The 72089-nt window shown below is 41.4% G+C and overlaps 1 protein-coding gene across 1 annotated transcript; it reads left to right on the top strand.

Annotated features, from left to right (window-relative positions):
- Positions 1-36257: 36257 nt before the first annotated feature.
- LOC139464739 (uncharacterized) lies at positions 36258-62729 on the top strand. The gene is made up of 23 exons (XM_071246254.1): positions 36258-36547; positions 39620-39694; positions 40417-40514; positions 40762-40857; positions 41462-41569; positions 42760-43026; positions 43514-43643; positions 45265-45448; positions 45813-46488; positions 47306-47471; positions 48115-48232; positions 48839-49039; positions 50133-50169; positions 51264-51530; positions 52561-52623; positions 53459-53628; positions 54513-54708; positions 55827-55946; positions 56917-57071; positions 57848-57967; positions 58809-58923; positions 60058-60151; positions 61209-62729. Exons 1-23 carry the CDS (start codon positions 36258-36260, stop codon positions 61342-61344), a joined length of 3882 nt encoding a protein of 1293 aa, XP_071102355.1. The 3' UTR covers positions 61345-62729.
- Positions 62730-72089: the final 9360 nt, after the last annotated feature.

Here is a 72089-nt window from a genome sequence, read left to right as displayed (position 1 = left end):
CGAGATGATGTAATCAGTCATGCGTGACGAAACCTCACCTGCCATGCATGGTAGGCCCGTGCAGCATGCTACCCTCGAGTATCTCTAAAAGCAGTATATCCAAACGTTAAAATTGCTTTCTTAAGCTCGGTTTTAAACAGTTATTCCATGACATTGTGTGACCATGGCACGAAGGCGATAATCAAACGTCACAAGATGGCAAATAATCAGCATGAATGTCTTGTAATGCCATTGGTCGGAATTTGGGGTATCATCACATTTTCGTAAGCCGTTTAGAGAGGAACAGATTGGTGATGTACAGGACCGTCCCAGATCCGGAAGACCTGTGACGACACATCGCAAAGACAGGGACCTTCTTCGTCCGAGAACCCTTTTAACAAGTACTCTTCTGACACAGATGTGGTTGCCCAATCGTCGTTTCAGCACCAGAACCGTCAGGAACCGGCTGAAAGCAGCAGGACCGAGGGCTAGACGAGTCATAAAGCATCCCTTGTTGAGAGATCCCCACAAAGCTGCTCGTTTAGCATGGTGTATTGCGTGACAGAACTGGAATCTGAATACTTGCAGACGGATCCATTGGTCCGACGAAAGTCGCTTTCTGCTCCACGTCGCTGATGGAAGAACGAGAGTTTGGGGGCACTCCCGGGAACACGGCCTACACCCCCAGGAACATTAAACGGACTGTTGCATACGACGGGGGTCGGTAATGGTTTGAGGGGTGTATCTCTCATGAATGCAGGTTAGGTTTGGTCTCCGTAAAGGGCGACTTAACAGGGGCTCAGTACATGCGGGGCGTATTGAGGCCAGTCGTCGTTCCTCATTTTGACAACCACCCTCTTGCTCCTCGTCCTCAGTACATTGATGACAATGCCAGGCCTCATCGTTCTCATGCAGTCGTGGATTACATGAGGGCAAATGCAATAACGACTCTACACTGGCCAGCAATGAGCCAAGATCTGAACCCCTTTGAACATGTTTGGGATATTCTGGGGCGGCGCATACAGGCACGAGATCCTCCTGTAAAGGATTTACGCCAATTGGAAGCAGCATTGCATCAGGAGTGGTGGACCCATCAACAGATCCAACGTCTGACTGGAGGCATGAGACGTAGGGTGGAATGCGTCATCCGGCACGTGGCGGTTATACCCGCTACTGATCTTTGTCATGTCAAATAGAGACTTTACGGAACATTTGCACATGAAACATCAAACGTAACTCGTTTACTTAATCCTACAGTTCCATACTTTTTTGAGGTATTGTTTAAGATCAAATAACAGTACCTGTTACCATGATGTTTTTGTCAGTAAATTTCAATCACAACTCACCTATATCTTCTTTATTTGTCGTCACATGTTTGTTCTATCCGATGACATTGGTATCGGCCAGCCCCTGTGGTTAGTTATCCCATGCCATTATTTGCCATTTGTCATGGTTCAGAAATAGGGGGTGCTTAACTTTTTTCTTTGTGCATACTTCCTGGTTTGCAATGATACTTTGACTAGGCTTGAAGTTAAGAAGGAGATCAATATCCTTGTCTCATGCGTGACATAAATATCGATTTTGCTAGGGAAGTGACAATTTGAGATCTCAAGCAGGGCGTGTGAGTGGGATTTTGCATGGACAGTGGATCCTTTTTTCAGCTACAGCTACTAAACCGGACATTTTCTAGTTAAAACTATATGCCAAAATCTTTAAAAACTAAAAACATCTTGCAACTATGTATTTTTGTCGCAAGCAATTTCAATTTCTCCGACACTCTGAAGCATGATTATTTTATTCAAGCATCAGCTTTTTGAATTGTTTTTAATCAAATCAAAAACATCACCCCGCCCTTGAAAATTAAAAGGTCGGTTCCTAACATAGAATTGGCCACACAACATATGAAATGTGAGTTTGGGTCTTTGACATTACATTCACTTTTTGTTCATTGAAAGCTGTTAAAGAGCGCCACTAAGGGCAACGTGGGTCTTGCATTTAAAGCAAATGATTGAAATGTCCCTATTTATTTGTTTGTTTGTTTGTTGTTTGAGGCCGACTCAGATGTCTATCATTTGAATTGTAAGAGCTAAATTTTACAAGTGAAGGTTTATAAACCTTTGTTGAGGTTTTACAGTTGAAGATTAAAAACAGGATTTTTGATTGCCAGGTTAAAATTCATAAGAAAAATTCAAATGAAACCTGCATGACGTGATCAATCGAACCTGCAAGCTCACATATTGTTTTAAGATTTGTTACGCACTGTTGAAAAGTGTTCAATGTTATATGTCGTGACTTTTGTTGTGTCGTGATGAACGTGGTCTTTGTCTTGCACGCTTTCATCGAATTCCATTACACCGCGACACACTGTATTGCTTCACTATAAGATATCCCGATGTTTTCTTAATTTGTCTGGTATTTCGTGCATTCATAAGTTGAATAAAACACTCCTCGTCTTTGGTAGAAACTGTAAAACTACCATTGCGGATAAAACCCTCGGGCATTTCCTACGCTCGCGCTTTTACATTTTCAACCAAAACATTGAAGTCGCGTTTTATCCTTAACTTAATCAGTTAAAATAACACGTCTTTAAAAATACTGAAACGCAAAAGGAACGTCACCCCAAGTAACATTGCATGAAACATTGTCAGTTAATATCTCGGTAATTTTTGTCAAAGTTTCTAAAATTAACATGATCTTGTCCGGAAAATGAAATTTGATGATAAAAAAAAAGCAGATGACAATAAAACCGATCGCCCGATGCACGTGAGTTCCCTACTTGTGTTCCCTCATTTCCTGCCCTAAAAAAATCCACCCAGATCGGATAACATTCCTTCGTTATTGAATTGCTACCACATGCCAAGATTGACAAGAAATCGGCGAAACAAAGCCCTTGGACGATTGCAAGCTGGACAAACCGCCTGGCAAGTAGCCGATTCATTTCAAGTCCACGTAAGGACCATTTACAGGGCTAGTAACGGTACCAGACCAGCAACACTACAGATGACCTACCAAGTAGTGGTAGACCAAGGGTCACCACCCGATGTCAGAATCGTCAGATCGTGCGACAGCATCTTCAAGATCGCTTTATTACTGCTGCGGAAACTGCTCGACAGCGACACATTAGTGCGAACACTGTCATTAGGTCTTGCACAGAGGGTCGGCCCTGTGTTTTTTTCCAGAACATCGGTCCAGGGAGAGACAATGGTGTCACAGTAGCTCGGTACATTGATCAAGTCTTAAGACCACACGAAATATCTCATTTGGCACGTCGCCGCAACCACGACTTTTAGCATGATAACGCCTGTGCCCAAACTGCGATACCAACCAGCAGCATGGCATCAAAACCATTCGGTGGCCTGCCCTCAGTCCCGATTTACATCCCATTGAGCACACGTGGGACGAGATTCAAAGAACAGCTACCATTCATGTCTTCAAAACATTGTGCTGAAGCCCACTGCTGATTTTGCACCAGTGTAGCAGGCTCAAATCACTCGAAGGTCATGCGAGCCGAGGCGCATGTGTCTATGTGTCACATGTATCGGGAAGCAACACAACTCCAACCACAAATTGAAGATCCGGATGGAATAGGTCTTCAGCAACCCATGCTTGTCGTTAAGGGCGACTATGCTTGTCGCAAGAGGCAACTAACGTCCGACAACTGCAGCTGAACCATGTCAGGCGTTCCTCAGAGTGTGGGCTCAAGTGCATATGGCCTTCATCAACCGTCTCATCCATTCCATGTTTCGACGTTGCACGGCAGTCATCAATGCACATGGCGGACACACGAGATACTGACTTGTGATGCCATTTTCTCAGAGACTAGTGTTGAGTTTCACTTTAAGAAATTTTGATACTTTAACTTCAACCTTGATGATCTGAATTGCCAAGTTTCTTCTTTTTTATGTCACAAAGTATGTTAACAGTGTTTGGACAAATAAGTTTTCTCATACATTTATCCACGGTGACGTTTCTTTTGCGGTTCAGTATATGTATACATGTTTCCAACATTTCTGATAATATACGAGGAAAGGAACAATATGAAGGTTAATGTTTGCGGTAGAATATCTGCACTTGTACACGTGAAATGTAATTCAAAATACAATCATGGATTTTAGTTTCAACTAAAACCAGAAAAAGCTGGTTAAGTCACCAGACTTAATTGTCTTGTGTTTTTAGAGGCTGCTGTTGCATGGTAGGAACACTGCTTTGCGGTGTCAGACGGTGACGGGTGCTAAACACAACAGTTACTGCTATTTACACAAATGCTATATTCAACTTCCCTGTTGAGGATTACACGGTCAGTCTGGTTGCATGAATAGTCATTCTAGAAGGCTTCTGGTCAAGGTAGACATTGGCCTTCCATTACAATCCCCTTTTCAATGCAGAAGGGAAGAAATATATCAATTAGTTTTTTTAATACTTTGAAACTGCTACACTGAACTTTATTTCGTTCTTGAACCTATGTCTGTCCTTTATGCTTGCAATGCATTGAGCATTGCTCTTGATGTGTAAATTTACTGGTATGACAGCACAGGAAATACCAAACGAGAGACGTGGGGCGTGTTTAGTTCTTTTCATAAGAGAAATGGGTGGCCGAGAAGTCTGTGTGGAGCTGCGTCCCTTAACCACGCGAGGATTTGTAAATCATGGGTTCGAGTCCCAGGTTGCCCTGTGTATGATACTTGGTTTGTCACCATCATACCCTTCAATGTGACCTCTTCATCCCCAATAAGCTTACGTGCACTATGGAGGTGGTTCCCCCTTAAGAACAGGCACGGGGTACTGGGGACCTATTCTGCATTGGAAAATCCACCGTGTGAGTCATTTTTCAACCTGAATAGCATGAATGTATTTCTTACGTCGTTTTGTTTAAATACATTCCTAGCAAAGGGTAAACATCACGTGTCAGTCCAATGCGGTTCTGAAGTAATTCATTATTCTGATCTGAAAGAGGTACTTGGAGGGTATCGAAGGTTGAAGAATAAAAAGTATGTTTAAAAGACTCTGTCGTGACAACTATATACATAATTTGAAGTTGAACGCTCATTTTCAATGCATGTTGACAACATCGATTCAAGACTGCTTATTTGCTGTTGTGCAAATTGAGAGGTGGCGGGTGCAAAACGCTAACTGCTATGTTCACCAATGCCATATTCAACTTCCTTGTTGAGATATACACAGTCAGTCTGGATGCACGAATAGTCATTCCAGAAGGCTACGGGCCAGGGTAGACATTGGCCTTCCATTACAATCCTCTTTTCAATGCAGCAGGCACGAACGATTTTTATAAGTTTAATACTTTAAAAGTGCGATTGTGAGTTAAGAATAATTATACTTCCTTCTTGAGCATACTGCTCTTTTCTTTGCAATGTATCGAGCATTTCAAGTGATTTGTCACTGGTAAAAATGAAAGTTGTTGAAGGTGTTTTTTTTCAATGTTTTGGGGAAACGGGTGGCACAGAAGCCTGATGCAATACGCTGGTGATGGATTCTCAAATCAGGGGTTCCAATCCCTAGTTGCCCCGAATATGATTGTTGATTTGTCAGCATCATATCCGTTTTGCCCTGGATTCACCCAAAATGCGTGAACATGACCTCTTCATCCACAATAACCTGACATGATAATATGTGAATGAAATTCTGTTTAAACTAGCGCAAAACAAAACTCTCTTAACCATATCCAAATGCCAAGATTTTTGTCAGTATAATGCGCTACAAAAACGTCAAAACCTAAAAATTTGGAGTCGTCTTTTCTCCATAGCATGACGTCACGTTGAAAATTAATTCACATACATGTCGACGTGCATGCAGGTGTGTATGGATGCTTGTATTAATCCGGACTATTGATGGTTTTCAAGTGTTAAGCCCGCAGTTTAACATAGCTACCTCACTAAGGAATATTCATGCAGAGCCGACGAGTCCAAATTTTATCCACCTTAATATCGAACGACAGGCAAGGTAACAGAAGTACCATCTTGTAATGTCCTTTGGCATGGAGCGGCCAGGGGATTGAATCTCGAACCCAAGTTCTCCGGGCTGACGCTCTATCCACTTCGTCCTAAACGACAGGTATGGGGTACTGGGGACTTATTTTGCCTTGGAAAATCGATCCAAACCTAAATAACAATAATATGTACGTGTGAATGTCTTAAAGTTAACCTGTCTACATACATTTCTCGCAAAACGTATACATCACGTGTTAGTGAGTCTGTGACAGCCGATCCATATATCAGCACTGGCAGTCCAGCCCACTGTCAATTAGCAGTTGCATGTGCTAGCTAATAAATGATGTAACCAGGCCGTAACTAGCTGTGAAATCGTAGCTACATGAATGTACTGCTCGGCTTTAAACATCCGACATCCAAGGTCACCACCGTACAGCTACGGACATTTGAAATAGTAAGGGGATTCATTTGAACTTACGAGGGTGGGTTGCTCGCAGTCCAGTGGAAGTGATCTGAGTCTGGGCTCAAAACTCTCCGGTGTGATCTCATCCTATTTGTGATTTAAGCCGGGGATTGAGTTGGGCCTCCTTCACCAGTCTTCATTAGCTCCGTCAGTGTGCTAACTACAATGGTTGTGGATATATATATGTTACAGTTAACATGTATTATCAGGGAATATGTATAATCCCTGAAAGTTTCAGGGAATATATTTAATGTCTTATTTACTCAGGGAATATGCGTAATCCCTAAAATTTTCAGGTATTATTCATATTCCCTGATTTAACATATTCCCTGTTTTTTAGACATATTCCCTGAAATTACTTTTGAGCCTCTTATATAGCCAAACATGATAAAAAAAAGCCAAATTATTTACGAGAAGACAAATTTATTTGACATGATAACAAATACCTTTCACTTTACTTAATAATTTCTATCCTATGTTTTAATTACACTTAAGACTAATTGTTAAGTTAAGTGAAAGGTATTTGTTTTTATGTCAAATCGATTTATTTCTCGATATTTTTTTGTCAAGTTTGACCATATGAGAGCCTCAAAAGTAATTTCAGGGAATACATGTACACCCAGATATTGTTAAAATATGTTTGCTGTAATTGGCTGATGACGTTGAAATGATTTTGAGTTCTGTACCTTGATTACAAAATCAGATAAATGAGCTTGAACAATTTTGTATAAGACCTTCTTTTACTGTTTTAATGTAGTTATATTTATAAACGGGGGCGCTTCAGCAAAGCGTGATAGGTGGTTATAATAATACAGGGCCTTGAATGTAGTTAAGCTATAAATATTTTGGGAGCGTATTTTTCTAGTATCTTTGCATTTCCATTCAATAAAAGCTTGAACACAAGCCACAAAATACCTTTTGTGATACTACAGAACCTCCTATTTATCGACAGTGGAATCTTCCAGGTATTCTGTAAAGTTTTTGACGAACACAAATAGCATGCACGAACCAGGAGGGGAATTTTCGCAGTCCAAGCAATGAACCTCATAGGCTGATGAGATACATAATCTAATAAGTTTGCCAGTAGGAGGTAAGCCACAATGAGAAAACGTGGCGATGTATACAAAGAAACTTCCTGGTTTGCCGTGATACTTTGAACAGACTTGAAGTTAAGTAGGATATTAATACCCTATCGATTGTGTCAACTTCAAATAGGCCACAAGAGAAGATAGACACAATTTTTATGGATAACAACGTCTTTAATACTGTGGAAAGCGACGTTTAGGTATAGATCCTTATACCGTTGTCAAGCAAGACTGAATGGGGGACATAGTGATGAATATATATAGTAGGTGGGGGATTAACAGTAGAGGATTAACAGTAACAACAATAGTATACATAAGTATTTGATTCTGGTGTTGATTGGGCGGGAAGTTTCACCTACGTAAGATTGTCCACAGTTGCAGTCAAGTTTGAAGACTACACCATTAGGCTCCCTCAACACCCTGCTAAGAGCTAAAGGCAGGAAAACATCGAAACCCCAAGAGCCTAAAGGTGTAGTCTACAAAACAATCAAAGAGCATAAAACCTCCACCATCAAATCCGACAGCAAATCAGCCATCTCGGACCATATAAGCAACTGTCCCAATCACATCATCAACTGGGACAACGTCCAAATCCTCGCCAACAACCTCCATGATTTCACCAAAAGAAAACTAACAGAAGCAGTCCACATTCGCCGCCACAAGCCATCAATCAACAGAGATCAAGGCTATTTCATCCCACCCGCCTACTATGAACTCATCAAACAATAATCACTCATCCTGTTTGTTGGCTTCATGACCCTATTGGCTTCCAGCTATGTGTTTTCTGTCCATCGTGTTGTGACAGCACCATCCCTTTGTTGTCACACCTACCAATGTTATCCGACTCATGTATACTATTGTTGTTACTGTTAATCCTCTACTGTTAATCCCCCACCTACTATATATATTCTGCACTATGTCCCCCATAAACCAAATAAACCAGCAGATCAGGCTAACTCCTACAGGCCCATCTCCCTAACCTCAAATCTCTGCAAAATAATGGAACTTATGACTAAAAATAGGCTACAGCACTACCTAGACCAAAACAACATCATAAACCCCGACCAAAGCGGCTTCACTCCTGGCCGATCAACTCTCGATAACCTCGCCCGACTAGAACAGGATATAAAAACAGGACAGCTAAACAAGCAATACACCATAGGCATATTCCTCGACTTCTCTAAAGCTTTCGATATGGTATGGCACCACGGGCTAATACAAAAACTTTAAAAAATAGGACTAAAAGGCCAAATAATAAACTTCATCCAAGATTTCCTAAACAATCGCAAAATAACCGTGGGTATAGACCATACGCTATCGGACCAGTGTCCCCTAGAAAATGGCACTCCCCAGGGCATCATCCTTAGCCCAACCCTCTTCAAAATAATGATAAACGATCTATTCGAGGGCTTATCCCCTAAACTAAACACTTCAAAATTCGCGGATGACGGAGCCCTATGGATCCGCACGAAAAGCATTAAAATGGCAGAAAACTTAATCCAAAAATCTCTAAAGAAAATACAACAATGGGCAGACAAATGGGGCTTCTCCCTTAACTCAGATAAGTATTCAAACATAAAAACATGAAACCTGCCTTCCCAATCCTCTAGCTAAACAACCAAACAATCAAATTAAAAAAACAAACCAAATTCTTAGGACTCATTTTCGATCAACACCTCACCTGGGAGGCTCACGTCCAAAACCTAAAAACTAGATGTTGCACACACCCCTTTCACCCTTTTCGGAATACACTAAATGGTCTGGCCAGGCCCGTGTGCGAAATACGCTACAGTCGGAAAGCGCACGTTAAATCTTCTATATCAGTCAGTCAATCACTGATCTTTTCATTCGCCTTCCCGGTCCCTTACCCCTCCATTCGCCTTTCTGGTACTATTGGTAAATAGATTTTCGACTTCCCGGCCCGACACCAGTCAGACACCCCCATTCAGTCTTGCTTGACAACGGTATAAGGATCTATACCGAAACGTCGCTTTTCACAGTATTAAAGAAGTTGTTATCCATAAAAATTGTTTCTATCTTGTCATCCGTCAACTTCTAAGTAATGCCTATCAAACGATTTAGGCCACAAGAGATATGAAATTTGAGTATAGAGTTTGTGTTTTGGTCTTTGACGTGTGTCTTTACAAACCACCTTTCTTATTCACTAAAACCTTTAAACAGCGTCGCTTGAATTAAAATCTGATTAAAATGTCCCTATTGACAAAATGTGTTTCTGAATTGAACACTGAACACTGAATCATTTTAATAGGACATAAACTGAAATTGTATCGACAAAGACGTCAATATTAGTTACAACGTACTTGAAAAAACAAAACAAAATTCTTCCAACAGTCAACTTAATTTCATTTGGGTCGTCAATCAAGTATGTCAAGCTTAGACTAACCCGGATAAAAGGGAACCTGCTCAGGATTTGTAGGTCTGGGCATTGAATATCATGCCTTTTGTGAAACTAATATATATTTTATACTATTACACAGTATGAAATCAGAATTAAGAGACAATCAGTTTAAACTTCACTTTGCTTACTATCAGTATTCTTTAAATAAACCCTGGGCTTTTGTGGGCCCTTGGCATCAGCAAGAATAATTAATTAGTACACCGGTAATATCGTACCGATGTTAATGTAATTTAATCGATCCATTTTATCTATCATATCGATATTTCTATCACTTTATTGGTTCGGTAAACATCTCACACACCAATTTCTAACTTCGTCAAAGACAGGATGAAGTCGCTTTCCGTCGCAATAATTCCAAGTGTAAGAGTGAGTGAGTATGGTTTTACGCCGCTTTTAGCATTATCCAAGCAATATCACGGCTGGGAACACCAGAAGTGGGCTTCATACTTTGTACCCATGTGCGGATTCGAACCCGGGACGAGGGACGCTTTAATCATTAGGGTACCCCGCTGCCAAGTAAAAGAAACGAGTGTAACCGGTAGTGCTAAAATGGCTGCGATCTGAACTTTGGGTCCTGGAAACAACGAATACAGAGATATTAAAGATCTACAAGTATCAAAGTAAACCTGGAACAGTTGTTTAGTCTACTACACACAGAGTACGAGTTTAAAAGGCGAAATTAACGAGAGATTACGATTTTACTTGCTAAATTATTATGCTAGTTATTATGTTCCGTTTACTGCCTTGATAAAGGACTAATGATGCCTTTAATTTGTCGTTTACCGTACAGGAGACAAAATTGAACTTCAAACTTTCACGTTCGGCACTTGACATCACTGACGTCACTTCCGCTTTGCTTTGGCTTGGTCAACAAACGTATTAAACTTGACCTTTCTCTCAGTTTCTATATAGACGGTACTGAAACTCATTGGTTTTGTTGATTCCTCTTCAGATTACATCTGTGGTAATAGATAGAACATTAACTCGCTTCACTTGAACATCAAGTATGTGTCCCTCGTAAAATACCTTTCAGTTTGCCCAAGGTTTACCAAGCTGAAAATTGTCACTATATTACATAAATTTGAATATCTGGATATTAAATTGAAGTTACTGTAATGTCTCATAAATATGTTCACTCACTCATTGATATATAAACATAACAGTGTTCAATCAGTAAAGTCTTTGTGAATATAGGCCCCTTAATACCCTATTGCCCTACCAATCAAGACGCTCGAGTGTGTACTGTTTGTACCTCATATGCCGATGCACTCGGCCTGAGAGAAATATAGTGCTGCTCTGTTCTGTTCCTGTAACAATAGCTGCTGGAAACGTAGGACGACTCCTTCTTGAATGGTCACAAATGGAAGTGGAAGCTGGAAGTGTTTACGTAAATACTTTTGATATGTCTCAGTTCTCAACGTCTTGAGGATCGGGCACAGTAGTCACTGTGACCGTGTGAATTCTGAAGGCAGACAAAGGCAAATAAATCGGAATGACAAACAGTTTTCTCGCTGTGGTAGTTAGAGGCCAGTGTTTGCTCAACTGCAAGAGGCATGTGTTTAAACAAAACGGAAATGATATCATTACACCGGAAGTGCATGAACAACGATACAATCAATCTTGATGTGCTAGTCTTCCATATTTGACGGTGTAACATATGTTCTTGTTATCGTGGCAGTTAAGGATCCACCATCATCAATACCCGTTTAAAAGTATAAGCACTATGGTTTTATGTGTTGAAGGAGGCAAGTTTATATTAAAACAATCCATAACTCTATCCATTAGAAAGTTCAGATTTTAATTTTACTTGTTTGAAGTCAAATGATTGCTATAAAATCTCCGTCTATGAACAATTTGGCACAAAATATATTTATCAATAATTTGTCGAGTATAAATGAAATATTTTCCACATAACACATTCATCAAATCAAAACTAAATCACAAATGCATTTTTAGATCTACTGTACTGGAAAGCAACATTACCTTGGCGCTATTATAATTCATAACCAGGTCAGCCAACTTGAAATATGTTCACGTCTTGAAATAACGAAAATAACATAAGTGGGTCGGTGTTTTGAAAGTTAAAATACCAAGATGTCGTACTATGTACCTTTATAGCACTTTCTATTTTGAACTCAAAATTTCAACAAACAGCAATGGGAAATAAACTTTGAGGTATTCACTATCAACGTTGTATTAATTCAGATAATTAAACAATTCATAGGGTTTGATTTGATTTCACAGGCTTTGATTTGAACCTTTCCGAAAATCACAGTTAAACCGACTTATTATGGAAGATTCCTGGTTTAACGAAACGTGAATGTGGGGTAACTTGTCCTTAACTATGTACACACGTTCCCAACAGGGTAGGCTGGAAGGTGAGGTTTCCGAATAACAAATTAAATGTTTCACTGTATATTTCAGTGTTCTGATAATATTCGAGGAAAGGTCTAACATGGTTGTTTATCGTTTCTTTTACTGTATACAGTAAATACTTCGAGTCGACCTTGAGGGTGTTTTTTTAAATGAAACGGTTGAAGGGAGAACCATGTGACTGTTTACATTAATGCTGTAATGTACTTCCTTCTTGAATGTTTATAAAACAGCGCGTCTATGCGTGTGTGCATACCCGTCCAACATGTCTGCAACAGTAGTAGTTGTGTTGATTGTCTCCGTACTTGCTTTGTGGGTTCAACCTTCGATTCAATGGAGCGGGTAAGGCTTATTTAATTATTTTTGATTTCGGTTTTCTTGGGGGTTTTCATTACGAACATCTCGAATTACGAACATCATCTCATCATCACGAATTTTTATACTGAGAGTTGTTTAGATAGTGTTTATGCAAAAACATATAACTGACAACTCGCTGTTATTTGGGTATCATTCTCACACTGGATAGTTGAGTTGTTATTAGGTAGATTAGGCAGAGACGTTACATTGAGTCCTTTTGGAAACTGAGATATATTCTCTGAAATTATTAACTGCACGGGTGATATATACATGATGAAATGTGAGCTAGCAATTGTTTTAATGACATGTGTAAATATTGTAGGCTTGTTTACAAGACGACCTACAACAAAACTGTCGAATATTTAGTGAATCATGGTTACTGCTGAAACTTAGGTAGCCTGGCGTCTAAAGCGTTCGATCGTCGCCGTGAGGACCTCGCATTGGTATGTGTGGAATCATTGCTAAATGCAAGTACAACTCCACATATTCACGTCTACTAAAACCATCGTTAGTGCCAGGGTACCCAACTACCTGAATGAGGTTCAGGTCATACTTTATAATATGCCCAGCCATTGACGCAAGTCAGTCAGGTAACTTCATTTTGTCAGAATATTTAATTATATATGTTAACAGCCCTTACGTATGGGTTTTTGTATTTACATACAAAGGGACCCCGTTAATCCGGACCCCATTTAAATGAATCCATTCGGCGGAGCAGAATACTCGAATGCATTGATTAGCAATTAGGCATGTTGTCATGTCACAAGATAGCATAATAGTTATTTCATTGCAACCGAGGGTCTCTGTGGCAAAAGCATCTACGATTTTACTCCCTAGCTCTCGAACTGAAAAACTCTGCGTTAGGAGTAAAAAGATCGTTTATCTTGAAAAAGCTCTATACTGCCTATATTCGACCATTGTCGTACTTGGGACAATTGCACAAACGAACGATCTCGGTACGTAGAAAACCTGCATTTGGACGCTCTGTTTGCAGTGCGGTTCGTGGCACGAGTCATGATACACTTCATAATGAAACAAGTTTCAAATCTCTGAAAGAAAGAAGATAACCATTCCAAACTGAAGAACTTTTATAAAATGAATACCGGTATTGCACCTGAATATCTCAGTGAACATATTCCAGCTTAAATCTCAGAAGATAACAATCATATTCTTAGGGATAGATATAATTTACAAGCAATGAATCATATGACCCAAAGACATGCGCACTCGTTTCTTCCACGTACGATTGAACTGTGGAACGCTCTTCTCGTGGATTTTAGTAACTAGCTCGTTAAGAGAATTTAACGCTTAAATCAATGACCCTGACACTACAAATAAATGTATAGACTTAAGCTTCGGTTCTAGCTTCTGTCAAATTATGCATCGTCACCTCAGGCTCGGCTGAAGCGAATTAGACGCTCATAGATTTAATCAGCATGTATCAGACAGTTCAGACTGCAAATGTGGTTATCATTTAGAAGTTGATTGACATATTCTATTTACATGCAGAAACTACGCAACATGGTGATTCTTAAACCAATCCACGATTTTAATGTCAAAAGGAAAAGATTCAAATAGGAGTGATTATAATCTAAACACATTTTGGATAAAATATTGAAATTGAGGTACTGCATTCCTTTAGCTTGGACATCACTAGTCTACGGTTACAGATTCATTTTTATGTATTATACATTTTTACATATAAATAAATAGAGACGACAAACATCATATGCAAGAACGTTTATGTCTGTAAAACACAACACCAAAACACATCCGATAGTTTGCACGTGCCCTACGCACTAGCGCAACACACGTGAGTAGGATCTTTCCTCACTTTGACATTTTCGAGGAAGGTCGATTAATCTGTGGACTTTTTTCTTATTGATTCTACCTATTATACAGATGTTAGTTACTGATTTTATTCATTTTTTTGTGTATGAACAAACGACGCGGCGTCTACAACTTGCGCAGCGTCTACGTGTTACTGACCAATACGTTCAGAGTTTCACAGTCTGTGATTATCAGACTATGGAACAGGTACCAACAAACCCAAAATGTTGACTGTCGACCGCTTTCAACGACAACGCGCCCCTACAAATTTGGCGGTGATCGATAATGGTGTTGGTTGACATCTCGATGACTGATATACGTATCTTGTTAGCCCAAGAGTGTTTTAAGTAAGAGCAACATGTATATCGAGAGTATAGGTTTGGTCCGTGACTTACCCCACATTACTGTCAGAAAGTGTGCATGCTCTGTTTATCGGGAATAAATGACATAAGGCGATGCATGCGGGTAAATACGATTTACTTCAGAACTAGTATAGATTACTTTAGGTTAGGAGAAAATGTATGCAAGCTTCGTGCTCAGGGGGTTGTTTGGGCGGGTTTAAAGGATTCGGGTCCTGGCTTGGTCTTTGTGTTGGACGTGTAGCTGGCATTTCCAGGTTTGACGTATCAATGACCAAAATGATATCTGATGCAATTCTCTATTTTGACTTGTACCGTGTGTTTCCGTGCCTTTTCGGGTGAACAATTGGCTTGCCTTTGCATGTGTTTGTAGCGGGTGCCACTAGTGGATCGGGATGAGCTCGCCTTTATTCGAGCACCCAGTGTCATCATGTTATAAGGTGAATAATGAAACATGCATGCTCCTGGTGTTGTCGGAATCGTGCAGTTGGCGCTACTTTTGGCAAGGGTTTCTTGTGATGATGGAACGGCTTATGTCGTTTTTGTCAACTGATATAATCAACTGTGATATAATGTCAGGGTATATGGTCATGTAATTAAGAAACAAACCGCGAGTGGGAGTTGTTTATTGTAGATAAACAACGACCACGACTCGTTTATTTCTTATATGAGATATCAACATTACGTACGACCGCGGCAATGCCAGATAAATCCATTTTATGAACAGGAGGGTTTGAATTTGGTCTTTCCCGCATATTCTCACAATTTTCTCGTCTGTACCTTTTCTCCCAATACCGATTAACATTTCGCTCTCACTTTCTGATGCGATTGTTCGGGCATTGCATTTATCTACCTTCCCCTTCTACATCTATTGGGAACAACTCATTGGACACTTCCCTCTCACAAATAACATCAAAGTTACGACGTCCTCAAGTTGCGAGTGCATGTTCGAATCTCCATAAATGACGTCATGATAGAACAAGGTTTTATCGTGAAATAAATATCGCTTCCTTCTTCTTTGTTCTTTGCGATTTATCGCGTAGCTGTCCTATATCATCAAATGTCAATTTCTCATTGCTTTATCATGACTTATCCGAGTCATAACCAATCATGTAGCAATAGCAAACACAAATATAGTTGACTTCGACATAGAATAGTGTCATGATATATAATTATCCTTTGGTGTGCAATATTTCCGGTTAATAAATCTAATATATGCTTACTTTTAAGAATAGCGACTATACATTTTTATATCACTTTATCAGGTCTCTGTAACATTTGCAAAATAAAACAAATTTAATAATACAACTGAACCTAAATGTATGTTGTAATATCCTTAAGTTGCTAATTCGGCATTAGACCATAAACAAAACATAATATCTAAGAATTATGTTAATAATGTCGATGCTAAAATATAATCTCCACAATATCCATACCTCTTTCTCTATGTTTAATGTGAAACATAATTATTCTTTTTAATGATCTGAAGGAATAATAATGACAATAATATCAAAATAATATCATCATTATTTATGTTACTTATCCTCAACTGAAGTAGTCCTCAACACTATACGTTCAGAGAAGAAACCCATACATTAATAGAAATTAGATGAACAGTTGAACATCTATCAGCCAATACTACATTATTAAATTGTGAGACTACAGTGATTTTTGCAAGGCTACTCTCATAAATGTCATGACGCATTTGAGGCCAGGGTTCTTCTATACTCGCATTAATGTGCTGACTTATTATTGCGTTAATTTCATGATTTACAGTACTCATGAAGAACATTTCACGTGGGACCAACAGAGGGAAATATGACTATCCACTATTTTTTTTTATTTAGCTAGCTCAAACGATCTATTGGTTTTATTTATTGTTATGGTATCCACAAAATAAGTAGGATCCGTTTTTTCCGTTTTTGTTGTTCTTTGTGTAACGCCGCACGTAGCAATATTCCAGTTATATGACGGTTCTCTGTAAATCGAGTCTGGATCCTGTGATTGATATCACGACCACCGATCCACGCAATTGAGATACGATGACATGCATCAACCAAGTCAGCGAGCCTGACCACCCGATCCCTTTAGTCGCCTCTTACGACAAGCATTGTCGCCTATAACGGCAGGCATGGGTTGCTGTAAATCTATTCTTAACCGGATTTTCAAAGGTCAAGTGGGATTCAACTGATACGTTAAGATGAAATGAAACTGAATTATATGTGCTGTTTACATATCAAAGTTTGCCAAATTGCCACAGCAAGGCTACGTATTCACAACATATTGTGGTAGGCACAGTACAACTCATGAGTCTGGACTGAGGGAGGGCCGCATTCCTCTTTGTGGGTCACCTGCTTGGCAATATGGGACGGGAAAACTGCAGGGGGTGAGGGTAGTTAAGTTGATGGTACAGACAGATAACAGAGATCATTTTTCAAATGTGAAACCTCATTCCACAAAGGAAGAGGCGAAAGCTGAAACTTGGTGAGATTTACAGAACAAAGGCAGTTATTTCTAGTTTCTTACTGACTCTCGAGGATACATTTAATAAAAATTCGTCTGTGCGACACGGCCACCAGTCACTAAATTTGGGTCACAATTTTTCTGTCTTCTTTCATTTGTCATCTGAAATACCATCCCTTCGTGCACTTGTGCTTCCTACTCAAGTTACCAAACACATCCTGTTTACGTACACGTGCAAGATATATATTACGCCGAGGAGAATTTACGATTATACGTTGATACGTCTAACTGCTGGCCTGGTACGCAATGTCTTATTTCTTATCGCCAGGGATCACAGGTGTGATGCCAGTCTCCCTCAAGAAGACGTCTGATTAAACTCTTTGCTTCGTCAATGCTTCGTCTAGCCCAAACCGGTAACTGGTACCACTAGCAACGATACAATGGCTACAAAGACTTACAATGAGTCAAGCATCCGTCACTCGATTTCCATTTTGATTGATTGTTTGATTGATAGATTGATACATTGTGAGTGAGTGAGTGAGTGCCTGTTTCACTGATATGTCCGGATCTGGGTACGGGTCACCGGCTTAGCATCACCGATCTAGATATATCTATGCAGGAATAGGTCATCCATGCGGATAGCGTAATCTCGATTAATGTATTCAGGAACCTTTCGTGAACAACATTTATTGAAAATGCTACTGAAGAATCAAACAGCTTTAAGATTTGGCTTCTGTGGTGGAATCATTCTAATATGTCACATAACCGTTAACGTACTTCTTGAATGTTGTCACGCCATTCATTCAGACAGATCTCGAAGATATGTTAATATCTATGCGAGGACAGCGGATTAGATATCGCGAGGCCGGTTCACAATCCGTAAAAGCCTGTGATATGCCATGAATAGCCCATTGCATCTCCTGTACAAAGACTTTCTTTTGTACGTGTTGTCACAGAGCCACAAACTTAGGTCAATGGATCAGATAAAAGCAGGACTGCTGGAATCGGTTGAGGTGAACTTCCCATGACAAAAACTCCTACTTGACAACCGCTTTAAGAAAGTGCCGCCATTCATGTACACAGCCCTGTGGATGAATGAACGACGTAGCGAGGCCGGTAGCGCCACCTAGTGAGATATAATGGAAGAAGACCAACCGAGAGTTGAATCTTGACATACTCCGGTGCTATCTGCAGAACCTTGGTTAGCAATGGCACAGTGATTTATGAGAGTTTATGTGAGTCGGATTTTACGCCGCCTAAGCAATACTACAGCAATATCACGGCGGGGGATTCCCACCTTGTGCCTATGATATGCAGAGAATCGAACCTGGACTTTCGGCACGAGCAGCGAACGCTTTTACCACTAGGCAACACCAGCGGCCTTGATCATATGATCAACCTAATGTGTTTTCATTTTTCCAAATGTTAAAGTTTGCAATCACAGATAATATTTATCACCACTGTAAAATGCAAGGATATCAGGATATCATCACCATCACCATCATCATCACCATCATCATCCTCCTCCTCCTCCTCATCATCATCATCATCGCCGTCACCATCATTATCATCACCACCACCATCATTATCATCACCACCACCATCAGCATCAGCATCGCCACCGGTATCGTTATCACAGGTATATACGGTACTCCACACAGATATTAACGAAGGGCATCTATTTGATCAGGGGTTATGTAAATATCTATAACAGCTGCGTGTCAGTATATCCAGTTTCTTACAGTGCAGAAAAATACCAAGTTGGTCAGCTGTGAACACGGTTCTTCAGCATCGGACATCAGCTGTCTTTGACACGCACATTTCAGCGCATTTGAAGCTACTGAGAATGCCCCCTGCAGAGTTGGACGAACATTCTGTGGTAGCGCTCGCGGCGTGTTACCAGAAGCTATCAGCATTATTTCCTGTCCAGGTTATTTAGGTCCGTTGTGTGTGTGTGTGCGTGCGTGCGTGCGTGCGTGCGTGCGTGCGTGTGTTTGTGTGGTGGGGGGGAACAACGGGGGGATAGATTATGGATTTAACAACAAGTAAGGTCATCTTGAGCGGGACGGTTTTCATAGGCAATAGATGAGATGGATTAGCATATGAACTATGATTCTCTTTTGGTAGAAAAAGATCCACACAGCATTGGTCTTTGATTGACTGTGGCGTCAAAACAAACTCATTCATGTACTTGAGCTGAATGTTCATCCTAATTATTATGGATAGTCACGGAGCCGTGATCCAGAGAACAGGGTGTCATTAGATAAAAATGAAGTAATAATAGGATTACCAGAAAAACGGGGTATAACACCCAAGCCAATAACCTCCCCTCAGGAAAACCAGAGTAAGTCAGTACACGATTGAAAACTGCCCCATAAGGATGTATGACCGGCTAGTCGGGTAGTGCTACTTGTATATGTGAAAACAAAGTTATTAAAATTAATAGCAAAACTGATGAAAGTCACCAATAAACGTGTATAAGTGTTATATCGTCACTGCAAAAATAATGAGTGTTGTCTTTAGTATTAACATTCAAATACGTGATATCTGTATTAGCGATATTCCACGTTCCACCGGTGAGTAAGCGTTAGCCTTACTATCTCGTAGTATAACTGTTTCAAAAAATTGTATTTCTGAAGACATCACGATACAGATTTTTACGATGCATCACGTCTGCACCAGCGCGTGATAACAACCTTGTGTTTCGGTGTTTCAGTAGTTTAAATTGCTGTTCTTGATGTTTTTGAATAAACTTTGATACTATGAACTATATAAGGTTATATGAGAGTATGACTTTAGAATTGTAACATGCGTTAATATATATCTGATATCTGATATATATTTATATATATAATAGGATGACATACATAGAACAATGAGTAGTACGTCCAGATTAGTGTATAGGCAACATTTAAAAGTAGATGAAAGAACCCAATCGTCCGGAATACAATGGATAATTCTAGTGCACTTCTATGTGACTATATCGCATACAATAAGCTTTCGGGTGGCAGCTTAGATATCCATAGAGTAGGTTCATCTCGGAATCTCCCATATAACTCGGGCTCCTCTTCAATTTAAATGGAGTTACTTGTTTCTTTCAAAACTATACAGTTTTAGAGACTAAGCATTAGTCTGAATAGATATCACCAGTTTGGAATTTGAAACTAATCTGTTTACAGTAACAGAACACTGTTTAAGTGTCATGTACAAATGAGAAAGTGGAATCCCGTCAATTAGGCGGACAAACCTTAAAACTATTAATAAACATTAAAATAAGCAATATCGGGAAAATGTATATGCATATACATTCTGGCAATAAACACCAAGATCACCTTCTACAAAAATAAGTTTTAAAAGCCGGTTGATATTCTTTTGCGTATTTGACGATTATATAACTTTCGAAAGTATAAATCCTTTTCCTATACTCAGACGTTCCTGAGCCTTGCGCTTTCCTAATTATTTTGACTAGAATTATTACCGTTATCATTGTATTTGTTAATGGGAAATACGCGCCGATCAAGTACGGGCCATAAATTAAAGCGACATTGTACGATTCCGAACTCATCACGAGACTGTGTTTATGAATCACTGTCAAATAGTGGTGACATATAGTGGAAACAATACGCGAAATCGCGCATGCACAGAACGGAAGATTTGGACAAGGCATAAAGCAATCCGCATGCGCAGAACGATTGATTTCAGTACTTCCGCTAAGCGCTTCGAGTACAGCGTCAAACTCGGGCCTGTAATCTAACACGCGAGAACTAACCAATGAAATCTGAGAAGTAGGAATAACGAGGAATACCGGTAGAAGCTATTGCTTGATTGACAATGCCAATCAATAAAGGGAGGAACTTGATGATATCGTCCTCTCCCAGTAAATTCCGATGTCAAATAACGACGTTATTTGGACGGAAAAAAGATGGTTTGAAAGCGTCCAAATAACGTCGTTTTTCCGTCCAATGACCATATACGGAAAAAAACGACGTTTTCGTGTTTGCAGTGTGACCAAGACCCGCTCCATATTGTGTACGGAACAGTCACGTGACATGTACAGCACTATCGGGGCATCATACTGACATCCTTTGTTGTCCCGCTTACAAGGCATGTAGGTCGACGTTTTGTCCTTCAGAACGACAACGCCCCTGCTCGTCAATTGTCACCCCAAGCAGCACAACACCAATAGACTACCACTGCCAGCAATGAGCGCAGAGCTTCCGGTAGGACTGGACATGCTTACCCTTTTCACGAACACCTGGTGTTATCATGGTTTTCAGTGATCCATGCATACTATTTTCGCAGCTAGTGCGCCTTTTTCCAAGGAATCTGTATCGACAGATAGTCCTGACTGGTTGTATGTTGGCGTTTATATTTTATTTAAGCTATAAATGGTGGGGGTTTGGTTAATTGGGAGTGATGGGTGGGTTGAAACCCAGATATGTCTCACTTGGATAAGAGAACCTCCTAAAATTGTCATACAAATGGGAGCAAAGGACTGGCTGATCCTACTTCTATGTAGATTGTATGACGGTTAAGATTAGGTCCGCCCTATCATAAACTCACATTTTCAAAGGAACCAAACACAGCTAATCACACAGATCGCATTGAACGGAGTGCGTACAAACCTGGTTTGTTGCGGTCTCCATTGAAAAAGTGCCAGGGCAAAATTATTACAAAGTAGTCTTTTTTTAATAGTAATTTGCATGGCTAATTCTTTGTGTACATATTCTATAGTTCAGTTGCTCTCTGATGGTTGTCTTTGGCAGGCCTGATATTCTACTTCCCTGTTGAGAGGTACATAGACAGGATGGATGTATGAGTAGTCATTCAAGGAGTAGACTTTGCCATTCCATTACAATCCTCTTTTCAAATGCACCACGCACGAAGGATTGAAACAGAATACACATTACAGATACCTTTTTACTGCCTCGTTATATTTCTGTCTTTTATTCTTGCAATGCATTGAACAGTGTACTAATTTCACAGCACCATCATACCCGTCAATATGACCTCTTCATCCACAATAAGCTGACATGCAGTGATATATGTTAAGTACTGTAAATGGGCGGGTTTAAAGCCCCATCTGCGGTAGTAACTACCGCACTCTAGTGGGCGGAGCTTATACAAGTGATTTGACAGGTCAATATGACGTCATGATAACACATACATTTCATTGGTTAATGCGTAAACGGGTGATGTCATGTAAACACCCACCCACGTGGGCCGTTTGACAACAAGGACGTAAGTTTTAATGGTAATATAAATATCTACCAAACGATTCCAAGACTTTTCAACAAACGCGTACATCTTTGGTTTCAAAACCTACCTGCCATGTCGTCTTCACATCTTCATAAAATGATATCGTGTGAATGTCCACGATTTATCCAACACACAAATTATAGTTCTAGATCTCTGGACGAGAACGAAATATGTTTGTCGTGATGCATATGAGCAGTGTAAATGAACAAGAAACATAATATGTGTTGGAGCACCAATCGTTATCCTGTGGTGTACGGAATATCTGCAGTTTACAAATAGCATTTCTCACAATATATCCGGCAATCGGTGATTTCAACAGTGTTTTTCTTCGTTGTGTTCGTCTTGCCTCATCTGGAATCTGGATGACAACGATCGTGTACAAAAACCTGGTAATGGTCAAAAATATTTTCAAGTGATCAAAGTAGTTTCTTGTCGTTTTTTCATTGCCCAGTAGCAATATATTTTGGCAAAGTCTCACTTGTCCGATGAAGCTCCTCATGCCTAAGTAACTCGATCCGTGAAACTTGGCGGGTCCCAGTGACCCAGCTCCCTGTTGATTGGCATGCCAAGTGTCATTTGCATAAGGCCATCCCTATGTTTTGTATGTGTTTCTCCCCTCAAGCCTCAACTAATCAGAGAGCGGGCGGACGAAATACAATATATGACTTATAAAAAAATGTGTTTCAATACTTGTGTAAGTTATTTTATGACATTTTAAAAAAGGTTCAACACTTGGTACTTGAATCTAGTCTATGAATTAATTTATTATGTAGATCAATTCGCTTTTTTTCGGAAACGAATTTTTAATAAACATGAGAACAAAGATAAAGTTGACCTGGTTCTTTTATGACGGTGCAATTGTAGATCTAGCAGTATTTCTTATATTAGATCGGTGTGCGCAATTTTCCACAGCGGCAGCAAAATTGAGACACGAAGACATTATATTATTTCACGTGGGAATGGAGATAAAAATATTCGAATACGGACAGCCTCACAGACTTCGAAACGATGTTCAGATAAATATTTGTTCACATTAATTCTGTCATGTGCGTGAAAATGGGTTTCAACATTACTTTCATCAAGCTTACATTCAGGTCGCTGGCTACTTCGGCAGTAGTGTTTTGTCTCGAAGCCCAGAGCAACAATGTTTTTCTCAGATACATTTTTCTCTCCATCCATGACGAACATCTGTCATAATGTCAATGCCTCAACAAGTTGAATTCAACAATGTAATACACACGGCCTCATTCACGGCGTCATCGCAAAGATTCCTTCTAAATACCCTCCACGTGAGCAGGGTTACGACCTTGGGATAAATTAATAAAAAAAATTGCATTTTTAGAAAAGATTTTTTTCGTGAATGTTGATATTAAAAAATATCTGTACATGGTACTTTTTCACTGCACTGGGTATTTCTTTTATTACTTTCTAAAACTTTTTAATTTCGCCTTTCTGAACACGCGATCTCCTAGCAACCACGCCCCATGAGCGCATCGAGTTGCTGCTTACAACTGTCAAAAACTTTGCAATTTCGCTTTTCTTCAATATGAGTAACAGAACATTTTCATGTGAAGCCAAATTTAACGAAGAATTGTTCGAGATAATCATGGAGCCTTAGGTCATTTCGATTGTGACATTGGTTACTTTATCGTGGAGAAAGTTCCAGTTCAAGATGACATCATTCCGATTCACAACTCGAAACGACAAGATGGCGCCTCTCTTCCCGCCCTTGCAGGTGCAACATAAACTTTGATAAATTCAGTGCCGATTCTTGGGATTAGTGAATCAGTGTCACAGCTAGATTTCATTTTGGAACCAGATGAAGCCGAATATGTATGTTCACACTTCTTTTGTCAACCATGCGTGACACGGCACAGGCAATCGCAGTTAGGGAATGATGCGGCCACCATGTTGCAGAAATTCGTCGATTCGAACATATTGTTTCTGGACTGAGCTAAATAAACGAAGTGTTTGGAGAGATCGTAGATACTTGGACTTGAAGAAACGGAATTAAAAGTTGCAGCAAATGAAGGATTGGTGTGGACAAAACGGGAAAGGGATTCCAGATTGTATTTTTTAAAACTTGTGTGCGAAGTGTATCCAAATGCCCCGAACAAAAAATACATGGGACAAGTGTGGATCTAATGATCAAACTCAGTTTTGTGTGTGAAAATTCTGTGAAAGAAAAGGAAATTCATAATTAAAGTTGTCTTGGAATATGTGTATTGGAGTTTTCGTTTATCGTAAGTACAATATTATCCAGATACGCCTTCGATCTGTAGGCCAAAACATCAAGTATATTTCGTTACTTATTTACCAGTTGCTTATGTGCATTGTTATGTTGATACACGTGTCATATTCATCTATTGTAGTCAAGCTGAGAAATATTGGCGCAACTTCTGGTGCTTCAAATAAGGCCCCTTCCTAAACACTAGTTGAACAATCTCTGTAATAATTACGTTTTATGAATAAAAACTGATTATTGTGTGGCACAAATCTAACTGTGGAATGCAAATGACCCAAACAAAATAAATATCTGTAATTTTCAGATAGAACTGAAAGAATCGCGTCGTCAATTTCGTATTTAAATATCGTTACTGTTACATTAACTGAAACTGATGTTCTGCTTCTGTTCTGCCGTAAAAATATACAACACAAAACACTTTGACCACAAACGCATTAAATGTGCCACATGTACACATGACCATGTGCTTTGCTATTTATAGCGCAAACGTAAATAAGCTCCGCCCACTGTGATCGATGCAGACGCCAAACACGATCGATTCGATTTTTTAGGATAAAACTACAGAAAATTTATTGACTTATATCTTGATATGGAGCCAATTGTTGTATCCATGGAAGTTTGACGGTCACTGGTGATCTCCTTCCCGTATGGTTTTCGAAAAAACGTCTCCCGACACTCGGTTGTGTTTACATTGTCAGTCGAAACTGAATCATCGCCACCTTGCGCCACCTTGCGGGCTATTTAAAGTCAGGGTGGGGCTTTAATGATTCATGATTATATACACAGTGACTTGCTTTCCTACTCAAAGTTTCCTAAGGATCACACCTTTAATGCAACATGAACTTATGATGTGAAGTCATATTGGAATAAAACCAGGTACACAATGATCGTTTTATCTGTTTGTCAAGGCATCCTTGCACTCCGTTCTGTGAAAGACTTTATTACAATTGCTGAAAACAGAAATGCCCCCACGGCACCCACGCTCAGAAATGAACTGCGGAACGCCACTGGAGTAAACATTTCAACGTAAACAGTCCGAGAGTTCATGTCAATTGGACAATCAATGATTAGACATCCGTAATCTTCACAGACGAGCCACGGTACTGATTAGACTTCCCTGATCGAGGTGCTCGGCTGTGGCGTAGACCAGGAGAGCGATTACAGGATGCTGACGTAGCCGAACAGGACAGATGGGGAGATGGCTCATTAATGGTTTGGGGTGGAATAAGCCGGGCAGGGAGAACTGATCTCCATGTGTTAGTGAGGGGCACGATGACAGGTTTGCGTTACAGAGATGAAATCTTGGATGTGTAGGTGAGATCTTGGATGTGTAGGTGAGACCATATGCTGGTGCAGTTGGTCCTAACTTGGTAGAGAGTTGTGCCAGAGTGGTTGATCGTTACCTTAAGCAAGAGACAATCGTCCATATGGAGTGGCTAGCTCGTTCACCGGACTTCAACCCGATCAAACACCTTTAGAACATGCTTCACGTGTCCGTCGCATGTCGTCCTGTGTATCCAGGTTCTCTCCAAGAACTCGGAATTGCTCTCACCCAAGAGTGGAACACCCTTCCCTTGCCATCCATCCAGACGTTTATTGGACACATGAGACCACGGTGCCAGACTGTCATCGCATCTCGTGGATCATATACCCGTTATTGACACTTGCTCCGTGATCTGGAGATTTGATGGTTGCTGTCATAATCACTTTTTATGGCAGTCTAATATTACCGGTCGATAACGTGTTACTTTGGTATTTTCCTTAACAAATTCCAATAATTTCCCTTCAATTAAACATTTATCTGCACGATTTGGCCCATGGTTATTTGTATGTGTCGTTGGGAATTCAGAAAATGTAATTCTCAGCAAACTTTGAGTTGTATATATCGACGTGCATGCGCGCGCGTGTGTGTGGCTACTTTATCATTCCACCACGAAGGCGGTTCTCTCTTAACGACAGGCTGGTTCTCTGGGTACCGATCCTGCCCTGGAAAAGCCACCGTGGAATGTATTAAAATTTATAACCCGTGAATAGCTTTGTTAATCGACCTATTTATACACATGCATTGCAATGCGTAAACATCATCTGTCAGCACATTCAGTTGAACGGTTCTTAAGCAGAACATTTCTCTGAGTTGAAGGAGATACCTTGAAGTCATATATAGGTTAAGAAAGAAGTGCCTATCGCGACAAACATAAACGTAAGAATTGCACGCTCATTTTTTTTGGATGTTGGAAACACTTTTATAAAGACTGTTGTAAAATTTGTCGTTGTCGTGAGTGACAACCAAATAGAGTTTGTGATGTGTCTACTCATAGCAAGTCCTCTTAGGTTCAGCGTTTGCAGGTTTCATTGGATATGTTCGTTCTTGTATTAGGTTTTGTTTAACGCCACAATATTTCATCTATATGATGGGTCCATGTAAAAAAGACAAAACATGTCTTGTCATATATATGTAAACATGTAGCTATGTAAATAATCGAGCCTGGACCAGACAATCCAGTGACTGGCATCATGAGCATCGATCCACGCAACTGGGATCGATGACATGCATCAACCAAGTCAATGAGCCTGCAACGTCGCTTTAGATCTGCCGGCCGGTGTATTTGCAGACTGTGCTCAATACCTGCTCCTCTGTAAGCTTCAGACCCTATCGACCTGGCTTTTCCCTGTTTCACTGACTCCAGGTCCAGTGGAAGGATGTTTGTTGTTCTGCGCAGACAGTTGGAATTCTCGATGTCATCACTCATGGGTACAAATTACTCTTCCAGGTTCTTCCTGCTCTTACATCCCGTCCTATCGAACGTCGATTCCATCAGCCGACCTCGCCATCATAACTGTACAAAACAAAGCAAGGGAGTTTATTCACCGGTCTCTTGCTTCCAAAGAAAAAATCACAGGGAATGAGGATGATTATGAATCTAAAGAACCTCAACAAATCGTTTCTGGTCCCTCCTCCGAAATTCCAGATACGGAAGTTGCGATCAATGATTTTGAAGGCATTCTAGGTGTTAGGCAAGGAACAGATTCATGTAGACTTTTTCAAATGGGCGCTGAAGTCGCTTTTCATTTCCGTGCCATGGACTTCCTGACCGTTGACTTTGAACTTCATCATGGTGACATGATTGTGTTTGAAGTTGTACGGATTCTTCTCTTTGCTTCCTACGTAGGCACTATTGTCCACTAGTCCCAGGACCACGCGTTTTGGTAATTGGCCACCGATTAGGTGATCCTTGTGAAAGTCCCTACCACCTCTCGGGATGTCATGGGCAGTCACATGCACACGTGAAAGGCAGTCACCCCAGCGTTCAGACTCGACACGTGTGTTTCTCGGACAGCAGGATCGATGTTGAGTTGATGGACATAGAATTCGGCTTAGGTCAGGGCTAGTTTATAGACACCATCAGCAGCACACATGAAGCACTATCGGTGAACCATCCAGGACATTGAAGGTGAGATGTTTTGACTCCTGTACCATAACTCAGAAGGGTTTCCAAGTAGGCTCTGTAAGGGTAAGTGCCCATGGAGGGTGTGATCTCCAACTGATTGTGTCCCACTTGCAGCCGCACTTCGCGAAACAGGGAATGCATCACATTGTTGACTGTCGATACGGGGTTATCCGCTAGAACGGTATCCGTGCCATCATCTTTCATCACATGTAGACATACTCTCAGGTAGCACTCTTTCAAATCAATGTAAGCGTTCTCGGGATTGGAAATGTTAAACTGTAGTGGTCCTGCTACAGAGGGTGGTGCCAAGGGACTATAGCGAATCCACTGAGGTGGACACAGGGGGTACAGTAAAGAGATCCAACTGGGCCTTTGAACATTCGCAAGCATCTCGGCGCATCATGATGTGGATGTTTCACCCTTTTCTCTGCCTTGAAGGACGTCTGTTCAGGTTGAAATTCTGATGAGGACTGACCTTTAAACCATTTTTCTTTTCCTTTTACGCTGTTTCTGGTGGGAGATGGTGGTGGTTGGGACGACTTTACGTCTTTTAGGGGGTCTCGGATCCTAACGTTCCTCCAAGACATCCATCAGGGCTGCTGTGCCACGATGTTTCAGACTCTCTAACCACATCACTCACCAACCCAGGCAGGATCTTTTTACACATCTTGAGCACCGATGTTCCGGTAGATTTAAGGAAACGCAACGCCATCTTCAAGATACCTCCCAGGACACTGCCACGTTGATGATATCGTCCTTTGTATACTTTGATGCCACTCCCACGCTGGCCAAACTGTCCTCGATTCATCTGGTGTGCCAAATGCATGTCCCAACATGTTTCTTTCTGCGTTAGTAGTGGCGTCTGAAGTGAAGTGTCACGATGGCTTTCTCCATTTGAAATGGCACGGGTCGCCCTGTGTCGTCCATGATATAGAGTTTAATACCGTCAAAGGAACCATGACGCAAACCAAGTGAATGTGCTGAGGGCTTTTAATCACCACACTGTCTTGCATCATCTTCTTTGACACAGGCACGTAGATCAGCAAGGGAGCCATCGTATTGCCCACAATTTGATCTTCGACCAGGTTGGTGTAAATGTACACAGTATCAAATTCTGACAGACAATTCGCTTTTGTGTCACCTGTGATTTCCACATAGCCACCGGTCATGGGAGTAGCCCCCACTTGCCAATGGGCTAAGGCAGTCAAGGGAAAGGGCATCTCTGTGAAGGTTTTATAGTCCTCCTAACCGAGGATCGGTAGTTGAACAAATCCGAGCATTCTCAAGAGTGGACTTGGCATGATCACTTCCGTGGAATAGAGTGGTCCATTAGCATTTCCCATGAGAGGATGATTCATGGTCATGTAAAAGTCTTGTTTCGAAAAAAAGGTGGCAACCATGATGACGTGAGCTAAGGTAGAAAACTGTGGGTGGATGAGGTATCAAGTTGAAGTCTTCAGGTGGACGGGGTCGTCGTGGTGAGGCGGCCAAGGTGGGTGGTGGAAGTATGTATCCCAAACAACTGGTGAGCAGGGCTGTCCACAACTGTTTCTCTCTGTGATCAAAGGCCAACTGTACCATGCTCATGATGATCACACCATATATCACAAAGATCTGAGCAAAAAACACGACTTCACTGCGGGGTAACGTCATGCCAAAACAACACCAAGGTGAGTGTCGGCGCTGGTGATGACGTGGTGCAGTAGCAAGGGGTGGTTTATCTGCAGAGGTGATGACGGTGGTGGTGGTGGTTCTGTCATCGCGTGTGTCCACCCTCTGAATGAGTCTGAGAGACAGCATGCTCCTTATTTTATCTGTAAATGATCTGCAGGGATCCACGAATTAAAACTGGCAGGGTAGCCAGTCCATTTCACCAAGACCTCTTCTTGACCCAGTTTCGGTCCTGGACGTCTTTTCAGCATGCGATCCACGGCATACACATCATGTGTTTTCAAGATGGGTTGTATTTCTTCAGGGTAAAAAGTTCCTTGGAGGTGTTCACCATGATCATCTTTGATCCAATACACAGGAGGTGTTCTCCCTGTCACCAACCGGTCCACCGTAAACAGTTCAGTGGTCCAATTGGGGAGATTACCTTTCTCAAAGGTGCCTTTGGTTTTGTTCAGACGAACACGGGTGCCCAGCAGTAAAAGAGAGGGGGATCTTGGCTTGGGGGACGACAGTCTTTGTGTTATTTTCTTTTTGCGCTGAAGCCGTTGTTGTTGTTGTTTTTCCTCCATGTAGTCTAACACCCGAATTTCTGACAGGGGATCTCCTGGGAGGACATCAACAGGTCGCTGGCCAATGGTCCGATGCACACGATGGTTGTATGACTTGATCAACTGGGGTAAGACTTTCAAATAGTGTCTGGTCCCATGCTGTGTAAAGTATCGCCACATTTTATTTTTCAGAGTCCTTTGAAACCGTTCCACCACGGCTGCTTTCGTTTCAGGATTTTGACTGGTGTAGAAATGAATGCCATGCTTCGTCATGAGAGCCTGGAAAGGACGGTTGAAAAATTCTCTGCCTTTGTCTGTTCCCAATTGAGCAGGGAGTCGATCTTTGGCTTGTTGCATCAGCAAGGTTTGAAAACCTTTGGTCAAAGCAGAACTGCTCTTGGCCTTCAAGGGTTGCACCCATGCCATCTTTGAAAACACATCGATCATGCACAGCAGATATTTGAATCCTTTGTTGTCGTCTTGAAAGGCAATCATGTCACTCAAGTCTGCTTGCCACAGTTCATCGACCCCTCCCACACGATAGTGGTCTCTCGGAAAGGAGCGTCTGGCTGGTTTGTGCAAGGTTTAGGTACATTTGGTTTGCAACCAACGCTTGATTTGACTTTGCGATGGCATGGTCTTCTTCTTGCTTTTACTGGTTCTTGCATCTTGAGCGTGGATGCGTGCTGCTTTCCACAAAGGTCGCCAGCCTCCACAACTTCAGGATGTTCAGGATGAAAGTAAGTTTTTTCCAACCAGGCCGTCCAAAGGGAAGTAGGAAATCCTTTGTTTTGTTTCCCTGCAGCAGCAGCAGAGGGAAGAATGCGCTGTCGCGTCTTGCTCTGTCGCTTCATTTCTCTCAGACTGATGCCACTTCCTACATGAATGGCCTTTTTATAGAGAAGGGGAGAGATTTATTTTTTTCTTAGGTGGTGCTAAAGGGTATCCATGAACCTCGCCTGTTGATGAATCTGTCCTGTTTGGTATCAGATGGAGGTGGAGTCATCAACCATGGGGTTGACATCACATCTTTTTCTTCCTCCACTGGTGGATCCAGTTGCCACGAAGGAGGTGGGGGTGGCATCTCATCTTCTTCTTCTTCTTCCGCTTGTGGATCCAGCTGCTGCCTCCTTCTTCTTCTTCACTCTTTGTGACTTTGCGGGGAGAACTTGGGGAGGGAGAACTGGGTTATGGGTGTTTCTGGTGTGGCATGAGGATGGTGTTGCTGCTGCTGCTGCTTCTGCATCCATTGCCATTGTTGAGGATTTCCAATTATTTCATGAGGGACATGACTGTTGGCCAAATGGTGACTCAAAATGGACCAACCTGCAGGCCCCTCTTTGGTTTTCCGGTGAAGCACTAAATCGTTGATCAAGTCCACCATGTGTGTGCCAGGGACAGGTTTCCCTTCCACGGTCAGGGTTCCCTCTGGAGTCCAACTCAAGTCGGGATTGTTTTGAATCCTTGTCATCAAATTCATGGCTTTACTGGACATGGCTTTAGGAACACTCATGACCACTTCGTCTATCACTTGTTGAGGAGGGGCAGGTCTACCTGTGGTGTCCAATGTTGATGGTGATGACGGTGGGTGTGGTTGTGTCACTTTGGGTTGTAGTGGTTTGATGGTGTTGTTGTTGCTGTGCTGTTGGCGCTGCAACTCTAGCATGTGCTGCAACAGTTGGTTGTATTCTTGTTCCCGCATGTGAAAAGGCTGCTGTGACCTCTGCATCAACGCGTCCATCTCTTCCAAATTTTGGAGACGTTTCTTTTCCAAGAGATGGGTATGAAGTGTCTGACGATGACGTTGTTTGGTGGCCTGTAGACTTTGCCATGTGTCTTCAGGCACCAACACCATCTTGCGTGCGTACTTCATGGTGTTACACCACACACTGATCCCAACCTTTCTGGTGTCAGAACATTTATTACTTTTCTCCAAACAAAGAGGCTAGGGCAGAACCAATAAGAGGCATGAATCCTCCTAATAATCCTCCTCCATGTTGAAGAAGTTTACGTTTCTTGCTTAGAGGTACTTCTTTTTTCATGAGCGTATTCAAGACTTTACCGTGTCGTTGCAAGTTTTGACGTTGAGTCGTGGTCATGGGAATATTGCCTGCATACAAGTTCACCACACATTCACAAAGTGCACGGATGAGATCAGTAGGAGCATGTCAAGTCAAAGAAGTTTATTGTACAAAAGGCCACCGGCCCATATACAAGAAAGAGTTACGCATATAGATACAATTACATTTGTTACACATTGGGATATACACGTTGTTTGATTAATTCATTTCTTTTGGCTAATGCATGCTTAATATAAAGAGAAAGATTTAATATATTTGATTCGTTCTTTGTCGTCAGCATAACTACAAAGGCGTTTATCGGTGACATTGCTATTAAATAATCTTTTATATATTTCTTTCGGAGATCATTGTAAAATGGACAGACAAACACAAAATGAATTTCATTTTCTATCTCTAGCTTACACAATGGACAAATTCTTTTCACTTTTTCAATGGACAGTTTTCTTCCTTCATTTACAAATAGGTCTAGCAAACCAAGTCGATATTTAATTAACTGTTTTCTTAAGTTTTCCGTAGTGAGTACTGATAAATATATTTCTGGTTGAAGTAAAGTCTTGAAAGTTTTGTAATATTCATAACGCGAACTATCCTCTAAAGTGGAGTGCCATTCTTGGTAGAACATATTTATAGACCGATTCCGAAATTCATTAAGAAACATATTTACATTTCCAACTGACTGACATAGCCATATAAAACCAAAACCATGCGAAAATAAAAGATTTCTTATATGCGATGTCCAAGTATTCTTTCCCATGTTATCTAAATGTAGAAGCATGTTATAGGCTAATTTGGGGAGACGTTGTTCATGCATATGAAGAATTTTAAACCAGTATTTTAAACATCTGATCTGAGAATTAATATATAATGGGTATCTACCACATTCACCATAAACCATGCAATTTGGTGTAGAAGATCCGACACAAAGAAACTTTTTACATGCTAATAAATGAACCTTCTCTAAACAGTCATAACGTTGAAATCCCCATACTTCAGAACCATACAATAAAATTGGTTGTATCTGGGTATCGAAAAGCTTAAAGAAGATATTAGGTGACATCGATCCCACTTTATGAGAAATAGACATTACACTTATTAAAGCTTTCTTTGCACGCAAGGACAAGTCAAGGGCACATTTTTTCCAATTCATTGTGTGTGAGAACCAGATTCCTAAATAAGTGTAGTGATCTACTATATTGACTAACTGACCATCGAATGACCATCTCTCTTTCGACGCTATTGACGCATGTTTGAGAATGCCTTTGCGCATCGCTTGAGAGGCAGCACACAAATGACACAGAGCGTGTTTCTGTTTCCTGAGGCACTGAGATATCTTTCTTGCATGGATGTGTCAGCCTGAATGAGGCACTTGATCTGCAGCTTCTCTCTTTTCTCAGGCAGTGGCAGGAGGGAGTTGCAACTGTTGATCTGCCTTCTTGGACTTTCTTTGGGTCCGCATGTGCACCAATCGCCTGAGAGCATCAGCTTGATATGCTTTCATGACATTTTCATGAGCCTTTACTTTTGGCTTAGTAGTCATCGTTGTTCTTGTTGTTGTAGGACGGTGGCGCCTGGTGTTACCCTGTTTGAGGAGTGGTGCTTGAAGATAATGTTGCCATTGCAACAGAATGCGTGTCAAGACCCCTGCAAGTGTTCCACTACCATTGCGTTGCATCAGGTAGTCAAGACGTTCATCCATAGGCAGACGTGAATTGACAATTTTAGTCAGGGTATCATTATGTCTCTGCAACCACGTCTTATGTTGAGCTTTCAATGGGATGTGTCCTGCTCTCAGATTCCGCACGACAATCGCAAACCACTGCAAAAGACGATTTCTTCCTTTGACAAAATATACGGCCACTTTTCTTTTTTCTTCTTTCATGGGGGCTCCTGCTGCTGCAGACCTTGAAAGCGTTGAAGATCGAGTGGGGGTGAGGAAGGCCATTGTTGTTCCTGACGATGCTTGTTCAAGGGTACCATCGAAGAGTAAGACGGACCTGGGGTGGACTTCTCCTGCTGTTGCTGTTGCAGAGGTTGAAAGAGTTGAAGATCATGTGGTGACGAAGGTGCTGATGATGTTGAAGGACTTGGTGATGGCTGCTGCTGACGATGCATGGTCACGGGTACCATTGAAGAGGGAGACGATCCAGGTGGTGAAGGAGTCTTGTGAAATACAGAGGTCACAAGTCCCTGTAGCGATGAGGGGGAGACCATACTGTCATACCATAGACATCATTCACCAGCTCTTTGTCTTTGTTCTTTCCCTTCGTAAGATGAACCTGTTTCCGTCTTTGCCCCATGATGGATGTAGGTCAACTGAAGGAAGATCTGACGGTTCACCTTCTTTTATGAAAGTCTCTTCATCTCATAGATACGAGGGGTAATTCGGATCTCGAAAACAGGCGGGTACGTACGCGATGGTCTTGCAACGTGGTGGGCTTCAAGTCCAAGAACAGGTAAGTGTAAGGCTCTCGGGTAGCTTCTCATAGGCTTCACGCAGAACAGTAACTTTGCCTGGAAACACCTGGTGAGCCAGACTGTCGATCTGCGATGCATCTCTCGGATTTTTAAAGAGGACCATGTAGTGAGCATTCAGACTGATGGTGAGATGTTGCGGCGATTGAGCAAACAAGTTCTGAGTGAGATACAGCACAGATGTGTTTCGGTGATGACTTTTCTTGGTGAACCATCGCAGCACTTCGGTTTCTTCTTCGTTCGTATTGTCCCCCAGCAAATCATCGATGACCAGCCAATGTGGGGCCACCCCTTTTTCGGGCAAGGCACGATCCGCTTCTTTCATGCTGTGGACAAACTCAAGAGTGACCCCTAAGCGGTCTGCCATCTCTTCCAGTTCATGATGAAGCAGTTGCCATTCGCTGTACACCCACACGATGCGATGGGGTGACGTATCCAACACCTCGGGGCGATGCATCTGCTCCATACATGATTTCAAAAAGGAACTTTTTCCTGATCCTGTGGGACCCGCAATGAACATCGTAAAAGGATGGCGTAGGGTCAAAGGGGTGGTCATGACCTCTTCATCATCATGTGATGCCATCCTGTGTTATGGCTGACTGACACCAGGCAACTGATCCTTTCAAGCATGACCTTTCTCTTTTATCTGTTATTTTTTTCTTCCTATCTCTCCCATGACCCATACAATTTCTTATGAAAAAAAAGAAACACACCGTTCGTCCGATTTAGAAAAGCGGGGCTCAGACCAAGTGTCGGAACGAACCCATCAGCACAATTCGTTTTCGACCAATCAGGAAGCAGGGTGTCAGTCCCTCTCCTATAAAAAGAGCGAAGCCACTGAAGCCACTAGTCGAGCACTGAAGGAGAGATCAACCATGTCGTCTCGATGCAGCTGTCTGACGTGCTAGACCAACAGTCAACAATGCCAGCGGAGGAGGAAAGTCTATTCATGGACAATAGTGGGCTACCCACGGGGTGAATCGGAGACGATCCTATCGCAGAGCCCACACAGGTTTAAGAACATGTCTGAGGCTATGTCAGCATTACAACAAACTATTCAACGCGGAATTGACATACCCGACTGTTGGGGTGGTCCGTATTATTATCTAGTATCGAGATCAAGGAAAGTAATGTAATCAAGGAGACAACCCTTGTCCAGCTTGTTTCCAGTTTGTTTTCCAACGGCCCTTTTCAGGGCCACCAATCTCACCCAAAAGACAACTTTCATCCTTTGCTTTGACGACCCTCCAACCCAAACCATGAACCCGCCTCCTCCTCCTTTCCTCCCTCCCTTCACCACCCTCCCTCCCTTCACCACCACCCTCCCGTCTTTGTTTAGAACCACCACACCCACACCAACCATGACGATCGTGTTCACCTTATACGACCGCTTCTCTGGGTTTTTTACCCCTTCCCTCATCCTCCTCCTGCTCCTCCCCCCGGAAAACGGAGGCGACGCCCTCTTGAAGGTGCGCGCACCACCGGACACGGAAGCGACGCCATCTTGGAGGCACACGACATCGGAAACGGAGGCGACGCCATCTTGGAGGTGAGCACGCCACCGGAAACGGATGAGACGCCATCTTGGAGGCGCGCGACACCGGACACGGATGCGACGCCATCTTGGATGCGCGCGCAACTCCCAGCATGCCCTGCGCGCATGCGCAGGTTACGTGACCGGATATAACGTCACAGAGGTCACGTGATCCTCTCGACCAAGCAGAAGCCAGGAGCGGTACCATACCGCTGTAGACAACTACTATTGTTACAATAAAATATCAAGAGAAACGGATCGATGGACAGGTATACCTCGGATTCCACTACCCGTTCCCTTGTGATTAATCACTATTCAATATATAAGCTATCTTGATTAAGAAATACAAATACGGTTGGGCAAACATATTGAAATGCAAACTTATATCTGTTATCAAGAAGTTATGGGAGTTCATGGTATTCCTAAATAGTCATTTTTATAAGACAGATACATTACTTTTTTTGAGTGTTTATGGATCTTTCATCTTGCTGTGTCACATGTTCTATGTACAATTGTTAATGAATTGTATCTCTGATGTCCCATCGCTGGTGGTCCCCTACAGTGAATAAAAGCAGTTGTTGTTATTGATGATGATTCTTGTACAGGTGATAAAGTAGAAGGCAGGCCTTAGGGCTTCGCAGAACATAACTGCTGATTTTTATAAATGTATTTTGGATTGTTGATAGAAATTGGTTTCATTGTTTTCAATACAACTTGATATCGAGGTTATGGTCACATATGCCGTCAGTTTGTGTTTTATGATGTGGTAGTCACGTGAAAAATGATACTATGTATACATTACAATTTTAAGACCATATACGGGCGTTGAGAGCTATACACTAACCGCTATGAACACCAGTGCCATATATACCCTGTTGAAAATAAGAGTGGATGCATGTGTCCTTCCATCCATCACAATCGCATTTTCAATGCAGCAGACACGAAGGATTTTAAGATTCTTTTCTTTTCAATACTTTTCTAAGCGCGACACTGTGGCCTTAGAAATATTTTACTTCCTTCTTGAGCATATTGCTGTTCTCTTTCTTTGCAATGCATCCAGCTTTTACTTGAAACAAGTTCACAATTCACTTGATTTGTCACTGAACTTGTAACAAACGAACAAATGGGAGGGTGTTTCGTTTATGCTTTGGTAAAAGGGTGGCACAGAAGCTTGAGGAAATACGCTGGGTGAAGGTGTGTCCCTTTAAGATGCAAGGGTTCGCAAATCAAGTACGTCTGCTGCATTGAACAGACGATTGTAATGGAAGGGAAAAAGTGAAGATCAGGCATTGGTTACTAGGGACCTATTCTGCCTTATTAATACACCGTGTCAGTCATTTTCAAACCTGAATAGCATGTTAAACCGTTTGAATGTTTGTCTTAAGTCGATCTGTTTAAATACATTCCTCGCAACGCGTAAACATCACGTGTCACATCACATTACAAACGGGGTTCTTAAGCAGATCATTATTCTGATCTGAATGATATACAAGAAGGTCATATATGGTTGAAGAATAAAAAATCATTCATTCTGTTAAAAAGTGTCTGTCATGACAACTTTAAACATTAGAGTTTGAACGTTCATTTTCAATGCATGTTGAAACCACCATTTCAAGACGCTGTTGTGAATGACAAACAAGGTTAGACGCAACTATTCTTTCTCCGTTGCACGGTAAAAGAATAGTTTAAGTCTGAAACTATTAACCAAGGAATATTAATGACTTTGCTACCGAATTACAAGCCAATTTTCAACAAGGTATATTTGTAAGCATGGATGTAAGCATCATTTGTTGATGATGTTGGTATACTCTATTACTAGTCCCCAGAAACAATTGAATGCTCTTCACTCATTATATTGAGTTTTTTTTATAAATGGGGTTAAGGCGTACATGTGGATGTAATTGTATTCGGTTTGTTGCACAGACTTGGAAAATGCTAATCTCAGACTTGAAACCTCGTATAGAGATCATATTTGGCTGTAATCATATCATTTTATATATTTGGTCTAAATCACATCACATAATTCTTCGATAACACGGACACAAGCCACGAATACACTCTTCAATCTATTCGTTATTCCAAAATTATCTTTCTCAGCTTCTTGTGAGACGTTTTATTCATTCGGACAAATGGGGTACGGTGTGTTATGATGTTATGGAAAAAATGCATTCTCTCTTTGTCCAACGATACCTTAATTCTGATAGCTTCGGATCTAGCCCATGCTTGCCGTAAAAACCGACTATGCTTCGGGTGGTCAGCCTCGCTGACTTGGTTTACTCACTCACTCACTCACTCCAATTGCGTGGATCAATGCTCATGATATTAATCACTGGATTGTCTGGATTATTTACAGACCGCCGTCATATAGCTTGAATATTGCTGAGTGCGGCGTAAAACAACAAACCAACCAACAATCTTATAAGACATTTTTAGAAGAAATGTATAATGTGTCCATACATGCAGTTTACAGTTCTTAAACATTGGTTAAAACTGCTGAGAACGGAATCATGCAGGTTTTCATAATCATTGCAAGACCCGTGAAGATCAGGGTTAGAATAGCAACCCATGCTTGTCACACTGAATGTGCATGATACTAACGGGATCGGGTGGTCAGGTTCGCTGACTTGGTTGATGCATGTCATTGTATCCCAATTGGGTAGATCGATACTCATGAAGTCAATCACTGGATTGTCTGGCCCAGCTTCGATTATTTAAAGACCGTCGTTATACTAGTATATAGCTGGAATAATTCTAAGTGATGAGTTAAGCAAGAAAAAAACATTCATTGCCATGTGTGATATTGAAGAATCGCGATAATTAAATTCAGTACTTATAACATGTGTGTTACGTAATAGTTTGAAAATTATTGTTGATAAAAATATGATTCTGTTGGTTTTGTTGTGCTTCTTGACACAGGCATGATATGTTCATATAAAGTCCGTGTATATGGCGTCCTATTAACCAAGAATAACTGAATCCAAACCATTTTAAATAAGGGATAGATAAGGGAAAAGGGATAATTGCCAAAGGGGATAAAAGGATCGTTAAAATACCTCATCCTCTCTATTATATTTGTTCTTCTTTCAGACAGATATGTCATTACACCGCGGTTCACTACGAGAGCCGGCGAGCTTACTGTACAGCACGTTGTTGGTGGTGGAGGTAAGTTTATCCGACTCGGTATATTTGTATTTTCTTGCCTCCTTGTTGTCTGTTGTTGCTGACGTAGCGGAGGTTCCACGGTCAGGCTGACCGTCTGTGACGCCTCAGCGTGAAGATAGGGCACTGCTTCGATTGGTACCACAATGCGGCAATGCATCTGTCCACCAGAACCTTGAGGAACCGCTTCAGGGCAGCAAGAATGGTGACAGGACGCCCACTACTCGCACATTCCCATCAGACGTTCTGTTTGGCATGTTGTTTAGAGAATCTGAGAACCTGGCGGAAAATGCATTGGTCGGGCGAAATCAGGTTCCAGCTCCATGTCACTGATGGACGACGGAGGGCTCGGGGGCACAAGAAACCTGTACACCTAGGAACATCAGGCCCGTCGATCCAGAACAATGCTGTGACCAGTTTGCCTTGGCCCGCCATGAGCCTAGATCTGAGTCCACTGGAGCACATTTGGGAACATCAATGGGCGTGGTATACAGGCACTGCTGCCTCCTGTTTAGCTTTGCATCGAGAGAAGCTGATCTGATATTGTTTTCTGGTGACATCACCGGTGGTTGTACTACAATATCGTGATTAATATCACACTTATTTGGTCAGTAAATTCATTCCAACACTTGTTTCATTTGTCATTGAAAACCTACTGGGTATGCATAACCTTTTCCAGGTGTATATAAACATAGGTGACGTGATGATTCTTATTCTTGTTTCAGGTGCTGTGCCCATGCATATGTAAACGAACCTGTTTATACATGGCGATATAAGTGCTGTCCCGGGTGGACTCACAATGGAAATGAAATCTGCAACATACGTAATAATTCATAAACATCTATCTATTTTGGGTCGATGGAAAAGAATGCTGCATATCATGATTGCCCATGACTCTTGCGTTAGTTTTGGAATATGGAAGAGAAAGTGATTTTTTTGTTTAAAATATAGAAATACATAAATGCTTTCTATTCCTCCTGTTCTTATAAAGAACCGAAAACAACTGCATCATATTGGCTATGGATTAATTTTCTACGTGCAGTTTGATAACACTCTCATTGTTCTTGTAGCCATCTGCTATCCCCCGTGTGCTAATGGTGGTACTTGCACGAAGCCAGGAACGTGTCGCTGCAGGTCAGGATATTTTGGAACCAGATGCACCGGACGTAAGTACATATTTAGTAAAGGTTTCTTCGATAATCTTATAGCTGATGAGAAGGCGAGTAGCGAGTAGCCGAGCGAGTGAGGTAGGTGTTAGGCCGCGTTTAGTACTATTCAAGCCATATCCTGCCTGGCGGGGGACACCAACAATAGGCATCGCACATTATAGACCCTTGTGGGGAATCCAACCCAGACATTAAGCTTGATGAACCAACTCAATGACCGCAAAGACAAAGGCCACCATTGTGAATCAGGAGTTATGGTTATAGTTAATAAGAAGGGGGGGGGGGGGGGGGGGGGGGGGGGGGGCGCTCATATGTTGTTAGTGTGATTCAGAAAAATAGACACTGACGTTTTGTGTTATTATTGGGAATCAGAAGGTGGAGAAAATCGGATTTCACGTAGTTAGTGTAAATATTTCCATGGAGTAGACTCAGGAGTAGGTCAATCGTGGTTTGATTCAGTGTCTCCGTTAAGTACGTAAAACAGTTGATATATATTTTTATTACCTATATAGAGTAACAATGTATATGTATATATATCTTCACTTTTTATTACTTGATTAATGTAAAACAGTTCTATCAACTGGTGGTGTATCTCTATTATCAGTCGACTGTAACAATGAACGGCCATGCTACCCGGGGGACTGCCAAGGCAATGGTGGGAACGTCGTGTGCAACTGCATGCAGGACTTCAATGGAGATTTTTGTGTACATCGTAAGTGGTAGTAGTTTAAAATATGTTCCACGCATATGTCCACGTAGGGAAAATAGTGAAAACCAGCTGCCACAATGATACTGACCCCTTATACACAACTAGATCTTACGATCTTTCTCTCGGCCTCTAGACACCTAAACTGCTACTTGAAAATACATCTTAACACTGTTAAAATGTTGTTTCTGTGATAGAAATATTGAATTCTAACTGTCAAGTTGTTAGAAGGATGGAAACAAAATGTGGCTAGTAATAAATTGTCCACATACAACCGCGGTCGTTTCTTACAATATTTCACGAATCCTTAATATGCATTTTTACTAGACTTTTGGCTATATGTTGAAAGGTGTCGAACCCTTGATATTTGATAAACATATACATATAACGTTTCATGATGTCCCAAAACCATTCCCTACTTGGACTTGTACCATGTGTTCCGTGTTTCTTCGCGTGAACACTAGACTTGCCTTTGCATGTATTTGTGACCACAGGCGCGACAGCACACGCTCACCTTTCGCGAACACCTGGTATCATCACCATTCTATAGTGATTCATAATCGCATATTTATGGTGTAGTCGTAATCTTACAATGGACTCTGTTTTTTATGATAACGGACCAGCATGCAGGTTTTGTCTCGCTTTTGTTTTACTTAAATTGCGTCTTTGTAATTATTAGAGTAAGTGACTGTATAAATGTAACTCGATGTTAGAGAAACCGGCGTCGAACATAATTTCTACAGTGTTTCACACTTTAGAATATCGCTGTTCTAACCTCATTGGTCATACTACCGTATCCGACGTAATAAGCGCCCTTGGCGCTCTCAAAATTAGAAATAGGGAGCTCTTATTAGAATATAATTTTGTTGAAAGATCGTAAATTTTGTGGTTTATGCTGATAGCCTGAAATGATACAAAAGAAAAGTCTGTGCGTATTATACACGACAGATATATTTTTCCAGAATTTAATTGCCCGTAATTAAGGGGGCATATAACACATGATTGCGTATTATACACCAATAAATAAGTCTTGTGTACATTGATCAATCGGAAGGGTGCTAATTGGTATTGTTCACTAGTCAATATATTAGAAAATATCGCCGTGGGCGCTTATTACAGTGGGGCGCTTATTACGTCGAATACGGTATGTCATGCGCGCTTTGATACGTTTCCCCTTGTCTTATGTCATCCTACAGTGAAAGATACCCAAACTCCGGAGGTCACACAGATACGGGCACAGTTTTCCTACTGGAAAGATGACGGACAGGCAAAGAGAGAGATATTCGGATTCATAGCCGATGGCACGGAGAAGACCGAAGACGTCATAGTATGGACAAATCGACAACTGAACAACCTGAGCGTTACCGCCAGCGCTATGTTCAAAGGCCGAGATCTACCATATCCCCTTCCTTCCTACATCAGTGAGGCTAAAACAGGAATTGCCAGAGCCTATTTTAAGCTAAGTAAGTAATTCGATACGCTCTTTGTCATACAGAATGGGTGACATGGGTTTTTCTGTGCTTGGAAGTATTTTATGTGTAGCGTGTCAGCTTATGTGAGAGGAAAGCAGACTCGATTTTACGATTCCGACAATAACTTGAACGTGAGTTGAGGAATCACTATCAAATAGTGATGATAACAGGTGTTAAGGTAAGCGTATCCCGCCCGATCGATGGCACCAGTCACAAACACAAATGAATTGTAAATATTACATTAATCAGTGACATCTGTGAGTAGTCCTGTCTTATACTAGTGTGAAATTAAATATTTCTGCAATTTGAAAAGAGGTTAGAATAGGGAAATAATACAAAATAAACAATTATTAAAAGCAGGGAAATACAATTGATCTTAGGTGTGCTAACTCGATCCATATTTCACGGAGATGGCGTGCCATTTGGACATCGATTAGATATTTTTATACAAAGCTCATATTTGTTTTTAAATGTTAAGGCGGACCGACTTCAGGCTCTGAAGACGAGGATATTCAATGCAGTGATCCAGTTAGCCCCGAAATTCCCAAAGAGAGGATCCAATGCTCCTTTACAAAATATTATACCTCGTACTTGACAGATGGGGACAGGTAAGTCTCCTGAAAGAATAGAGAGATGTTTACCTGACTGTCTGTGTTATCATCCTTCACAATAGACATGAGTTGGGGTGACATTGGGTTTAACGCCGCGTTCAAGATTATATAGCGAAGCGCATGCTCGTGTGTATGTGTGTGCGCGTGTATGTGTGTGCGTTTTCGTACTATTCAAGAATTATGCCACCAGTGAAGATCCGGGGTAGAATAGGTCTTCAGCAACCAATGCTTGCCGTAAAAGGCGACAATGCTTGTCGTCAGAAGGAAACTGATGGGATCGGGTGGTCAGGCTCGCTGACTTGGTTGAAGCATGTTATTGTGTCCCAATTGCGTGGATCGATGCTCATGATGTCAACCACTTGATTGGCTGGTCTAGACTCGATTATTTACAGACCGCACTCATATAGCTGGAATATTGCTGAGTGCGGCATGAAACAACAATCAACCGGAATTATGCCTCTGAGTTACCGTGCTGATGGTTCATATGGATACCCCGCTCAGACACATTACACTGACACAAGTCCTTGTTTTATCTCCGACCTCCCCTCTCCGGGCAGACGCTCTTACAACTTCACCACGGAGGCGGTTCCTTCCGTTCAGGTGCTAAGACTTTCGTCTGAGGCAAACTGCTTGCACATGTATTGTTACTCTTTGTATACACATACAAACATTCTCAGGAACATTCTCTCTCCATATACAAACAATATGAATGAAATGCGTTCACAAAGACGTATGCAACGCACTTTCGTGCCGGGTCGTATTTCAGTGAAATATGTCAATATTATCGTTAAGTACACGGAAATACGGTCTCATTATGATGTTATTTGACTCTTCATCCGCTTCTTTAAACACGACCTACTACATTTCTTTATTGTTCTCTTATAAAAAAATCATGAGAACTATGATTTGGGTTCGAATCCCGATTCGCCCGGATTATGTTTCTAGGTTTGTCAACACCATCCCCGTTCTCGTGGCTTTCGTCTGAGACTTGAATCACTTCGGGAATTTCTCTCGCATTTAGCTGACACGCCGTTATATAACTGGAATACTGTTCAAAGTGGCGATAAACCCAAGTCAATCACTCCCATGAAACATGAAACGTGAATGTCTGGCAGGATAAAGTATATGGTGTATATCATCTTATGAAGCATGAAGGTAACACTCATACCAATATTTCTTGTGTGTAAGGTCCTCGGGGACAATACACTGACATGAGGCGGGTGGTTTTGGTAATGAGGCTGATGGGGATGAAGGTTTTCATGGAGTCAAGTTCAACTGGGATTCAACCCCATAAAGTGGGCAAGTGTGGCCAGACCGTGATGATCCGGGGTAGAATAGGTCTTCAGCAACCCATCCTTGCCCTAAAAGGTGACAATGCTTGTCGTAAGAGGCGACTAACTGGATCGGGTTGTCAGGCTCACTGACTTGGTTGAAGCATGCCATCGTATCCCAATTGCGTGGATCGATGTTCATGATGTGAATCACTTGATTGTCTGGTCCAGACTCGATTATTTACAGACCGCCGTCATATAGCTGGAATATTGCTGATTACGGCGTAAAGCAACAAACGAACAAAACAAAACATATAATTGATGTCACATTTTATGCAATTGTTCAGTTTGTCCTTGACCTTCCGAGTTTCAAGTGGTGGCTTCCGGAGGCTAGTCGGAACACGTACTCACGCCACACAACACTATACTGGAGAGGATGCCGACAGCACTGTGGCCTTCAAAGTTGACACGGGTGAACCAGTGTACAACAGCCCCAATGATGCTTTTCAGATTCACCCAGAATTCACAAAGGTAAGAGTGTTCATCGTACACTTAACTTCACTTACAAGAAAGTAAGAATTATTTAACGTTTGCCAGAATATTTAATAAGTGACATTGAAAACATATATGTAAAAAATATCTGTAAGGGTATAAATGAATTGCGAAAATGTTGTTTGGGGGGCATGTAAAATCTACTGTCAAGATTTGCCGAAACATGTTGACAGACTAGGCGCGATGATGAAAAAGCGTTCAAGAACTATTCCACATTTGTGACAGTTTGGATCAGCTAATCTTTAAATCAAGTAATTTAATAAACCCAAATCAAATAAATAAACTTTCATTTTAGTTCTCAGGAAGTGGATGACTTGCACGCGTTTACTTTTTCCTTTAATAGCTACCTATAGCAATGGCATGGGATGGCTGGACTGATGCCAGATCCGGTATGGACAAATACACATGGGAAGCCTTCAAACTTGAACCCACTGGGAACGGAAGCTTGACGGAAGTAGACAAACTGAGACCTGTTGTTCACAGACAAGTTGACCACACCGATCCCATCTCCAACCCTCTCCCCTATGCTCCCACAAGACCAGGGATGTACTCCTTCGTCCTTGAAGCCGTGGACAAGGCCAATAACTCTGTATACATGAGAAGGTTTGCACTGTACGACAAAGAGTCAGAAGTGACCACTGATCCAAACCATGCCCTGTTCATATCATCTGCTGTACAAGACAAGGGCTTCCAGTGGATGACTAATGCCTCCAAGCCACTAGTGATCAACTGGCAAAACCATTTTCTCAATTATGTCCATGAAAGTGGTAAATTCCTCAACACCATCCTCCCCTTCAAGGTAAAGGTTGTAGAAAATCCACAAATCTACAAGGCAGTGACGTATGAAAATGATGACCATGATGGTAGAAGAACCACAGCAGCTATCCCCAATGTACGTGGCATTGTCAGGTTTGAGTTGACACGTGCTGTTAATAAGACTGGAGGTAGAACCCTACATACACCGCCCAACTGGAATGATGTCTCTGGTCTGAACACAACAATGCAGTCGTCATTCTTTGGTTCGTATTCTGTTATGCTGTTATTTGTAAAGTCTGAGACCGCCTCCGTGGTCTAGTGGTAGAGCGTCCGCCCCGAGAGCAGAAGGTCAGGGGTTCGATCCCCGGCCGCGTCATACCAAAAGACGTTAAAAGATGGTACTTGTTGTTACCCTGTCTGCCGCTTGGCATTAAGGGGCTAAAACAAGGACTGGTGGACTCGGAGTCAGTATACTGTGTCTGAGTGGGGTATTCATGTTTAACTGCGGCATGGTATCTCAGTGTGCTAGCACTATAAATCGGCATTAGTCCGGACTAGTACAAGCAGCCGCACACGTGCATGCACGTCGCTATATAAGTGCAACAATCTTGGACGCGACGTTAAACCCAATTTCACCTCACCTTACCTTGTAAAGTCTGACAAATGGTACTTGGACCATTATTTCCAAGAGTGAGATATCTGATCGAATGACCAGAAAAAGAGATATTGTTACAGTTGGCTCCGATAAACATCAACTTTCTCAATGCAAGACATACGATCAACCTGTTATTTGACAAGAAAGGACCCATTTTGGTTTTATTATATATTTTCGGCCTGAACCTGGTCGGCTAAGAGTAAAGGGTCATGGGTTGGCCACGCATCCTCCGGTGTGTTACTGATACTTATTAAAAAGATAATTCACTCAATTCACTGAACTGAAAAAAACTTCGTTTCCGGATTTCATAACAACAATAATAATATATATATATATATGCGAGATTTTAAATTTCAGCCGGACGTTGTCTGTATAACTGCTGCTAAAACTCGTTACCATTGCACTATCTGTGTCTTGTACTCCAGGCAATGTTACCAGCGGGAGCACCGTTACTGTGTGGATCAGAGCCAGGGACATCCTCGACAACACGAAAGTGGACTCGACAAGTGTAACTTACGACTTTACTCCACCAAGTTTCATGGGGATGACATTCCACAAGAACGAGGGATCCAACGTTCACTTCAGTTCTGGGTAAAAAAACACAGATCTAGTAACCTGGCTTGATTGGGGAGTGTCAATTGATAGTCCTAGATGCTTGAGTTTGATCTTCCAAAAGTTATAGATTCCAATTATAGATTGTATCCCTTTTGTAGAACTATTGAGGAGTAAGAGATCCATTTGATGTAAAAAATTTGATGTTATTTTGTAATGTATTATTTGTTAATTTCTTTGGCATTTTACTCCAAATACTGAAAATTTCCTTTCATGTGGCAAATATATCAAAGACCATAAGACTTAACACTAGTTACTAATATAGGTATAATATATACTAACTCTGTGTACATGGGGAGGTTTGCACTGTTCGACAAAGTGAGTGAGTGTGAGTGAGTTTGGTTTAAACGCCTGAGTGGTAAACGTCTGGGACCTGCATCACTTCGGTCTTTCCTCTCGCATTAAGCTGACACGCCGTGATATAACTGGAATAATGTTCAAAGCGGCGTTAAACCCAGCTCACTCACTCACTCACTCATATAGCCAGAGCGTGCATCATGGTCATAAAGAACCATGATTTGTGCAATGCAGTTAGTACTGTAATATATAAATTTATATTTCATAATGACCCCACTGCAGACTGTTTTGATTTTTAAACAAGAAATTCTGTTCGTTTCTCTAGATTAACGGTGACCGCACGCGATGCCGAGAGCGGAATCGACCGTATTGAGCTGAAGGTCTTCAATAAAGTAGATAGTAGCCTACTGAATACGAAGAATGTAACCATTAGAACCGTCAGTGTGAGTGATCATTGGACATATTAACTGCACTTGTCCATGCTATTCTTATTTTATAAACAATTTTGTAATAAGAGAAAATATGATTCGAAAAATAACCTTAATTAGTCTCATTTATATGGGAATATATGGAACGCTTAACAAACATGTCATGACAAAACGGAACATCAATTAACACTGATTTCTTCAAGCAGGCCCGGACGAGATTCTGAGAAAGGTTGCAAAATGTGAATACTGTCAAGGGCCAGTCTGCATGATCATGAACAGGGACTTTGCATGCACAGACTACTTCCAAGTGCATGTCACGTTCCTTGTCCCCACAGGGATTAGGGCGTTGCTCTTAAGTGATTATATATATATATAGAAAAGTGCGCTTTAAGCATGAGACAAGCATGCTACAATAAACAAATTGCAATAATCAAAGTAACCTTTTAAGATTGAAAGTTTGACTGAAATATTTATCTATGCATGACATGCTAAATGCATAGGGAATAGAACAAAAAGGAAATACAAATATGATTTTGGCACATTTTGAAGAGTGTGTCCAACCTCATCCTCACATCTTAATTATCTGTTTTCGAATCCATATTGTTTTGCACCTGCTTATAGCCGCATGCCTGCACAGACAGAGAACATGACTGTTACTGCCCTAACGCCCTGAACGTGTGTTACAAACGGGTCAGCAAAGTCTACATCAGCAACTGCTGGCTTATGGTGGCCAAGAACGCCCTCAAAACCGCCGAGGTTCGGCTGCATGTACGCGTTGTTAACAGGGCGGGGCTGAAATCAGGAAACTACGAGGAACAAGTGGTGAGTAGCTATATAACACTGCCACTAAAGATTTTCTTACATTGAGAGAGTGAGCGAGTTATTTAAATGCCACAGTCAGCAAAATAACTCTGTAACAGCGTTGTCAGCATGTCATCGATCCCACTAACAGGATTGGGTGGTCAGGCTCGCTGACTTGGTTGGAGCATGTCATCAATCCCAATTGCGTAGATTGATGTTCATGATATTAATCACTGGATGGTCTGGTCCAGACTCGATTATTTACAGACCGCCGTCATATAGCTGGAATATTGCTGAGTGCGGCGTTAAACAACAAACCAACCAACCAATTGCGTGGATCGATGTTCAGGATGTCAATCACTGGATTGTCTTGTCCAGGCTCGATTATTTACGAGTCCGGCGCTAAACATCAAACAAACAAATATACACAATAATTCATCCGTCCCCAGATGGCAGAGCACTTTACAACAAGCTCTGATGGAATGCGCGGGTATGGAGCTTGCATCACGCGTTGAGTCGCTCTTAACGCACAGAGACCCGTGAAGATTCCGAGGTAGAATAGGTCTTCAGCAATCCATGCCATGCTTGCCGTAAAAGGTGACTATGCTTGCCGTAAAAGGCGACTAACGGGATCGGGTGGTCAGACTGGCTGACTTGGTTGGTGCATGTCATCTATCCTTTTTGCGTGGATCGATGCTCATGATATTAATAACTGGATTGTCTGGTCCAGACTCGATTATTAACAGACCGCCGTCATATAGCTGGAATACTGCCGAGCGCGGCGTTAAGCAACAAACCAACCAACCAAAATCTTAACGCATAGTTAATCAGTAGTTCGATTAACAAGAATGGCTCGGTCACGGTGCTTAATATTATGTTATCCACATTAGTAATATTCTTGCCTCTGTATTGTCTGAGGCTTCATAACCTCTTGAAGATCTTTCCCGAGTTAGTACTAGTTTTCAGCAAACCATGCTTATCGTAAGTGGCGACTAACGGATCGGGTGCGAGACTCGCTGACTGAGGCGATAAACAACATTCACTCATTCACATTACCTACGACACTACCCGTGATTCAAACTGGTACTCACAATCTGACAATTTCTGTTCAAAGGTGACGAATTTGTTGGAGCTAAACGGCACCACGTCCTGTAAGTAATGTTATGAAACATGCTACTTTTGTTCTGATACAAAGCCTCATCGTTTCCGAATAAGGATGCTTGGGTCAAGCAGTGATGTCAGTCTCAAAAATGTTTCCCAAACTATGTTTCCATAACGACCAGGTCACTGGGCTTTCCTTTTAGCAAGGAAGGTAATATGCTTGTCGTAAGAGTCTACTTTCGGGTGGTCAGACTTGGTTGATGAATGCCATCGATGCTCATGATGTCAATCATTGGATTGTCTGGTCCAGACTCGATTATTTACAGACTGCGTCACATAGCTGAGTGCGGCATTTAACAACAAACAAACAAACAAGAAGCAAGGAGAGATAATTCTTCCGGTAAAATCCGAGTGTTGCATACAAACCAAAAAACCGTATTTCAAAACCAAACTTTGCTTATTAATCGAAAACAAAATTGATCACAAGGTATGCAACAAACACTTGCAAACAAGTAGTGGAGGGTGCGACCGGTAGAGCAGGACATGCTTACCCTTTTCCTGGACACCCTCGTCATCACCGATTTTCAGTGATCCTTTCATTTAATTTCCATCACTGTTTCGCCCTTTGTGCCCAGTGGAATCTGTTTCGGCAGAGAGTTAGGACTGATTCTTCTCTGGCGTTGACGTTCTGTATTTAAATAACGCCAACGGTGATGAGAAACAACTCAATACCATTGTATGACCTTATCCACTGGCATATGGATTAGTTTTACTTTTCACTTTAGTCACTTTTCCATATTTTGTTAGCCCTTCCGGGCCACTGACCTTTCAATGATGATGATGATGATTATTCTCATTCATGCGCATATATATCTTTCAACCAAACTATTATTATTATTGTTATTATTATTCATGCGAATAGACATCTTATAACCAAACTATTATACATTTTCAGTATTTCAATACATGGTATTGCCCACGAAACACTCACACCACACTTGCCCCACGCCTTTCAATCACTCCAAATGTATTAGAGACTGACTTGTGGTGTACTTAATACATTTTGTTGTAAAATGGACAAAATATGATCTTGCCAAGTAGCAGTGAAGCTGCAGTGAAATGAACTCATTTGATCTTTCCCCAGATTTAGCACCTTCAAACGTGAGGACCAAACGACTGACTGCAACATCTGTTCGTGTACAGTGGGATCACGCCCCAACTTGCCACGAACGCACAGTTATAACAATCACCTACCACACGGAATCCGGGCCACGCCATGTCGTCACCGTGTTCAAAGACGATACATCGTATGACCTCACTGGCCTTGAACACAACAAAGCATACACGGTCATGGTGACAGCAGGGTATGGCACAGAACAGAGTACTGCTAACGTTGCATCCGTCGCCACAGGTAAATACATACGAGTCTATATATAGGTATTGGGCCGTTTGCATGAATATTCTACGAAAATTCTAAGAAATATCTTAATTTGCCCTAAATAATTAGGTGACGTGAAATGGAGTTTAACGTCACGTGCAAGATTATTGCACTTATATAGCCACAAGCATGCACATTGTGTGTGTGTGTGTGTGTGTGTGTGTGTGTGTGTGCACTAGTCTAGACAGATGCCGATTTATAGTGCTAGCCCACTGAGATACCATGCCGCAGTTTAACATGAGTACCCCACTCAGACACAGCATACTGACTCCGAGCCGACCAGTCCTTGTTTTAGCCCCTTTATGCCGAGCGCCAGACAGGGTAGCAACTAATACCATCTTTTGCTATGACGCGGCCGGGGATCGAACCCGTGACCTTTCGCTCTCCGGGCGAACGCTCTACCACCGGACAACGGAGGCGGTCCCAAAAATAATGAAAAGGATTTAACTTTTTGTATTCATAAACGCTCTTTCAGTTATGTTCAAAGAGTAACTGTTAGAGACACACTTAGAGGAAATATCAAATCGTATCTTAAGGCAAAACCTGTGTTATTCATAGAAATTTTGGTACTCCTTGACTTTGGAGGAAACATTATATATAAAGTGATGCGTCATGTGACTCAATGACAAACACCCGTTCAGAAACCGAAGATGATCATAACTGTGATGCGGAAAGAGCCATAATCACATCAGCAACAAATCTAGAATCAGAACAAACCATCAAAGGTTTTTGGAATGCTCAAGGGAGGCCACTCTTCGCAGTAATTACGGTTGGAATTGGTCTTCAGCAACCCATGCTTGTTGTAAGAGACGACTAACGGGATAAGGTTGGCTCGCTGACTTGATTGATACATGTCATCGTATTCCAATTGCTCATGATGTAAATCACTGTATTGTCTGGTCCAGACTCGATTATCTACAGATCGCCGTCACATAGATGGAATATTACCGAGTGCGGCGTTAAACACAAAACAACCAAACAAATTATAAGTAATAATTTTCAGCGGAGGACACGACTACGACTACTGCAGCTCTAAGTGCGGGTGGTATAGCTGGAATCATCTTAGGTGAGTAGAGAGGACTTTACACCTGTGCGGATTCCAGCTTGGAATAGATCCCCAGACTACATGTATTCTTGAAAATGTATCGGGTGGTCAGGCCTTTATTACTTGTCGATGGCATGTTGTCGTACCCGACGGCGTGGGACGTTGTTCATAATATCAATCACTATTTTGTGTGGTCCTGATTATTTACAGGTCGCCGTCCCACAGCTGGAATATTGCTGAGTGCGGTCTTAATGAACAATAAAACATATTTTCGTCTTATGCATCATGTATACTCGTATGTAAACTGTGATGTTCTCATTTTGAACATATTATGTAAGGAGCACGAAACTTTTATCTTTGAGAATTTAAAGTGTACATTTCAAAGTTTTAAATTCGAATTCTGTCTCTTAATTTAGTAAATCAGTCCTGTTGCCAATGCTTGTAATTTTCATAGAAAGATCGTTCTATTTCATCCCTATTGGCATTAAGACGTTATAAAGCCGTAATGTCTGTCTTGAAAAATAGTTAAATGTGTTTTAAAATCAGTATTAATAAATTAAGAATTAAGAATTTTTACATATCACACTATTTGCTCTTACGGTGGAAGGTAAGACGCTTGTGGTTAAAGCGGTTGCTGTACAAGCAAGGAGATCTGGGATGGTTCCCATTTGGATACAACAATAAAGTTTATTTTCACGTATGACATCGCCACTCATGAAAATATGAAATTTCTCAGGTCACTCGATCAGATAAACGTTTTTCTGACAAGATTATCCAAATATCCTCGATATATTTCGCCATCTGTGTATGGCTACCTCTGCTAGCCTTGTAGTGATCAACTGTGTTCTCTTGCTAGCACTCCTGATAATACTGGCAGTCCTTGGAGTCGGGTTCTTCTTTTGGCGGACTGGAAGAATATCGACACTGATCAAAGGACGTCAGAAGAGGTACGCTGAACGTGAGGATCACGTGGCAGGAATGGTGACCAATAACCTTGGCCCTCACAAGGACAGGGCGTGTTTCGATGTAGGCATCAATTATCACTGACACACACATGTTGTGAATAGAATATAAATGTATTAATGTCATAGACGTATATGTATGGACAAGCAAAATATAAATAAATATGTTATTATGTCTTTAACGGAGGTCAAGAGTTCTTTTCTAAGCCAAGATCAATAAAGACAAATTGATAGCCTTGTATTCATGTTTATGTTTTGTGCAAGGCAACTGTGTAATGGGACAGCATATTTATTATCCTGCCCTTCAGCGAAAAATGCCAATGAATCTACATTTTCCAAGAAAGGGTGAAACCATCAATGTCATATCGGTCACGGCCTCAAAACACGTCCAATTTTCCGTCATAGGAGGCCATTTTTAGAGCATCCGGGAGAAGAAGAGTCATAGGCTTGGGTTGAAGTCTTTTTAAGCTATTTAGGCCAAAGTTGTAGAGTCTTTTATGGGGTGCCCAATGTATTTTACATGCCGAGATCGGCACTTGATCATGACAGGGCTTGCTTCTTTTTATGCCACACTCAGACATGTTCCAGCTGTACCACAACGGCCTGGTCATGATCCTATCTGGGCCAGACAAACAATCTGCCAAGTCACCGTATCTAATTACCCGATCTTTGTGAGTTGACTCTTTCGGCCAGGATTACTGGGACCAATTCTAAGCTGGATCCCCTCGGGTTTCAATCATGGGTCTTTTCCTTTATGATGTGATGGGAATCTGCATAACGGGGACGTGGATCGTTCCTAGTACTTATGCTTTCAGTCACTGTCTTGTTATGGTCTATATTCGATTATAACCTTGCCGTCGTCATGCAGCTAGTTAAATGCTGACCGCTGCTCAGCATTCGCACACTGTATTTGTCAATTTTGATCAATGTTTGCAATGTCCATTCTAGAACAAAACGTACAGTCCCGAGGAGGACATCTACCTCTACGGCGGCATGACGTTCACGACGAAGCAGCCATGGTACATCTCGAAAGATCAGCTGGCACTGATGGAGGAGATCCAAACCGGAAGATTTGCACGGATTTTCAAGGCTGCTTACAAGGATGGCAGAAAATCGCGCGAGGTTGCGGCCAAAGCTCTGAAAGGTAACCACAATATAGAGGAACAGCCTGTCTTGACAGTAGCATATACCTTTAATGTATTTATACCTATTTCAGGGTCAACATAGTTCGCTCATGTACATTTGAGCATTGTATATACCATTTTTGCACTATCAGTCTAGAAGCTGGAATATGACGCTTGAGTTTTGGAGATTTAAGTTTTTGAAGCAGGTTTAAACACCTTGGCCAGTTGATCGTGATGATAAAGCTTTGAGCAGGTACTTCATTGCACTACGTTAGTAGCCTATTTCCCAGTTAGAATAGGTCTTTAGCAACCCATGCTTGCCGTAAAAGACGACTGCGCTTATCGTTTGGTTGTTGTTTTACGCCGCACTATGTATTATTCCAGCTATATGGTCTGTAAATAATCGAGTCTGGACCAGACAATCCAGTGATTTATATCATGAGCATCGATCCACGCAACTGGGATGGATGACATGTATCGACCAAGTCAGCGAACTTTTTTTTTTACCACCCGATCCCGTTAGTCGCCTCTTACAAGCATAGTCGCCTTTTACGGCAAGCATGGGTTGCTGAAGACCTATTCTACCCCGGATCTTCACGGGTTGCTTGTCGTAAGAGGCGACTTTCGGGAACGGGTACTCATGCTCGCTTAATTGGCTGATCCTTGTCATCGTATCCCTTTTGCGTAGATCGATGCCTTGCCGTAGAATGCGACAATGCTTGTCGTAAGAGGCGACTAAATAACGAACCCACCCAGAACTTTTCGGAGAATGTGCAGACTCACCAACACTGTAGCCTTCTGCATTAGCCAGATTGTCATAAGGGCTGTTTTCCTGCTAGCAAACCCGGGTACTCTCCCAATGTCAGTCAACAGATGTGGGGGTACCAAACCTAAGGCACCGAGAACAATGGGGAGTCGAATGACTTGGTACTTGGGATGCAAGCGTAACATTTCGAAGGCGAGGTCCGCATATTTGCCATATTTTTCCTGAATCATGTCAATCACATTAGTGTCTAAAGGGACAAAATTCAATGATATAAATGATTTCATGCGATTTATAAAAAAGGACATCAGGTTTGTTGGCCTTGATACGTCTGAGGCTGTAAACGTGCCTATTCCAATTTTTTTTTGATTGCAGACAGTCCTAATGAGGAAAATAATTTACTAATGATGGCCAAGATCAACTTTGCTGCCACAAAGGTCGGGAAACATCGCAACGTGCTGAAATTCATCGGTGCAGTTGTTGATAATGATGCGTGTAAGTACGAGATACAGCATATGAGCCTCTTCAAATACAGTTAAAAACACGGACACCGTTTTAACCTGATGGAGACATGAAGACACCAGGGTTGTCCAAGGGTTGAAGTCGACATGATTCCGAGTTGCGTACCTTAGTCGCATCAGGATCCACAGATGTTTGGTTCAAATCTCAGACTCGCTCAGTCCCTTGCCGTTTCAGCACCATATCGTATTCGTCATTTAACGAAACGTTTCGGAAACTTCTACGACTTGGATCATCTTCCACGTTAAGTTAAGCGCGATATGAATTACAGTTCAAAACGGCAAAAGACCCTTCTTGCCAATATCATGAGCAGGCCATCCTTGAGCTCCACTCCATCCTCATTATGATATTAGCGCACTTCACTTACGATTATGTGTCAGGGACCAATTTAGGCCTGAGAATAGGACGTGGGACTTTTTTGAAAAAAATATTTGGAAAACATTGTTTACGCTCAGGCTTTACCCAAAGGATAAGTTGTTCACTAGGATGTTCCTGGTGTCCTAAAACAAAAATATAATATTAGTCTCCTTTCACAGAAAAGATCTAGCACCCACAGCCCTTGAATATTTTATAGTGGGTTCCTTAGATATAAAATAATCAGTCTTGAATATCCGAATATCCGAAAGGAAAACCCTCTGCTATGTGTAAACTCGTAGACATTGTCACGGAGTCCACGATTACATATGAGATTTTGTGTGGAGACTAGACATTTTTTCAGCTATAGCTGCAAAAGCTCATATTAAATAAAAACTATGAACCAGACTATCAAAAGAAGCACAACACCTTGCAACAATGTAATTTTTGTGGCAGACAATATACTTTTTATAACGGCTTAACTATTTATTTAAAAGATTTTCTGGGACTTTGGTTTCGATAAAATCACCCCCGCCACCCCTCTGAATATCAAATGGTCGGTCCGTAATCACGTACATTCCTTCTTCGTCAGTGGGCCCAGTTTTGGTGTTGGAGTACTGTGAAAATGGACCGATGGACAAGTGGCTGACCTCACGTCGGGACAAAGTGAATCTGGAAATTCTTGAGCAGATTCAGACATTTGCCTTAGGCGTTGTCCGGGGCATGGAGTATCTAGTGGGTAAAGGGGTATGTATAGACTGGACGCTGTCTGTTTTGAGGCAAATGTACAGTACATGTAAAGACTGTCAGAGATGGAAGTATAAAGAACGTGGGTTAGTTACCTTGACTATAGCTGGCTGATTGGTATTTTTCTTTTTATTTCATTGTACTACAAATTCTTCTAAATAATAAAACCAAACGACGCAACAAACTTTTTTATATATAATGTTATATTTTGAAAAAAAACCTATTCAGGCTATCTGTGGACATTAATGTTGCCTGAAGTGATTCACATGAAACGCGAATGTCTGGTAGGATCAGGTATATGGCGTTTATCATCTTAAAAAGCCAGAAAGTAACACCCATAGCACTATTTCTTGTTTGTATGTCCTCGGGGACAATACACTGACATGAGGCGGGTGGTTTTGGTAATGAGGCTGATGGGGATGAAGGTTTTCATGGAGTCACGTTCAACTGGGATTCAACCCTATAAAGAGGGCAAGTGTGGCAAGACCCGTGATGATCCGGGGTAGAATAGGTCTTCAGCAACCCATGCTTGCCCTAAAAGTTGTTTAAGGATTAAAGGAGCTCTCCGTCACCTCAAGCTGAGGCCCGTGATGTAACTGAAATACTGTTCAAAGCGGTGTTAAACCAAACTAGAAAGGATGACGGTTGTGCCAAAAAGGCCAGCAACTAGATGTGCTTAAGTTAAATATATGTACATATATCATTTGATTACAATAAATAACATTTATGTATGTATTGATTGAAGCTGTTTGTATCAATTTGATGTCGTTCTATAGATTGCCCATCGCAAGCTGGCTGCTCGCAACTGTCTCCTGACCTTCACAAATGAGGTGAAGGTCGGTGGATTCGGACCATGTCGCATGGAGGACGCCAGTGCAGACGAAGACTCCAAGGGGGTAAGAGACGAAATGTTGTTTACAATTACATCATGTGGTCACAATTACATCTATATCATGGCTGCCTGTGAGTCTCGACGAGGTCCCCGTTTCACAAAGCAATTGTAACAATAAGAATGTCGTAAATTCCATTCTATAACAAGGACGTACGACAGTCGTATGGCTTTGTGAAACGGCTCCCAGGCAAATCAGTGGTTGACTGCATTCAATTTTAGCAGCGACACATGCACCATGACAAACGACGGATACATTTTACCCACCCAGTCCTCATTAGAAGGACCTAATGACTATTAGGTGTACTTGTGACTGACCTCTTCCCGGAATTTCCAATGGGAAGTGTACCATGTATCAAATGCTTCTGTTAAAGTATGGCATCCCAGGGAATCAAAGTTCCCTGAAGATCCGGGGTAGAATAGGTTTTCAGCAACCCATGATTTCCCTAAAAGGCGACTGCTTGTCTTAAGAGGCGACTAACGGGATCAGGTGGTCAGGCTCGCTGACTTGGTTGATGCATGTCATCGATCCCAATTGCGTGGATCGATGCTCATGATATCAATCACTGGATTTTCTGGTCCAGACTCGATTATTTACGGACCGCCGTCATACAGCTGGAATATTGCTGAGTGCAGCGTTAAACAACAAACAAACAGAACAAAGTTCCCTGCATCTACGATGTAGTTACACACCATGATTTTCATTTTTGCAATAAACACCGTAGACATATAATTAATTTCTTACAAGCTTGTCATTATTATTTAAAATAAGAAAACAATATTTAACACAAAATGACATAAACCCTTACTGTCAAAATGTAATTCGGCACACATATACATTATTACAGGATCGAATCCCTGTGAAGTGGACGGCTCCAGAGTGTCTTCAGTCTCTGAAGGGAGCCAATGAGAAGAGTGACATCTGGTCCTTTGGGATCACTTTGTGGGAGATCTTCAGCATGGGTAAGAATACTTGGTATAGTTTCCATTGCCTAATGAAAGTATGTGAGGATTTAGATTCCTAAAACATGTGATGTTTGTGTTTCACGTTTAACGCTGCACTTTTCTAACCCGGATCCGTCATGGGTAAAAGAACTCTTTAATGATTATATTAATATTACATAATGACAGTTGCACATGAACAAAAGCTTAAATAAAAAACAATTTAGTTTTAAATCTAATATTGGGTTCCTCGTGGGGTACATAGGTTAATTATTCAAATCTCCAGTTGGAGAATGTTTACGTACATTAACATTAGCTGTTGGTGGATGTGATTTGGTTGTTTGTTGTTTAACGCCGCACTCAGCAATATTCCAGCTATATGACGGCGGTCTGGAAATAATCGAGTCTGGACCAGACAATACAGTGATTGACATCATGAGCATCGATACACGCAATTGGGGTCGATGACATGCATCAACAATGTCAGCGAGCCTGCCCACCCGATCCCGTTAGTCGCCTCTTGCGATAAGCATAGTCGCCTTTTACGGCAAGCATGGGTTGCTGGTTCGGTTATGAGGAGATTTATTATAAATGTTTTTTAAGGCCTTAGGTTTTACTCACTGATCCTACGCTTCCCGCAAGTGAAGATTTTATGCACGATTAATATTTTCAGTGTCCCGTCCTTAAATCCTTTAGAAGTCATGGCATTTTAATAGTACATTTCAAGAGCCTGTAAACGATTTGGAAACATAAATTATTCAAAATGCCATGGAAATGTCATGGATCACTTTTTTAGCTTAAGTTTATTGTACTATATTTCTCGTTAAAAATGAACACACAAACAAACCAACCCGCTGATAGTAGTCCATAGTGATTCCAAACACTGCTTACCAGTGATATACTCTGTTGTGGCATCATCCATCAGTGTATTACAAGGACACGGGCTGGAGCTAAAACAGGAAAAGTTAAAGAGTATACAAGTCCGACCGCATACGCCCCTGTTCATTAAACAGTACTTAGGCTGGTACATATGACTGGCTAACCAATGAGGACTTCAGCTGATATATCTGAGGTCATGGAAAACATCTATAAACTCACGGAATAGTCATGGAAGGTATTTGGTTTTAGTATATACCTGCGCTTTATCCCACACAGGCAAGATGCCCTACACTGACATCCGGAGCCGCGATCTGCCAGCCGACTTGAGGAATGGTTACAGACTCGCGAGGCCGGTCTATGCTGAAGATATGTGAGTGATAAACGCATGTGTATTAATAGCAGTGCTGTTTAATACGGTAATTATTATATTAAGTGATCATGACAATTAATGAAAATTCCAGAGAAGCCTATTTGGCTTATCAACACCTCACCTTACAGATATGAAGGTTGCGAGTTCGATCCTCGGGAATATAAAGAAAACATTTGTCATTTGATTTTACATTTCATTTCATTTTACAATCTGAACGAAAGTTATATTAATAAAATACCCAGGACATAATGTAAAATCCCTGGGATATTATAACACATTATTTAGTAAATATGACTTGAATATCCCATAAAATCCCAGGGACATTACAACGTCCCTGTTTTTGAGATTTAATCTGACTGGAGAACAATAGGATGACGTCACCTGAGGTTATAATGTTGTTTAACGTCAGCAAGATTTCGGCGTTATTACCGCGGGTTGTGAATACTCGAGTCTTGGTCAGGTCAGCCTGTGGTCGACTACATGAACAACGTTAACGATCCTTGTCGGGGACGATGGCACACAATCAGCTAGGTCTCACATCCCGATAATCATTTGTCCTCTTATGAAGCATGAAGTACTGGGAGCCCTTTCCTGACCGGCAAGGGTGGCCAAGTCGTCTAAGGCGCCGCGATTCGCTGTGCACAATTGCGTCCCTTGGGCACGACAGAAACCTATGATTGTGGGTTCGAATCCCGGGTGGCCCCGATTACGTTTCTAGGTTTGTCAGCACCATACCCGTGCTCTTGGGTTTCACCGAAGTGGTAAACGTCTGAGACCTGCATCACTTCGGGCTTTTCTCCCACATTAAGCTGACCCGCCGTGATAAAAAAAAAGAATATTGTTAAAAACGGCGTTAAACCCAACTCATTCACTCTGCCCGGAGACACGACGGAGGGAAGGAAAAACACCTTATTATGCTTCCAGTATTGTGTGTAATGTAATGGAAGTGCAGATTCGGAGTGTAACGCTACGGCTGCTTTGTGAAGGGTAAATATGTAAAACAAGTGGATGATTATTGTGAAACGAGAGTATAACAGCCTGTGGTGTTATTTTTCAGTCACTACAGCATGATGCAAAGCTGCTGGGAGCAGAAGCCAGAGGCCAGGACTACCTTCGCGGATGCGCTGGGGAAACTGGAGGCGTCATTCGGCCTCAGACCGACTTCTGGAGTTCTGTATTACTACTCCAAATAGTAACTGCAGGAATGACAGACTTTGGAAGCAACTAGAACCAATGTTTTCTCCATTTGGAGAATAGAATGATCTTTTTATTTTTCATTATATTCCAAGTACATTAGTATGTTGCTACTTATGTATCATTTAGAATAAGATGAGGCGACTTTACTCTCGCTATGTTTTATTTTGTTCCGCATTCCGTCACATGAAAATAAGTATCCAATGAGTAAAAACAGAAACACAACTGTTTGGACAAAATGTAAACACAAGGAACCAAAATTGAATTGTAAAAATATTATATTTGTCAGTGAATATTGCAAAATGTTCAATTTCATTGTTGACCAATCAATCGCTATTGTCGTTTATATCACCCATTCCGTTTAATATAATTGGATATAATACAGGATCGGATATAATTTATTATACTTTATTGCATATTTTATTATCGTAAACAATAAGATATACAGTAACACTTTTCCAGTATCTTCACCACAGATGCCGTTATGTTTTGCACTGGAAGAAATATATTCATGGTACCTTTACTTATTGTAAAGTAGTGTAAATCGCTTCACAAGGGTAAGTAACCGTGGAATATGCGACATTTAGAAGCCTGCATATTTTTTGCAAACATAACATCAACCAGCCTTAACATACATTTGTCTTATTACAAATTACCTTTCGTAAAATTGTGTCTAAATTTACATACAGTTACATAAATTATCATCTGTATTCTAAAAGCGTTGTAAATTTAGTTGTTTATTCTAGAGTTGGCGTCTGTGTGTATATTACCAATTTCACATCAATTTATATATTTATAATTAAGTCCATATAACAAATTGCTAACATCTTTAACCCTTACTATGTGGTTTTGAATTTATTCAAATGTGTAGCTACTATCTATTTACATGACACCGAAACCATCGTTACCAAACAGAAGAGTTGCATTCCGTATTCAATATGAATACGGGGCTCAAGTTGCCCAGATCAGAATTCCGTTTGTGGTATCAGGATCTGCTGATACTGGGTTCGACTCTACATGACCTACTTTACTGGGGCATGTCCTCCTACATTACGCTAACCCATCGTGATGTAACTGATATGCTGTTCAAAGCAGCCTTATTATTAATTACCAATATAATATTAATAATTTCCACTAGTATCCTCAAAGTGTAATAGAATAAAGTTGGGTAAATAAAGTCAATGATCTTCACAGGGAGCACCGATTTTGCAAGAAATGTTAGTTGACGCATGCATACATATGGACAAACTAAACAATAACAACAGTTATACCTTAATTCAGTGTACTGAACATTTTTTATACTGCTTGTTGAATTCATAATAATTCGGTATACATAAAAAGTGTGTAACGTGTCAACAGTCATTACTTAACATATCCTCCAGGGTAGCCAATGTCTTTTTGGCAAAATATACAACCATTTATTTAAAATGTATAAAGGGCAATGTATTTTGGAGTCTCCTGAAACCACACTGTTGGCCAAGTTGAAATTGAATTCTCCAATGCTATATCTTAAAACAATTATCTGTGTTTTCTCGTTTGTGGTGATGATAGTGTTCCAGTTAAATTATGTATAAATAACAATTTATATGCTATATATTCCGTTTTGTTCTAGTTTTTGTTTATTGTTGATCCCGACTATATTACCACGTGTAACGGGAAAGTGGGAATACCAAGTTTAACAGTTGAATGTCTGAATGAGGCACGTGCTCCATTCTTGAATTCAGGAAACAGTGATGGAAACAGACAGGAAGGTCTGTGTTTTCCGATGGGTATCTCGTCCGCATTGACCAAGTAGATATGACGCAAGTCAGATGCAGATGGAAGACCTTGAACTGTCTCTCCCTTATATGGGTCCAGACAACCTTCGACAGATTTCTACTTCGAAGCATCTGGAACCATGTAGTAGTTACCGGAAGTTAATAGCTGTAAACAAGTCTTTGAAGGAAAAAGTTCCTCACAGAAGAGCTCTATACCGGGAGGAAAATGAAGGCGTTGATGGTTCGGACTGTGTTTTAGGTTCTACTACACCAAATCAGAACCAGTCTGGACAGTGCGGTGTTCGTAGGGTAGCCTTCAGTGCAGATCGAGAGATATCTGCAGGCTGTGATTGGAGGATATTCTGTAAGATTTTTATGTCTTTCAAATGTACGTCCATCCAGTTATTGAAACTGACCATGTTTTTCTATATTTAGTACTGTCTTTTTCAACATTATGACTTATGCTGAATGTGACCACAGCTATTTTCAAGTAGGTGACATTTGGTGCGAAGCTGGGGGTGGTGTGTTTAGCTTCCGGTACTCGGAAAAGGAGCTGGCTAAGCTAGTCATTTTTATTTTTTTTATTGCTGCTCTAGGGCCAAACTGTGCACACACATACAGGTAATAGCTGTTAAATGCTTAGTTATTTTAAAAAAAATCATAACGTTACTATAGAAGTCTATGGGAAAACATTTGGTTGTGTGTAACCTTTAGACTAAAACACTAAGGGAGGTCACTCCGTGTTACGGGCTGCCGTGGGACGATCCCCTAAGGCCAGCAAAACATATTTTACGTGCGCTTCATTAAATTATAGTTACAAAGATTTTTACTGCCACATGATATTATGACAAAGGATGATTTGAATAATTATTAAGCCTATTTCAGTTTCCGCCATGCTGTGATACAAAACGGTTCACATGTACCTGAAAACCAGCGAGCGAACAAACTGCTGCTTAATATCTGAACACCCGTCCCGTGAAGATCCCGGTTATAATAATTCTTCAGCAAACCATGCTTGCCGTAAGAGACACTAACGGCATCGGGTGGTCAGGCTCGTATCCCAATTACGTGGATCGATGCTCCTGACGTCAATCGCTGGATTGTCTGGTCAGCCTCGATTATTTACAAATACTATCTGAACGGTATAATGCTATAACAACACTCGTGTGCGACTGTGTGAAACGTTACATATACGATACATAACAAAGGCTGCGATACATCGCAGAAAACCGAACATACGGTCACAGTGAAGAAATACATTCGGGTCCACTCGGCTTAATTATTCCAGCACAATACCTTGGACAGCAATAAAGGTTAAACGTGAATCGCCAGATCACACCGCCTTTAGTTTATACGACGACAGTTGTATTACAAATGTGTGTTGGCTGGTATGATGTATACTCTTTGATTTAAAAACAAAATAAAGGGCTAATACTTAAAAAATGAAAACGAGCCATTCCGTCGGTAAGGAATATTACTTTACAGTAATGACAAAAGTTGCAAAACGTGCTTTTCACGAAATATCCAATTTGCTGCCGATAAACATCATCACTGAGTTTTAATCACGTGATTAACATCCGGGTAAACGTCGGCAAGTGACTGTACATGTATTACGGGTAAATGTCGCAGCCAAGCTCCTCATAGCGATAACCCGTTCGCGGAGCTCTCTATACCATCGCTGCCACCAGTCATAACTCCCCACTGTGACAGGTGGCCACAACCATGCTTGGAGTTGAACTCGCAACCGAATGACCGTTATATTTACAAACAAGTGACGACTATCGTGACGCCGAATACACTAACCGCTGCTAAATTACTTTCTTTGTTTGTCAATTTGAATTTCTGTTCCATTAAAACTATCGTGTTACTAATATAGTAAGAGTGTAAGGGAGTTGGTTGATTTTCAATCTCGAACCAATCTGATTATTAAAACAACAAAGTAAATTAATCTGGAAAACATGGTCAGTCGTAAACCTTTTCAAAATGATGGTATAAACGTTACTACATTTGGGGTTAGAGGTCAAATTTCAAGATTCTTGTAATGGCCGCGCCCACAATGGTGGCAGCGATGTTACCGAGAGTGTAACGAAGGTATCACGCGCTGGGAAGGAGCTTGTGTCGCAGCGTGTTCAGCGTATATACATTAGCAGCACAAACAGAAAGACAAAGAAAGGGTTGGTTGGTTTGTTGTTTAACGCCGCACTCAGCAATATTCCAACTATATGACGGCGGTCTGGAAATAATCGAGTCTGGACCAGACAATCCAGTGATTGACATCATCAGCATCGATCCACGCAATTTGGATCGATGACATGCATCAACCAAGTCAGCGAGCCTGACCACCTGATCCCGTTAGTCGCCTTTTACGACAAGCATAGTCACCTTTTATGGCAAGCATGGGTTGCTGAAGACCTTGTATAAACCGGATCTTCACGGGTTGTAAATCCCAGTGCGTAAATATGTGTGAAAAGTCCATGTAACGGTCACAGTATGGGAAAGCATAACATACGATGTTGACACGTGATGTATCATTTTTACTAAAAATGTAATTTGTCTGAATCTCTACCATATAATTTCTACCTCGCCGTCTTCATGGGTCGACAAAGCAGGGGGCAGAGGCGGTATATAAAGCTCAGTTCACTAAGTTCATTTCTATAGATAGCCGCTCGCATTCTGTCGATTCTTACCCGTATTGTAAACACGTCAACAGTCAATGATGACGTGTATCGCAAGGAAAATGAACATTTCTTGAACATTGCACTTTGCATTATTTAGTCATTATATAAGTATCAGCACAAATGAAGCTATCTTCGTTAATCAATCATCGGAGCGGTGGGGTAGCCTAGTGGTTAAAGCGTTCGCTCGTCACGCCGAAGACCCAAGTTCGATCCTCCTTATGGGTAAAATGTGTGAAGCCCATTTCTGGTGTCCCCCGCCGTGATATTATTATTATATTGCTAAAACCATACTCACTCACTAATCAATCATCGCGATATTTCGTATTTCTGTTTGAAGCGGCAAGAAGTATAGTGACGTAGGTAGCAGCTGGTAACAGCTGCCGACGATCTGCCGATTGCGGTTCTACCTTCCGTGTTTCATGATCAACTAGTAGCAGTAACCCGAAGATTGTGGCAACTTCCAGGGCACTATTTTTTCGGGGCGACATGAGATATACAATAATACTATTTCTCGAGATCACACTAACGTTTCCAACGTTACCCCGACAGTAACTAGGACCATGTTTCTGACACTATACAAACATTGCTGCTTAAAACAGATGTCTTTGGTGTGTATTCTGGTTCCTGTACGTCTTGTTTGTGTTAAACAGTCTCATTTAATTCAGGATACCCAGAGAGGTAAGATCTGAGGACACTACACGGAAAGTCGCCCTGAGCTAATTTTACTCCCCTAACAGAAAAGTCCGTTAGTTGCTGAGGCGATAAGCTGTCAGCTTTCGGCTTCATTGTTTTGCCACCTCGTTTCGGAAATGTCGATTGGAAGAAATAAAAGCACACATAGAATACACATATACCTGCGATGATATTAGCTTTGACTGCTTAATCCACTACAATTCGGATGAAATATACACACCAATATAATGGTGCCTCTATATTATCTACTTTCTGAACTTTTCCTTTTAGTTCGTCTTCGAGATGCAGAAGTCAGATATGCTTCTATGAATGCTTTGATTCCTTGTTTCAAGCGTTAGAAGCCTCGATGTTGATTGGCTGAATAGACGCGACCTCCTCTGGATGTTTCCTCAAGCAGAGACATTACTATGGGAGTAATTGATACATGATTTTGAGTTTGATTGAAGCCAAACTTCCATTTAATTAATTCTTCACAAACTTATGTAATTTGTATATTATTTTACATAACTTGCATTTTATTTGATAAATAAAAACGAATATTAACTACAATAAGTAAACTAAAAGAAAGGGTTGCCATCTGTTATGTTGCGGTTTGCGGCGTCAGGCAGCCAACACTTACTTCTTTATGGAAATTGTATGAGTGGCGGACGCTAGATGTACGGCGGGGCATGCTTCCCTCCATGGGTTTTCTGTGATCCATTTAAAGAAATCACCGCTCAAGTATGTTGGGACGGAGGACGATGCTTCTATCAACCTGGCGTTCAGCAGGAAGAAGATTGAGGAGAGGCCTTCTACGCCCACGGAGCGGTCGGGTAGCCTACTGGTTAAAGCGTTGGCTCGTCACGCCGAAGACCCGGGTTCGATTCCCGACATGGGTACAAAGTGTGAAGCCCATTTCTGATGTCCCCCGCCGTGATATTGCTGGAATTTTGCTAAAAGCGGCGTAAAACCATACTCACAGACTCACTCACAAAGCAAGGGGGAAAGAGTGCGAATTAAGGATTCGAGGTCACGATCATTAGACCCTGGCATGCGTAAGGGACGCAACTCCATAGAATGAATTATGGTAAAAAATCCAACGTACTTTCTGATGACAAATGCCTCTAAACAAAATATGTGTTTATCAAGGGTGACCTTGACCTACGCCCAATGAAATCTGATTCAGTGGATAATGGAGGGTAGGTAATCTCTAGCTTTGAAGTTTTCATTTACTTCAACTGGGTCGATGTTTCTGCTGGTGGACTGATGTATGTATGTTTATTAAACGGGTGATCTCTTCACGGGCTTGTAATAATACGTCTTCCCATGCTTGTCGTAGAGGCGACTAACCGGACTAACTATAACATTATTAACGCCAGGGTGTTATGTATAACTATGAGGTGAGGTGAAACGGGTTGAACTTTGCGTTCAAGATCACTGCACTTCCACAGTTGACTCTGACGACGTTGTATTCACATAATGATTGAATACGGACGATTTACAGGTGTCACTGATAAAGAAATGCGACAAATGTCGACCTTTTCCTCGTTAAGACTGAACATTTCCTCATATATATTACGTTTGAAAGTTTCCTTACGAAAAGGATATGTTTCCTTTTGACAAAGATCAAGGAAGTAGGGCATCATTCACTACAACGCAGAATACACTGATATAGAATCATTGATTTATCCACTGATATAGAATCATTCACTTCAACACAGTGTATACTGATATAGAATCATTCACTTCACAAGAGTTCACTGATATAGAATCATTCACTTTACCACAGAGAACACTGATGTGGAAGCATTCACTTCAACACAAAGTTCATTGATAAAGAATCATTCACGTCACCACAAACTACACTGATATAGAATCATTCACTTTACCACAGAGAACATCGATGTAGAATCATTCACTTCATCACAAAGTTCACTGTCATACAATCATTCAGTTCACCACAGAGTAAACTGACATAGAATCATTTATTTCACCACGAGTACACTGGTATAGAATCATTCACGTAACCACAGAGTACAATGAATCAGAATCATTCACGTCACCACAGAGTAAAATGATAAAGAATCATTCACGTCACCACAGAGTACAATGAATCAGAATCATTCACGTCACCACTGAGTACAATGAATCAGAATCATTCACTTCACCACAGAGTACAATGATATAGAATCATTCACGTCACCACAGAGTACAATGATATAGAATCATTCACGTCACCACAGAGTACGCATGTAATGTCTGTGTCTGCTGATCATAAACGTGGGTTCGAATCCATGATTCGCTCTGATTATGTTTCAGTGCCAAATCCGTGCCCCTACCTTTTTCACACAAAAAAGTCGAACAATTTCTTTCACACTACAGTAAACTACGTTTATAACGAACACGAAATGACGGATATAACGAACCTACTTTTAGTCCCGACCATTTGTTGTACATATGCTGTATGCATGCTTATAACGAACTACGGTTATTACGAACTAAAATTAGTGGCCCCCTCGAGTTCGTTATAACTGTAGTCAACTGTACATTGTTTTTAAGACATGTTCAGCCAACATTCCCCATTTATATTTTAACAAAACGAAAAACTTCCTGAGATTTGCTAAAACAAATATTTTTTGGATACATTCTCAGATCCTCAAACCCATCCACTCCGACACCCACATCAACATCAAATGTCGGCACCCTCAGGTCCAGCACCGCGTTTTGGACTTTTCGCGCAATTAGCCTCTGGTAAGGAGTTCTTAAAAATTCGACATTTTTAACACGCGAACCCATCTCCTGGAAAATTCCTTATATTTATATAAATGAACTACGACGATTTTTGTCTACTTTTCGAATTGATTCTGAATGATTCATCCAATAAATACACTTAAATCTGACTCAATCTGTCAATAAAACTATATCCTGGTTCCTTCAGTAGAAAAGTAACTTCCTTGTTTGGTCGACCAACTCTGCTATTGACTATTGGACATTGTCAGTTTGCCACGCAACTCGACCCAATCAGCTGTGAGATAAATCACCAGAAATAGCATATGGTCATGACAGTATGGGGCGTTTCAGTCACAAGGTGCAACAGTCGATGCGCTTTTGTTGTCTCATGCTGTCAATGTCAGCTGTTGTTGTTTCACGCCAGACAGTCATATTCCATTACAGCCCCTAAATTAGCCAATCTGGAACAGCAAACCAGTGGTTGATAGCATGATCAACATCACACGCCCATCAGTCATTAAAACCTATGAATACCTTTGTAAACCAGTCTGTAAACGGAAAACGGTCGCCCGAATACAACAGCGATGTCAATGACGAGGTTCAATGCACGAGGTTCACGTCTTAAAAGAGTGATGGTGTAACAACACAATTAACAATGTCAATATCGGGTGTGACCCACATTTGCGTTGACACAGGCGAGACAGCGGCAGCGCATTGATGACACAAGATGATTGAAAACAGCCAACCGGGTGTTGTTCTAAATGTTACCTAAAGATTGGTCTAACTGAGCTAGCGTTACCGGCTGGTTCTGATCCTGTCGTGGGCGTCTCTCCTCTATCTCATCCCAGACATGTTCTGTGAGGGATTGGTCTGGGAAACAGCCGGCCATGGCAATACAGCAATGTTACGCTGCCCCATAGTGAGTGTGAGAACATGTGCAACATGTTGGCGGCGTTGTCCTGCAACGTGACGTTACGTCCCTCCATTTGCACAAAGGATAGAACATGATCTCGAACGATGTTGTAACTGTAGCGTACGCCATTCAAATTGCCATCAACAACGATGAGTTGTGTTCTCCCATTAGTTGTGATGCCACCCCATACCACGACACTTCCACCCCCAAACTTCTGACGTTGAGTAAAGCAAGCGTCGAACGTTTTCCTGGTTCCCTATCGACCCTTGCACGACACCATCAGGGCGGCCCAGATGAAACCCGGACTCATCTGTGAACAGTATACTGTCCTAGTCTTGTTTTATTATCCTCGGATGCTGTCTTCACCAGACCCCCTCCGTGGTCCGGTGCTAGTGCATTCGCCCTGAGAGCGGAAGTCCCGGGGTTCGAACCCCGGCCGCGTCATATCAAAAGACGTTAAAAGATGGTTCTTGTTGTTACCCTGCCTGGCGCTCGGCATCAAGGGGCTAAAACAAGGACCGGTCGGCTCGGAGTCAGTATACTGTGTCTGGGTGAGGTATTCATGTTAAACTGCGGCATGGTATATCAGTGTGCTACATATCGGCATCAGTCCGGAGTAGTACACACACACACACACACACACACACACACACACACACACACACACACACACACACACACACACACACACACACACACACACACACACACACACACACATACATACACACACACGTTTATGCACCCATTTCCCGTTAAACCCCATTTCACCTCACCCCCACCGTAACTGAAATACTAATCAAATAGGTGAATTTTCTTTGAGGCAGGATATATTTCGGTCACTGCTTCAAACCAGGCAGTTAACTTTTACCGAAAAGAGCCAAACAATTTAAATTCAATTCACTTACACGTTGATGTGTTTTCTCTCCACCATGTTTGTAACCAATTAATTTCGGGACCAGAACGTTGGTCCAGTATTGACAGAAATCCGGATTAGTCACAGTCCGGTTGACACAGATACCACTGTAGTACGTAACATTAAGGTTATGTACTTTCCGAACCAACGCGACGTAATTGTTTTTTTTTTATTAATGCGTTCGTGTTTTCGTGACCAGGACACATTTTTTCTACTTGTCAGATGATCTTTAGCGCGTATAACCGAGTATCGTCTTGCATTATTTGTGACCCGTGAAGATCCGGGGTCTTCAGCAACCCATGCTTGCCGTAAAAGGCGTCTGTGCTTGTCGAAAGAGGCATCTTATTATAACGGCGTCGAAGGGTCAGGCTCGCTGACTTGGTTGATGCATGTCATTGTATCCAAAATTACGTAGATCAATGCTCATGATATCAGTCACTGGATTGTCTGGTGCAGACTCGATTATTTACAGACGGTGTCATATAGCTGGAAGATTGGTGAGTGCGGTATTAAACAACAAACCAGACAAACAAAACTTGTATTGATTGAACATCTTGACGTGGCGTGTGTCTCTTCAGCGTGGTGTGTGTGTCTTCCTGTGGGTTTCTAGGAATGTTGAATGTGAAGCGAAGTGACTTACAATTTACCTTGAAGCAGTATAATGTGGGGTATAGGTGGTTTTATGGGTCCCGCGTTAGGAATTATACCACGAGCCGGAGGCGCATATATCCTGGGTGATACAATGAGTGCTATAACGAATTTAGAGAGAGAGGGGGGTGGGGGGTGCGATGGGTGAGAGAGAGAGAGAGAGAGTTCTAACTCTCAGCACAATGTAGTAAACATTAAGTAAGTGGAGTAAGATTGAACTCACTTTTAATTGGCATATTTTATTTGAGAAGGCAGAGTGGATCAGGTGTTTTAACCGCAAGGCGAGAGAGAGAGAGAGCCGCTTTAACCACTAGGCTTCTCCATCGCCCATATAGTGTCGACTGACCACGGATCATAATCGGAATGATTCTGGGATTCGAACCCGTGATCCGCGGATCCTGGCGTCACTAAATATTCAATGACAATCTAC

Source organism: Haliotis cracherodii, unplaced genomic scaffold (genome assembly GCF_022045235.1).
Source record: "Haliotis cracherodii isolate W230 unplaced genomic scaffold, xgHalCrac1.p SCAF_17, whole genome shotgun sequence".
Taxonomy (NCBI): Eukaryota; Metazoa; Mollusca; class Gastropoda; order Lepetellida; family Haliotidae; genus Haliotis; species Haliotis cracherodii.
This window is presented reverse-complemented; position numbering and strand designations above follow the sequence as displayed.

Excerpts from the sequence above, each read along its gene's own strand:
- LOC139464739 (XM_071246254.1), top strand. The coding sequence starts at position 36,258 with ATGAACCCGCCTCCTCCTCCTTTCCTCCCTCCCTTCACCACCCTCCCT. Across the intron at positions 54,709-55,826 it reads TGCGGCCAAAGCTCTGAAAG|ACAGTCCTAATGAGGAAAAT; the intron begins GTAACCACAATA and ends TTTTGATTGCAG. Across the intron at positions 60,152-61,208 it reads CCGGTCTATGCTGAAGATAT|TCACTACAGCATGATGCAAA; the intron begins GTGAGTGATAAA and ends GTTATTTTTCAG.